General features: G+C 39.1%; 1 protein-coding gene and 1 long non-coding RNA gene across 3 annotated transcripts in view; one reads left to right on the forward strand and one right to left on the reverse strand.

The window, feature by feature from the left end:
* Nucleotides 1-1,160: 1,160 nt before the first annotated feature.
* Nucleotides 1,161-36,877, reverse strand: KIF5B (kinesin family member 5B). 2 transcript variants are annotated; one of them, XM_083825187.1, is made up of 26 exons: nucleotides 36,470-36,877; nucleotides 27,672-27,759; nucleotides 26,387-26,460; nucleotides 25,677-25,781; nucleotides 25,273-25,321; nucleotides 24,888-24,943; nucleotides 24,697-24,784; nucleotides 23,243-23,367; nucleotides 21,798-21,902; nucleotides 21,231-21,376; nucleotides 19,127-19,275; nucleotides 17,870-18,063; nucleotides 16,989-17,057; nucleotides 15,689-15,895; nucleotides 14,411-14,554; nucleotides 13,403-13,588; nucleotides 12,401-12,518; nucleotides 12,005-12,066; nucleotides 11,799-11,908; nucleotides 11,332-11,433; nucleotides 9,335-9,395; nucleotides 9,169-9,240; nucleotides 8,897-9,001; nucleotides 8,048-8,264; nucleotides 6,113-6,245; nucleotides 1,161-3,692 (listed from the first exon to the last, which is right to left on the reverse strand). In XM_083825187.1, exons 1-26 carry the CDS (start codon nucleotides 36,593-36,595, stop codon nucleotides 3,686-3,688), a joined length of 2,898 nt encoding a protein of 965 aa, XP_083681313.1. In that variant the 5' UTR covers nucleotides 36,596-36,877; the 3' UTR covers nucleotides 1,161-3,685. The 2 variants fall into 2 exon arrangements, with proteins under 2 accessions (XP_083681313.1, XP_083681312.1); XM_083825186.1 differs by having other exon boundaries at nucleotides 13,403-13,591; nucleotides 36,470-36,876.
* Nucleotides 36,878-62,294: 25,417 nt separating this feature from the next.
* Nucleotides 62,295-71,257, forward strand: part of LOC310895868 — a 10,727-nt gene continuing 1,764 nt past the window's right edge. The window contains exons 1-2 of the long non-coding RNA XR_014581011.1: nucleotides 62,295-65,262; nucleotides 65,917-71,257. The exon at nucleotides 65,917-71,257 is cut by the window's right edge and continues 1,764 nt beyond it. This is a non-coding gene — a long non-coding RNA (uncharacterized lncRNA). The remainder of the gene's footprint in view (nucleotides 65,263-65,916) is intronic.

Raw genomic sequence — 71,257 nt, forward strand, 5'->3', positions numbered from 1 at the left:
AACTAAATACAGCCTTATACAAGTCTCATCCACATGTATTACATTTTTCTTCAAATAATCCTTTCTCTCCCCATTACACTGCGTAGCCTAGTCAATTGATACCCTCTGCATTTTCAACTTTCAGAACAAAAGACTAAAAGCAGTTAAAGTTAAAACTGCACTCTTCCCAGTCCCACTTCACTTGCCCCTTCTCCCCCGGGAAGGATTGGTTGAAAAAGGGCTACAAAGATGGTGAAGGGCCTAGAGGGGAGGACCTGTGAGGAGCAGCTGAGGTCACTTGGCCTGTTCAGCCTGGAATAGAGGAGGCTGAGGGGAGACCTCATCGCGGCCTACAGCTTCCTCACGAGGGGGAGTGGAGGGGCAGGCGCCGATCTGTTCTCTTTAGTCACCAGTGACAGGACCCACGGGAACGGTGTCAAGCTGAGGCAGGGGAGGTTTAGGCTAGACATCAGGAAGAGGTTCTGCACTGAGGGGGTGGTCGCACACTGGAACAGGCTCCCCAGGGAAGCAGTCACTGCACCAAGCCTGTCGGAGTTTAAGAAGCATTTGACTTAGTCACATGGTCTGAATTTTTGGGTAGACCTGTGTGGTGCCAGGAGTTGGACTCATTGATCCTTAAGGGCCCCTTCCAACTCAAGATATTCTGTAATTCTAGAATAAAGTGATGAAGAGAGAGGAAAGAGAGGAAGCTCAAGAAGATGAATCAGCTCAGAACCACATAGGCAAAAATCCTGATAGATTCAGTCAGTCTTTAGTAGTAATTTTTCTGATGTGGTTGCTGTGTCCCTTGGCAGTGTGATGGACTTAAGTGATTCAAGAGAGTTTTATGTGTAGCATATCGTATATACAGTGATGCATTTTGACATTTACAAAAAAAACCCACAGTATTACAGCTTCTCAGTTCATCCAAAAGGGACACTATCCCAGGCCCCTGCTTATAACAAACTTGGACAGACTTCGGGCATGTCCCTGCCCCTCGCTCAGCTTAGGCTGGGTCAATGACTGCCTGAGCAGTTTGTAGCTTATCAGTGTAAGTAACTGCAGATTTACAATGATCACAGTTTAAGCAAAGATAACTGGTCAGGAAACAAGTAAAAAGAATAAATAAATAAATCAGGACAATTTGACACGCTGATGTCAAGACTGAATAAATGCACAAATTTCAAAGATTTTTCTTCTCTTTATTTAAACACAAATACATTTACAGCATGCAGGTAAGTTAAAACTATATGGCGTCTTCCCCAAACCAATTGTTTTAAATGCATCTTAAGTGTACTGAAGTTAATTCATATTCCACAGGTAGACTTGTCCTCTCATGTCAAATTTAGAATTACGCACAGTAGTGAGTCAGCATTTAAGTTATGTAAATAATTTAGTTGTTCACCAGAAATAAATATTATTTCACCAAGTTCCTATCCTAAACCATCTTTAAAAAAATATGATCTAGAGGAACATAAAAGTAAGAACCAAAGACTGCAAGTTGAAACAGCAGTGTTGAACATTCCCTGTATAGACTGAATATTAATTTACAAAAAACAGTAATTGTCCTGTCCAGCTGACCTACGACAGCCAAACCAGAAAACAAGAAGTATATATCTTATTTAACACTTTAAGAGGCAGTTCTTGGTAAACTTCATAAAATGTTTAAAATAAAAAAGTTTAAATATAAAAAGGTACACTGAGCTACAGGCTATCATTTCTTTATTTTAAACAGGAATTTTCAGCACCAAAACCCACGATAATTACCTACAGGAATGAAACCCCCATTCACAGGCATGAGAAAAAAATCCTGCTTCATCTGAATGCATTTTAAAGAAAGTGGGGTTTTGTTTTTGATTGTAAATTAACAAATCAAGGCCTGAAAACCTGCAGTTAAGGTTGAGGAAGATAACAGACAGTATTGTTTCCATTATGAGAAGTTTCAATTGAAATAGTTTTTGCTGTTCCTTTTCTTTCTGCAGAGTGCTGTCTTTAGACATGCTCTAAAACAACTGCAAGTTTGGAGTGTTTGGCAGCCTTAATAAACAGAACAGTCTTAAAAGCTGAAAACTCCCAAATAGTGAGATTTCTGACTGATACACTCAACCATTAAAAACATCGAACTATTAAAAATTCAGTCTACTGTAGATATAGAAAACAAGTGGTTCAAGGTCTAAAATCTGACTACGCTCCATCATGATATAAATACTTTTTCTATTTATATTATAAAAAGTTGAAAGTGATTTGCTGCCTGAACAGTTATAGAATCTCTACCGTTTCCAAAATAACTGATGAGTACCCATCAAAAAATTCAAACTAACACACAAAGTGGTATTAACAGGACCTGGAAAGCTATCTAAATTCTTTCAGCAACATTAAGTTCCTTCTTTCTCAAAGACCTGGAAACTAGTTTCTATCCAGAAGGAGGCTAAAAATTATAGTGGCTAAACCCTATAAATAAGTTAGGCAAATTATACTAGAAAAACCTAAACCCCAGATTCTGCTCAGTGGAAGTATTGGAGCTCAAAAACAAAAAAAACCATTTCATTAGCCACTTTAGAGGACTTTATTGCAAAGAGAAGAAAAATATTCAACAACTACTACTTTGGACATTTCATATACCTACTTACAAACGGATTACAAATACAGTTCGCTATAGTGCTTTATTTTTATTTTAAACACACCTCTGGGATTTCCAGATCCATAGTTTTAAAAAGCTGTATCCTTTATAAGGTGTATCTGAATTTGTTGCTGAAATTAATTTTAATTGAAAGTTAAAACTTTAGCTGAAAATTCCAGTACTGTGTATGCAGTGGAATATCAAATTAAATTTTAGATTGTGCTCATTTCACTATTTTACAACAGCGAAAGTGAACCACCACAGATGTAGACAAATGGATAAACAGGCTCATCAGAATGAAGCAGAATGTTTTCACTCTACCAGACTATACTGTGTGTAGAATCAGGAACAGGACAGATGAGATAATCCATTGCCAGAGTCTTTTGTAAACTTCAGTTTACTCTTATTACTGTACAATATTTAACTCTAAATAACCCGATAAACGGGCATTTAATCAGATAACAGTTACACAGCCTTGTTCATATTGAACTCTTTAGTTCTGTGGTGCAGCGCTCGCAGTGCCTTATGGCAGTTGTCGTAAGCACACTTCAGTATTCTTACACTGTACAAAGAAATTTAGTTCCAATGCTCTATGTAGCATTCCAAAAGAAAACCATAATGTAATGTAGAGTGCTGTTCTAATTCAGTGGGACATGTAGTGTTATGTGAAGTGATAAAAATGAATATACTTAAACACTGTTGCACATTCCCTAAGACAATAAAATGTACACAAATTAAGCTAGAAAAATTGAACTAAGATTTTCTTAATGTACATTCAGCTTGGCACAGTGCAGACTAAATTTAAGACATGAAAGACAAACCGTGTAATGAGCAGAGCTACACTTTAACTAACATGTCATTTTTCAAGACGCCAAAATTGCACTCTAGTTTGTTTTTTTGGGGGAATATGGGCAGGGGGTAGGAAATCAGTTAGCAGAATTTGTAGAAGGGGAAAAGAGCTGTACAGGCCAGGTATAATTTATACATTTTCAAAAAATAATCCTACAGTCCCCAAAGGGAGAGATTATTGTCATGGAATGACTCCCTCTATACGATATCCAAGCCTCCTTACGCTGCATTTACCGTTCAGCAACTGTAAATGACAAAATAAAGAAGTTAAGTGTTCGTACCTCATAAACCAAGAAAGCCAAGCTATTTATATTTACAGTAGATTACATTCATTATTTACATCGCTTTTAAGAGCTCAGTTCTCAAACCGCTTAGATAAATGCTAACACAACATCTGCTTTAGAATAAGACATTATGCAATGCTGGAAGCATTTAAGCAATGCTGGCTGTTACCAATACAAATTTACACCAAGATAAGCTGACTAATGCAATCAAGACCAGATACCCAAAGCAGTGAACATTATAATCAAGCCAATTACAACCCATCTCCATTTCTTACAACATTGCTACTTATCCAGGGAAGGGGGAGAACTGCCTGGGTACCACGTACCCACCTAACACCTGCTGCAAAGTTTTGCCTTGGCTCTTTTGGGAAGATGAGGTGGGAATGAAGAGATCATCTGGCATTAATTGCGCTAAAAATGTTTGATCTATGTGAGGAAGTAACAGCTGACTTTTTTTTTTTAAACACTTCCAGAATCATTAAGTTAAATGGTGGTCTCCAAATGTTAAACAGCACACCATGCTTCTACTGTACCAGAACTCCTACCCTAACCAGAAACTCCGATGCTTAGTATCTGTATTAATCCTCAGAAAAAAGATACAATAGACACTACTACAGAGAAAAATGCTACTGACTGGTTACCTAAGTATTCACAAACTCAGGAGATATTTATATTTAATAATAAAATGAAGTTCAAAGTTTTGTTCCCATACTTCCATAAAGGAGAGATTCTTCCAAAACCAAAACAAGACAGTTCGAATAAATGAAACTCATTGCTCTGCCTTTAAGTGCTAAACTCAGCTTGATTCTACAGCAACGAGTAATGTGCCAATGCCAGAAGTAGTAGGAAAGCTTTACAACTGCTTAAGGGATCCTGTACATATATTATGTAGTGGGGGTTTCTTTTATTGTTGTTTTGTTGTTTGTTTTAAAAAGGGACTTTAGCCAATACTTAGATATTTTTCACTCCCAGATGATTAATCTACAAATAGTCCAAAAGTCAAAGGGCTAAGTCTCCTATTTAAAATCCCAGTGGCCGACAGTGAAAGCTCCTTCTCCAAAGCAAGATACAAGCTCAAAATCGAGTAAGTTATCGCTGATTATATCGTATAAAGACGTATAAGACTAAATAGACTCTCTTGCTGGAGTTGTAGGCAACATTATTTTAGAATGAGTTTCCACACGCTTTAGGCATCTAAAAATATATCAAGTCAATCACACCTTCATATACCTATGCATTGGACAGTGGAGCTAGATTGATTTCATAGTTGAAGTAGCTGCAAGATTACATTCACCCTGTCAAAATATTAATCAAATGTGCATGAATTGCCAGCTCCTTGGTCATTCAAATTAAACCTTGTTCAAGGTTGAAGTACATAGCACTTCAACCTCTACTTTAAGAGAGGCTACTGAACAGAACCAGGTACCCTAACTAGTTCTACTGCCTGATTTTCTTCACTAAATTGGATGGAAAACTTTGAAAAGACATTCAGCTAATACAAATGAATGAAGACAAGATTAATAAGCTGCTCTAGTACACTTCAAAAAAAAGGCCCAGGATTTAAGCACCACACAATCGATTATTTTAGGATTATTTTCAAACTGAAGATGCAGATAACCTTAACTAAGGATTTCTAGAAGGCATTCATATTACAACACTCAAAAGTGAAGATGATGACAGAAGATGCAGTAAAGCATTACTCTTGGGTAACTAACAGACCAACTACAATGCAGACATTAATTAAAGACTTGATTCTGCAAGTAACTTACGTATATTAAGTACCTGACTCAGTGTAATGATTTATGAGATTAAAGAGATTATGAGACATATTTGAGAGATATTCCCCATTTTTAAAGTGCACATATTGATTCCAACTACCATAATTGTATTTTAATTAGACAGCAATTAAAGTTTACTGGATAAAGACAGGAATTTTCCCATTAAATGCTTCCAAATTACAGACACGTTAAACAGTGCACAAAGTTAGTAAGAACAACATAAGAACAGGGTCACTTTTTTTATTTCATTGCTGAATGCTTTTTGAAGGGAACCATTCAAAAAATACTAGCGAGACAAAATAATTTAAACTCTCCAAACTCTTCTCAAAAATTAGCTATTTGCTGTGGCTGATAACGATATCCAATCGACTGTTTTTACATTTTCTTCTACTTCATTGTAACTCAACAACTACCATTTTGCAATAAATGCCAGTTTTAGAACAAAAAAAACAGAATTAGTGAGGTACACTGTTCCTCTAGCTATAAATTCCTGAAATAAGTTAATTTGATTACTCAAGTGATTTTATACAACAGAATGGACTGTAATAATACTAACAAAGAGTGGTCACGCACTTAAAACAAATCCTACAAGCCAAACTTACACTTTGTCCTGCCGTCCTCCACCTCCACGCAGTGCAACTGGCTGGCTGTTTTGAGTGAATGCACCTCCCCCACGAATTGCACTTGGATGAGTTGGAGAAGCTGCTGGATGCTGGCCAGGACGGATAGGCTTAGCTGCACGAAACAAGACATGACTTACAGATATGTACACAGCAATTTCATCTTTCATTATTCAAATTTACTAATGCTTCATTTTACAGGGGCCTAAAAGTAATAATCAAAATTGAATGCACTTTGAATTAGAGGAAAACAAGTTTAGGAGATGGTATTCCAAGAACCTGTCAGATTAGTATCAAATATAATCAGCTCTGAAAAATAGACAAGGCTTTCCTTTTATTATCCCTACTAGTGTTAAAGCTAACAAAGTTTCTGAAAATGATTTTCCCCACATGCATTATCTACCCCACCTAATGGATTTCTTTGTAAGAGTCCTATTTCTTGTCAGTAAGAACTCAGACAATTCACCACTAGAAGTTGTGTTATGTTCCTATAAAGAACCATTATATCCTGCTGTTTCTCTCACACCTCCTCAATGATATGTCACTAGTTTATTTTGCTCTACAAGCTAGTTATTTTGCTCTATGAGCAGTTCTGCATACTGGTTACTCCACAAACAAACACCACTCCATCAAATACTTACCAGCATATATTATGTAATTTGCTATATTTTGGAATTCATGTAGTTTTGACATGAAATTCACAGGCTGCATATGCTTTCATAAATTGCTTTCAGTCAGTTTTGCGCTAGCTTTTAACAAGACATACACAACTGTATAACCGTAAGAGTTCTGCCACGTTAAACAGAAAATACATAAACAGATATTAAACTACAGGTAGCAACTACATCAGAGAAACACTTCTCAACTTCTGCCTTGCAGCAAACTAATCTCCTGGAACACGTGTTCAACCAGACACTTACGTACAGGAAGCTTTATACCTGCGGTAAACTCACTAGAGAATTGTTTGTTGTCTTAGAGATCACTTGACAGAAAGATAAAGCAGGAATGCATCAGTTTTTGAGCTGCCACTTGAGGGGACCAAAAAACCCATACCAAAACCCCTCCCAAAAAAACAAAAAACGTTTCAGTCTGGAACAGCTCTTTACAAACCTATGGAATACAAGCAAAATTCAACTCCAATGTTCATTTCAGCTGAATCAGAATTTAATGGAAGTATGTTGATTACTGAAGTCCTTGTACAGGTGGATCCCATAATTACTGGTACAACAAAAACATTGTAACAGGCACAGGTAAGTCCTTCACAGGTTCCACACCCTCCTGGTCCTCAGTACTTGACAGCATAATAGCAGGTGGAAAGGAGGACCAGGAGTATGACTGCATTCCACCACACAGTAAGAAACTCTACTAGCTATCATTTTTTTTGGCTAAGAAGGGCTACTGAATATTACATGTTTTGGAACAAAGAACCAAAAATACTAGGTTAAGGATTTTTGGATGTTAGTTGGGGGTTTCTGTCTGCCCCCTCCCAACCAAGATCTAAAGAAAGCAAGACAGTTTTTGTTGTTGTTCTTGAAGGCAATGACAATCTCTCACATTGCCTTGAACACCTACTTAGCCTTAGAAATTCTTATGAAATAATGTTACAGAGCTAAGACCCTGTATTCAGCATATTGTTTTGTTCTAGGAAACAACACATACAGGACAGAAACCTAGGTAAGACTTTCCCAGCTTGTAAAAAAGTCCAGCTATCAGAAGTTGGTCATAGAAGAGACCCATTTAATAAGAAGCACACAACAAAATGCATGCACAGTCTGACTAACCACAATATAACTCGTGGTTGAAAATACACCATGTTCACGCAAGTGAATACAACTATGGTTGAAAAATGCACACATAAGAAGATAAAAAAAATCAGGAGAGAGAGAAGTTTTAGGAGCCAAGGGGTTCTCTACTAACCAATTTGTGCAGAATGTCCTCGTCTGGCCATGTTTTTGGATCTTACAGCTTCCTTTATACGGTCTACTTCCTGCTGATACCGCTTGCGATCACGAGATGCATTCTCTTTGGCTTCCTTCAGTGCAGACTCCAAAGCTTTAACTCTTTCAGCCGTAGCCCTAAGTCGCTTCTCCAGTTTAGGAAGTTCACAGCGAAGATCTGCATTATCACGTACCAGCTACAAAAATTGAATCTATTATTTTTTTGGTGTCTCTCTCCATGGGGAGAACCAACCAAGAACCCCCACAGGCTACTGCATATATACTAATGTGATAAAGTTTCATTGTATATATATATTACAGCATCACATTAGTGTATCTGTATATTTATATATATGTATAAATATATATATAACTATATACTGTATAGTCGGGCTACTATACTATGCATACTTAAGCTTCTAGTAAGTCCAATAGCTCAGCACTACGATTATCATTTGAAAGCCCGTTACTGTGGAAGGGCACACTGTCCAACACAGGCACTTGAAGACTACATTCTTATTTAGTCAGAGGGAAACAGGCAGGCATCCCTCAAATTGGAACAGTAACTCTAAACGCTAACTTTTGATCTTCCTTGATTTTAATGCAACTATTTTGTTATATACCCCCATGCACTTAAAATGTCTATTAAATGAGTCTATAGGAAAACTTTAGTCTATTGTTTTATATCCAGAAATGCATTCGAGACATGAAAATATTTAATTATAGAACAGTTACTTTATGACCAATAGTTTTTCAGTCACTTCCATAATAATGAAGCTTAAGTAGCTTATCTGTTTTTAATTAAACTTGAAATTAAGCCTCATTGTACCTGCTTGTGAACCTTTGTAAGCTGTTCAAGATTATTCTCAAGGAAAGAAATCTTCTGTTTCTGTGCAGCACTGCCTCCTGTATCATCTGAGTCAATCTCGGCACTCTGCAGTAACAAAGGCAGAGGGAGGAAGAAAAGATGCTGAATACAAATCTGAACTTACATGTTAAGATCAAGCCAGAAAAAAAAAAGATCAATTCAAAGTTTAGTTTTAAACTGAAATTTACACAACAATCTCAGAGATACCAAATTTCCGTACAGTATCACTTTACCTTTTTCACTCTAGTGGCCAGATCTTGAACAAACAGCTTCCGAAGATTGTGGAGAGTCTGAAGTTCTTTAGCCTACAGTTAAGGAGGAGGGAAAAGACAAAAATTATTTCTGAAGGAAAAAAGTAAGTATTGACATTTACTTTGGAAAGTATTCTGACTAACTTACCACAGTCTCTTCCAAACCCTTTAAATCTTGCCTCGCTTGTTCCCGCCTGTCCTGCATAACCCTAAAAGAGAATATATTCAACCTGAAGCATCTGAGCAAAACTGGAAATGTTTTAGGAGACTAGAGAGTGGTAAACACTATATGGTATAAATAGAAAATGTCTGTCTTTCAGCTGAAGTCCTCAATTAAGGTTATCACCAATGGATGACAACACTCAAATGCACTTGAGGTGGGGGAGAAAGTTTCAGGAAGAAAAGAGGGAGTACTTTTAACACTGAAGGAATACAAACACGTACTTTCAGCTGCATAAATTATGAATTTCTAAAATGGTTAAAGAAAGATTTTCAGAATCGTGTTCAGGAATGTTTGGGAAAAATCTTATCCTGCAAAATGCTCTTAGCTTTGACCAACTGTGAAAGCGTTAATTAGTACCAAGGGATGGCCTTAGGATTTTTTTTTTTTTGTTCCACCACCTCATCCCCATTACATTTGCCAAAGTTTGCATCATAAGCAGTGGAATCTCAGTTTCCAGGAATATAACCTAATGACACTACTTTTCAGAGCTGCTGTCTTCCTATTTAATGGGAAAACACTGACTGCACCGCTAATGTTTTCTCAGAATTATATTGCAGTGCATGTCTTACTCTGACAGGACACAGGGAAGGGATTTGGACTTCTCTTTTTAGGAATCAAGGTCAGAAAAAGAAGGCCATGGACTGGATGAAAACAAGCCACTCCTATTAAGTGGCCAGAATATGAGCTTCTTTTCCTCTTGAAAATTCTCCTCATCCAGTTATGTTACCAGACCACAGTTAAATGATTAAACATCTGAGGCAATAAAACATTCTGAAGAATGTCATTATCCATTTTCCAGACCTCACTGGAAAAGTCCTTTGCCATGCACATTTATGATATAAAACGGAAAATAACTGGATTGAAGGGGGAGGACATTTTTAATGCTTCTTACGGGTCTTTGGAAGAGCAAAGTTTCTAACACAGCACATGCCTTTAGGGGATTAACGCTCTCTCTCTCTCTATACACACACACAAATATTTTAGCCTGCAAAATGAAATGAGAACCACAAGTGCATTTATCAAATCTTGTAAGACAAGAAAATCTATTGTAATTGACACTGAGTGGCATATGAGTAAATGAGAATAAGATGGATTCACAAGACCAAAGCACTATTAAAATTTAAGTCACTTAAACCAACGTTGTATTTCATAGTAAGGCTACTGAAAAGAATGTGTTATTGGTTACTCGTACAGACCAATCAAACCTGATTGTGTGAACTTTATGATTAGAAACCTGAAAGTTGCCAGGTGCTTCTTAAGAAAAACTATGTGCTTTTGAAAAAGTTAAGTATTCTTAACCTCTGTAAAGGTAAGTTTATATATGCCAGAAATGGGGTGCTACTGATAGTCTAGTAGAATTTAGATTATGGTGAAATTTCTTGAAGTTCATAAATGCTTTTCAGCTTGACCTGTGGAAACTTACCCACAACTGGAATTCAATTTTAAGTCTTGCATTAACATTTCAGTCTCTTTCAAGAAAATACATTATTTAGTTACTACATGAAATACACAGCTGTTGAATCTCAACAGGCCAGGTTGAACCACCTGACTAGTTAAATTGCATAGAACCACAAAGAATAACGAAAATGTTGTATAGTCAGGGTAAACCTCTTCCAGTCCTAGAGCATGCAAAACTTAGCTTTAAAAATGAAAAAGTTAATTGCTCCAGCTTGTAGCATATTAACACAGTGAGATTTGATTTGGCCTTTGTATATCTTTCATTATTTTAGTTCCAATTTTATATACTAAGGCAGTGAAAAGCAGTGAAAAATGTTTTTAAAACGTTGTTCAAGAAGGCGCTGGAGCCTCTCTTTAATAAGAATATCATATAGTGAAAGGGACTTCATCATCCTATCAGGTCACTTGTTTTAAAAATACAAATGTTCCCACACACATTTATTTTATGCTTGATTATCACTTACGTAAGCTCATGGAGTTTTCTACTTTTTTCCTGATCAGTTGCTTTCAACTTCTCATGCTCAACTCTAAGACGTTCTTGTTCAAGCATCATCTTCTGATTTTGGCTGAAGACAGAAGTAAGTGTTAGGTGTATTTTTAAAAGGACAGGGAAGAATAGGGAACAGAGCTGCACATCTTTGTGATATCTAATGAAATTAAAGCAGAAGAGACCTTTGCCTTCTCCCTGTCACCAGAAGCATCAAACAGAAGCCCATTAAGCTGCAATCCAAATCAAATTATCAACACTTAGTAACTAAGGCTTCTGATATGTTGTGATGGGTCAGTTGATTGAAACAAACCACATCCAGTAAAGCAACACTAATCAGATACTGCTGGAGAAAACCTTCGCCACTTCCTTCCCACCCTACCATGCCTCTGTACTTGCACAGTTCAGTCATTTGGCAGTACCAAAATGATGACAATTGCTTACTCTTGGAGTTCAGTGATAAGTTTCTCCTTTGCATCAACTTCATCTCTTAGGCTACTGATTTGTTTCTGATGTGTCTCACGATGGCTCTGAATCTGCTGTTCCACAGCTTGCTATTGTAAATAAAACAACCAAACAAACATGTATTATATGCTTTCAGAAGTTGTTATACTTCATTTTGTTTAAGAAAACCAATTAAGTTAACTTACCTTGACTTCATTTGCAGTTTGAACCTTATTTAAGTGCTCTTTCTCCATCTCATGGACTTTTTCTAGTAGGAACAGGGGAGAAACGACATTTCAGCCAAGTTATACGCAATTATAGGGAAGATGGAAGTAATTCCCTCAGCCCAACACTTTAAAGTTTGGAAAAAAAGTTATCTACCTGTCTCCACATGTACCAGCTGAATCAGCAGCATCTTGAATTTGATCATATCCTTAGCACTTCAAACAGCAAATATGCTTTTCTATTGACTAATTCTGTATGTTCAGTAGCAAAATGCTATCCTGGAGCTCTGCTCTTCAACCCAGACAGAGCAATTTCCTATTTATTATTACATATTTAAACTTGGATGGGGCATGGACAGACTAAAAAGCTATGCCTACCCTGTGCTCGAAGTTGAACTAGTTCTTCATTAAGGGAATCCACAGACTCTTCCAGCTGTCTCTTCTTCTGTTCCACATTCTGAAGATATTCAGTCAACGACTTGATCTTGGCTTCATGCTTGTAGAAAAGAAAGATTCATTTACTTCAGAACTAGGTACCATGGAATTACTTCTGCATAAACACTTCATACTTCTTTTTAAAGAAGTAACCTGATCTCAAAATAAAAATGGTGCCAACTAAACTTTCTAAGAAGAATATGACTACTTGAGTAGATCTGTAATGTGGCTTGTAAAACAACGTCTTAAATTCATGCCATTCAATGAAATGAAGTAAAATGAAATGAAGTAATTTTTTTGCTGGGAGAATAAATGCTTTTGAATGTTAAATACTATCAGAGGAAAGTGATTCACTGCATTTAGAAAACAGTACTGAAATACACATTTTCTGATATAAAAGATGACCATCTGTATGGTCAATATAGAGAAAATAATAATACCAAAATATAGAGAAATTAAGTTGTGTATGTAGGTCACAATTTTGATAATTGTCCGAGAAGATTAGCAATGTGACTTCAATCACAGTGAAACAGCTGATCAGGCATTAGAAGCAAGTTTCATCTGCTATGCAAACCTACTGTAATATCACTGTGCTAATGCTACCTCTCCCACTTTCAGCTTGCTGCATTACAGCAGAGCACAAGACAGTGCCTTCTGTAAGATTTGTATTTGTAAGGAATCCTGCGACAGAACATACACACACTAGTATTTAATATAATTGCTGCAAAAGCATTATCAGGCTGCAGACATATTGCAGAAATTCTGACATCCTGTCATACAGTTACTCAGAAGGACCCAAACTGAAAATTCAGGACACAGCCGAGTCCTGTGGCTGTTCAAACGCAACTTACTTTGTTAGGTGTAAAAAATGTTACTGCAACTTTCTCCCCTTACAGGTTAACGGGATTCAAAAGAACATTTAGGAAGAACTCAAGAAATATTTACCTGTGAAATACGGAGCTGACAGGCAGCTAACTCCTTTTCATTTTCTTCCATTTTCTTATTGCTTTCAGCTTGTGTGCCTTCTAACTGTTTGCATCGTTTTACCATTGTTTTTACTTCTGATTTCATTTTGCTAATGTACAGTCTCGCAACCGTGAATTCTTCATCTATCATGCCAGTTCCCTCAGGCTGCTGAAAATTGTAGAATCACATTTAGAAAGCTTAGATACAGAAACAGAATTAAAGATGAGGTGGAACAACTTAGTGCCTAGCATCCCTACACCCACCCCAGCTGGTAATCAGAGTACTTGGGCACCAAAACATAACTTCACATTACCTAACATTATTCACATCTGCTGGGGAACTTAAATGAATAGCCGATGAATAAGCTGGAAGTACAGCACACTTAAAAGATTACCTTCAATACCCCACTTCAACGCCCCTTACAAGCTTAACACTTACAGACCTGACTCAGCCATTTATAACTTTTATCTGCAGGTTATAATCAATAAGTAATGACTGGTATAATAAACTCTTGAAAATAACTACTAGCTGTTGTGTTGTTCCCCTCCCCCTGTCCAAATGCTTTTGATTGCACAAAGGTAGCGAGTTGCTTACGACACTGCTTATGTTCCTGTCCTACAGTCATTTTCTCGATTTATCTTTTATTTCAGTTCCATGTTCCATTTTTAAGGTAATTAACATCTTGATTGCCACTGCGAGTCCAAGATGATGCAGTTGAAACTGTCATGTGAAATGGCTCTAACAACAGTATGAATGAAAACACTACTTCAGAAATCATATCTGCTCTATCTTGTCTGTGCACAATCAATTTCTATTTGGGACTTAGTAAGCCACAGCAGAAGCAAGGAACGACCTTATGCCCAAATTACTAATGCGTATGAGGGTTACTATGGTAGTTACTTTTACTGTACTAAGAAAACTGACCCTACCCATCCGTAACGTATGTGTCTGTGTGTGGCATTAAAAGATTCATCAACTAAACCTTACCTTGACATCATTATTTCCTACTGCAATTCCTATTTCTGCAAGATCTTTTAGTAAGGAGGCCATCATCTCTGTTGCTCGTTTCTTCTGATGGTTAGTCATTTCTTTAAGTTTTTGAAGCTCTGCATCTATACTGGCTAAAGTGACCTACAGTAAAAGTAGTTGTATTTTAGTAAACAATACACATCTTTAAAACTAGTTTCATATTATTTAAAATAGCAATATATATTTGCTACATTATAACAACTATTGAAGTGTCACATTGTTTTCAAAGAACATGTTTCAAAAAAATTTAACCAAAGTAAATATTCCACATAGTAAATACATAGAAGTTCTACAATGACACTATTTCTGAAAGAAAAGTTGCAGACTGTGGACAGAGGCCTTCAGCTCACAAAATGTAATCTTAAAACTCAGCAACAAAATTTGTCAGCTTTGTTAAGCAGTATTCAGAGTTATATTGGGTTAAATATTGCAGAGGATTGCATTTATAGGAAAAAAGGTACATGGAGAACAAGTCCAACACTTTTTGCTACATTTGTAGAGTTCTTCACTCTCTCCTGCTTGGAAATTAAAATATGACACCTAATTCTGAGTGTCCATAAGCACTGCAGTTACTCTAAAGTAGACTTACAGTTGGTTTGAGCTGCTGTGGTTGCAGTGGCTGCAGCTAAAGCAGCTTGCACACTCAGAAGTTGGTGGCTCTTTGCTGATCAGTTTTAAAAAACACACCTGAAGTTCTACAGCAGGAGAGTTCCAGCTAGTGATACAAAAGGATAGTTCCTGCTTGGGTTAGCTGTGACAGACTGAGAACATTGAACTGTCTTTACTTTTATATCCATCTCTCAGTTCTGTCAGCTTGCATCAGCATCAAAACTGTGCAGTAATCTTGGAATGTTATTGAGAAGACTAGCACAGTTGCCATGGATAGTTTCACTAGACCTGTAAAGATTAGGTGGCATGAAATAAACTGTCAGAGCAAAGATGGAGAAGACAGAAACAGATTTTGACAGAGCAAGAAACCTTTCAGGCCACATCAGCCAGGAAAGAATTCTCAGAGGTTTATACAAGGGAAATGAAGGGGAAAAAGAAAGCCGTATAAAAATTTTATCAGTCACTTAAGTCATCAAATGAGTTTTCTGGTATGAAACAGGTTTTAGAATTAAACTCACTTTCCCTTGTGAAAACCTTTAAATGACTCCAAGCAAGAAATACAGCTTGGAGATACAAGGCAAGAATTTTTTATTGAAGACTCAGCAATTTCTTGACCCATTTTCTTACCGATTTTTGATTGAGTTCATCACTAAGCAGTTCATACTCCTTTGCCTTATCTTCTACTTCCTGAGATTTCTGATCATAATTGACAGCTAATTCTTCAAGGGCTTGTAGCACCTCTTTCACTTCCTCTTTAGAGGCATCATTTTCAGCCTGAAGGCGATTCAACTCTGCTTGCAGGTTGTCTTGGTCCCGTCTGGTTGATGCTAAAAGCTACAACATTGATAGAGATTTGTTTAAAACAAGTCATCACCATCAAGAACACTGCACGAACAAGTAAAATCTTAGTAATGCTTTCAACTACTGTAACTGCCTATATCTACATTTTTATGATGTCTAGCATAACAAAACAAGGACACCGAGGACAGAAAGCGAGGTACACTCATACAGAATTCCTCAGCTTCTGAAGTCTTTGCAAAATGGAAATGATTACGGACGAAGGCACTTAAGACCAGCAACTGGAAACGTGCATGGAAAACTGCGAAAAGGTCACCGAACACTACTGAAGTCTGAAATTGTCAGCAGGCTAGGGATTAAACTTTCAGCACTTTAACACTGTTAGCTGCTGAAGAATAGCTAGAACAAAACGAAGAGCTGATAAAGATGCAGGTTTATTTAAGTTTTATTTAAGTAAAGAGCAAATAACAGCTCCAACTTCCTGAGTCCTCAACCCATTTCCTTCTTGCCCTATACACCAAGATTTTTTTCATTGTATTTTTTAGACTTTGTAAACATAGAATTACTTGCTCTGATATCTTGGCTAAATGAAATTGCTAGGTATTTTCCCCTATAATTAAGTTATATCACTGACATCATGCACATACAAATGGTTCAAATATTCTAGAAAGTGCAGCCTGAAGTAGCACTGAGATACTTCTCTTTTTATTAGGTACAATTAAATTCCACACATATCCCCGCCCACCATCTGTCAGTACAGCAATATTGACAAGAGTAAACCATAAAACGTATTTCTTACGGTACACCAAGGTATACTTGGTTTTGACAAACTGCTAGCTTTTTATGAAGAACACAACAGCCAATGTCTTTGCTGTTAGATATAAAGATTTCAGTTCCTTCTGCCTTCGTGGATAATCAAGCCTTGAGTAAACTGACTCAAATGTAGCCAGAAGTACAGCATGATCAGGGAGAATGAATAAGCAGATCATTTCAAGTCTGATTTAAAAAAAGCTATTGTACAGAAACAATCAACCGTCTTATTCCTTAGTCATAAACTACAGCCCATTCAGAACATCTCCAAAAGAAAAGTCAATGAAAAGCAGTATAAAGACGCGAAAGCAAAACTCACCTCCTCCTGATCCAACATTTGTGTTTTTAGTTTTTCTACTAGCTGGCTCTGCTGATTAATTTCTTCATCCTGCAGTTGAATTAAGACTGTGTTCAATACATTGACAAATATCACTGAGAAAAAATAATCTAAGAGAAGGCAGCATCAGGCATCTAACCTTTCTATATTCTGAGACAATTAGACAACTCAAAGCAATAAACATAAGAAATCTTTCTGAATCACAGGCTGATCCATTTAGCACCTTAACTTGGCATATACGTATAAAACACTGTGCTTCAAGGACAAAATTCTTATGTCTGTGCTTTTGCAAGTCTTCTCCAAGTTGTTCCAGCTTCCAATAAATAAATCAGATATAAAAGGTTTTTTTCATATTTAGTACTACTGCTTTAGTTTTAAATTATGTTCAATGTATGCATATTTTATTTGAAAGTAAGAGTTTTTGCTTCCAAATACTTTTTTATTCTTTTTTTTTTAACCATTATTTTCCTCCTTTTGGTATACTGTTAATCCAAACTATCAGCTTGGAATGGCATACACCCAGAAAGCAGAAAAGCTATTCAAGATTCTCATGAGCTTTTCCTTCTTATTTTTTCTTTTTATCTTCCGCCCCCTCCATATGCACTCATATGCATTCAGTATGCTTTTTAGTACTTTCAGCAAAGTGGGGAAAGCATCTAAGAAAGGATGCTCACTTAGTACCAGATAAACCAGTTTTGATATCTCTTAATCAGAACTTCAGAAATAGAATAGGCACTCCTGGCAAATATTTAAACAAGCTGTGCTAACAAATGAAGACTGACAAATTAAGCATTACATAATGTAGCTCAAGATGTATTTCCAAGATGTCTTACATTAAATAAGAATGAATAAGAACGGCATACCTTGTCATCCAGTTGTTTGTATAGTTTGGCAATTTCCTCCTCACATTTTCTTCTCTCAGCATCAGTGAAATTGCCAGTTACTCCAATTGTGGTTGCTGGTTTATCATTAACAATAGTAATATCCTTGTCCACTGCAAAAGCTTCTAAGTTGGCCTTCTCCTTGTCAAACTGTTCATCAACAGGTACGGTCTCACCTTAAATAAAGGAATATAAAGTATTTTTACTTTGATAGGTAGCCATATTTACTGCTAAACTGATCTACTTCCTATTTAAGAGTATTTGTTCAGTTACACTTTTATCCCTTTATGTTCATTAACCCTTTTCTGATGAGAATACTTGACTAACTTCACATAAAAAAATGCCACACACTAGTTAAGGCACTTCTCTGGTAAACTAACTAAATTCCTTAGTGCCTTATCACAACACATTTTATGCAGTTCTTGGATGATATGGGCTCTTTCCAACATTCCAGTATCTTGTGTCAATATTCTTAAAGCATCATACTTAACTTCTCAGGTGTGGCCTCATAACATCTCTACACAAGACATGAAAAAAATCATAACCCACTCAAGTGAGACTTTTTTTTTTCAGATTTACTCTAAGATGTCGTGCAGGAGTTGTCTGCATGATTGCAGAGACAGATGTATTCTGGAGTTTGCAGCTTTAGAAGATATAAGTAGTTTCCATGTTTTTCTTTTCCTGAATTTATGGTTTCATAATTAACTTGCATTTCATTGAAGTGTCTGGCAAAAAAGAACTCAATCGTTCAGAGAGGATGGACACACATTATCTACTGTTAGCACTATTTTTCTTTTGCCTACAAAGGTGTTTGAGCTATAAACAAGGACAAAACCTTATGAGACTGATATGAATTAGAGAGACAGAAAACTTTCAGTTTCTGCAATTACAATTCTTATATATATATATATATATATATGTATGTATGTATTTGGGACATATGTATGAGGAATGATATGTATTTTTTAAATAGTTTACCTAGGTCCAGTTCTCCTAGTAAATCAAGTGTTGAAGAACCTAATACCAACCTACTTTCAGATATTTTTACCGGTATAAAAAAATATAAAAAAAAGCTGTTCCAGTGAAAAACAGAAAGCTCCAATGTCAACCTAACATCCTCAACCTAATATCCTAGCATTAATATTCTTATTTCTGTCTGGCATGGGGTTCTTCAGTACTTTTGGTATCCTGAAGACTGAGTATCAGCTTTTCTGAAGTTTGCATAAAGTTTCTTCTTACCATTCCGCCATCTGTTGAGTTCATTTTCTAGCCACTGTATGGTGTTACGTAGAGTCTTGTTTTTCTCTTTTTCTTTCTCATACTTTTTCTTCCATTGTTCTGCAGTGAGCTCAACATTGACACAAACTGTGTTCTTAATGGTCTTTGCTCTGCATAGGAAGACAGACTTCTGAAACTGTGTTTGTTTTTTATTTATTATTTAAGAAAAGAATGTAAGGTTTTTAAGCGAAACTTTCACATATTGCTGGTAAATGTGTAAACAACTTCTACCTCTTCCAAAAGGTTGTCTCTGCTCTGCGCCAACTCAATATTCTTTCAGTTGGATAGATACAACCATTAATGGACAGAGTAATACAATAAGCTTTGAGAAGACTGAAAAATCTCGAGCTTGTTGAATTAGAGAAGATTAAGCTGTATACTTTCACCAGAGTTGGGACAGTGCACATCTTTGAATGAAGGGCAGCATTTACCATATCTAAAAAACATTTCTCTAACATAACATAATACTTTTTTTAGGGTATAAATAATTTATCTTAAGGAACTGCTCATTTCAACTAAAAATCCAGTGACCAGATCTCCACTAACCAAAAGAGGCATATGAGTTATAAAGTTCAAATGCATTTAATTCAGGTGACACACGGTCAGGTAAATCTCATCCAAATGCATCAGCTCTGGAGATAAAACTACAAGCACTAATACAACTATATGAAGTTAACCTGTAGCTTGTACATCAGTGCTGTACCTTGCTTATCTCAGTAACTCTTACGTATAGCCTTCTACCACCAAATAGCCCCCTCCCCAAAGATGAAAACAGAAGAAAACTTAATGGTAGTTAGGAATGCGCCCCAGCATCCAGTATTATGACTCCTATAACCATCTTTTGCAAAGTCTCATTGGGACCAATTACTACCGAAAGGCATAGTTTCCTGCTAAGTTATGTAATATTTACTTAACCTTCAGTTACTACTCCTGAGGGTTTCACCATAAACTGAAGATCCCCAGAAGGCTGAGATAATATACCAGACTAATTATGGTGACTGATATAGAAATACACTCCTGCAGCTCCTCCAGAAGTCAAAAGCAAGGAACAGTGAATCTACAGAGCTACAGTTGAAAGACATTTCCTGATATCTCATGCTAGAAATACTATGAGGAAAGGACTTCCTGGATTCCAGGAGACCAAACAAGAATTCCACTCCTACAGAATACGGTCAATACTAAAACAGCTATTAAGTGCCTATATTCTGCCAGATTTTAAGGAGTTCTAAAGTCATCTAGTCTACTTTCCATTAGCAAAGCCTTCTCTGAAAAGCTGAAAACTATAGTGTTGAACTAAAATGAAAGAGGTAAGCTAACAAAAAAACAGATGAAGTAAATGAAATGTTGATAGCTTTTGTAATCTGCTCCAGTAAATTCAGTGATTAAATCTAGCATTCAGAAACTGGAATATTAAGGTGCAACGTTAATAGAAGTGTGGCAAAGACAACACGCCTAACCAAATATCAAATTTTGAATAGGTACTTAAAAATTCAGTTACAAATTACATAGGAATTTACAAGTATTAACTCAAATGTTACTAGAATGCTAAGACAGGAAACAGACTAGAAAATGTAATTCAGTACACTATCAAAGAAAGGGCAACAGACAACAGGCTCTCCCTTGTATCTTCCTGACTCCAAGACTATACGCTAAACTGCATTTTGAGCCAAACTATACATGGTTCTTCTTGAAATAGTGGCTTCAGGATCCTGTCCAGTTTAAAGATTTTTATATAGATCACAACACTTAGCCACGTGTGCACTGAAGAATTAAAGAAAGTAAACACTAATTAATTAGGTTTAGGAATCTTGACTGAGTAGCTTATTTCTCATTCTGCATTTATTTCTGAGTTTAGTAAGAACAAAATATTGAGCTACACTTACATGTGCAATCAATCAGCAGTTAAGATCTCAAACTACATGTTTTTTAAGAATGGACTTTGTTTATTTTTAGAGGTTTACTTTATCAGTTGTTGTTAGGCAGGATACACATACACAGTGCACACATAGCACTTAACTTTTCTTGTGAAATTCTGTTTCTTGCCCCTCTTAAGTCATTTACTCACCTTTGGCCAAAGAGAAGAGTAGATTTTGTTTCAGATTCATTGTATGAAGATGGAGAACAGCAAATAACAATAGTGGTTCTGCAATTACCCCCTAGTGAATCTTGAAGGATTCTAGTCATCTTGCTATCACGATATGGAACATAAGTCTACCAAGAAAACAGTTAAATGAGTCAGTTACAGTTTTTCAGACATGTTATTTAATTTGTTGAAGAGCTATGTTTTATCTAGGTGTATAGCCTCATTAGAAAGATTAAATTCTACTTTAATGCATAAAGCATGCAGTTTTATGAATTCACGAAGTTTGTACAGGACAACAAAATCTTTTTATGTTTGTTAACTTCTCGAGTACAAATAAATTTTTGGTGTGTTTAGGTCCCTTAAAGACAACTTTTTTATTCATCAGTGACAACACAGTACAAGAATAACATTTGTTTGCAATGTATCAGTGTAACTGGATTAGTTTAAGAGACTCCACACACATCACTGAGATCAGTGAAGAAATTCTTCATAGTATATTGTACAGACACAAGCCTTTAACCTTGAAGCATAAAAAAACAAAACACTTACACTGCTTTCAGCCAAAGCTGAGATGACATTTCCAAGAGCAGATAAAGACTTGTTGATGTTCTTAGCTTCATCCAACACAGCACCTTCTGCTCCAGTTTTACTAACCTATACAATATTTTAGTAAGTTACTAGATACGTCTGCAAGAAAATCTTCCACATTTAATACAAAACTTGAATAATTTCCTCACTTTTAAGTCAGTCTTCCTTATTTATGAGGCTTATGTATTCATAAGCCAGCTGCATTAGAATAAGCAAATTATTCCTCAAACCCCATCCCTGATTCACCCTTAGTCAGTGGTCAACCTTAAAAAAAAGAAATGCCCATGAAAAACACTACCACACAACCCACACTGAATATAGCAGGGAGTCTTATTAGCAAGAAAACCAAAACAAAACCTTATGAGAACACAGATTTTAAATGATGAATTTGACCTACAGGAAGGAATGCTCTAGGAACTTCTGTAGGCATCAGCAGAAATGTGGAAAAAAGTTATGTCCTGACAATTCTATTTAACTTAGCTCTTCTGCCTCACAGCCAAATTTGACTCATGGTTCTATAACCCTGCTTTTACTATTCTTCTCATCAAGCTGTGATCATGAACGCAAATAAACAATTCTATTTGCTTATGTTTAAGGTAACCCAAGACAAGGCGTGAAAAACTCATTTCTTTCAAGAGGACCTGCAAAATTGCAAAACAAAAATTTGTAACATACATTGAAAGGAACAAGGCTACAGAGAATGGAGATCTGCAGCCTGATCCTTTGAAGTTTGTTTTCACTTTAGTACTTCCAGTTTCATTCTTATTAAAAAAAACTAACACAGATGACCATGAGGAAACATTCAGAATAAACAAAGGATCAGAGATGACAATGTTATAGAACAACGTCAAAGGCAACACTAAGCAGGACAGACTGGAGACAAATAAGAATAATCCCAAAAGGAAAGAAGGAATAACATCAAGAGTTTAGTAAGAAGGGTAACAGTAATATAGAATAAGCAACATGGTACATGACATTTCCTTTCCTTCTTTAAACCACTAACACAGGAAAGCAATCTGTCATTTTAATGTTCATCAGAATTTCAAAATAAGGAACTTGGTACCACTACAAAAGAAAATGTAGATATCCCATATCCATAAATACCCTTTTGACTCCAGTACCTGTCTAGCCAACACACCTATACCATTCTTCTTGCTCTCAAATACCGAGATTGAGCTCTAGCCTACTTCATCCCCCGTTCCATATTTACAAGCCCTCACTCCAGAAATGCAAATATGCTTAGAGGTAGTATTTAACAGCCAGTAAAGACTAGGACCCCATTTCAAGATCAAAGTTAAAAAACAATTCACAGATGACAACTGAACAGTCAGTATTACATTACTGGAAAGTGTTCAATTGTGAAAAATAGATCATTCTTTAAAGCTGGAAAAGGAATGTAACGTTACCTTTTCACTACCTGCCAAATCCACAAGGTAAAGCTTTCCACTTAGCTTCTGTTCTGTTTGAGTATTCTCTTGTTTTACGTTAATAAGAAAAATACTATGACTTCGAGAGCTGTGTTCATTCATATCTATAATAAGAAATACATAAGTTGTCAAAAATACTTGTACAACCACTCTAACTTTGCTAAATAGTATCTTCCCAACAGAGAAGCAAGAAATTTAAAGCAAATGAAACTGTACGCAGTATTCTCCCTATGACAGTAGAGGCAGCAAGCAATGGTACCACCTAACTGAGTAACAAAGATCCAGTCTCCGTTGGGCTTCTATTAATACCACAAACATGTTGATAAGGTTGGCTAGCCTGTCAACTATGGATATCACACTTAGTATACTGTTTTAGAGCAGAAGGCACACATTCACTATGATACCACAGCACTTTGTTTGCAGTATATAGCATTTAATAGTTTCATGAAAATTTGAACTAGATGGCCAAGCTCTCTCACATCTCTTTCTGGTTTAAATACTTACTGCCCCCTTCTACTGTGAGGCATGCAGGGTAAAAACTGATATTGAACCTGAATTATTTTAAATCATTAACAAAATCTAAGCTGACTGCAATCTAAATGATGATGTTTGTCTACTTCTTCCTTTTAACCGTAAACCCTTCATAGGCTTAAAAGGACCAGCTAATTGATGCCACAGAAGCAGCTCAACATGAAAGAATACTCTTCTTTACAAATTTCTGCTATTTCTCTGTTACTTAGCCTGGTCCCCATTTCAGAAGCTGACCACCTAAGAGCAATAAAGCAAAGAGGAGAACTTTTGCATTATCAGATTTTTTTCAAATTCCTAATTCTTGACCAAAGAAATGGGAATATTTTTTTTTTACTGCATGTTCTTTCTTCTCCTAAATAAATGGGAAAAATACCTGACAAACCTCCGTCATTTTCTAATCCTGATTCTCATGGTGTTCCAAGACCTATGATGTGACTCCTTGCAACTCAGCTGCATGCCTCAGGCCAAAAAGCTTGGAACAATGGGATGCTGCTTAAATCTGCAGCATGTCTGAATATATGTTCTGATCAGCTCTTCTTAGAAGTTGCAACAAAATTGGCAAACTGTAGTTGAGCCACTGTGCCTTACTTGTAGATACATAGGCTAATTGTAACTCCACAAGCTGGATTCTGCACTATTCCTAAGGCAGAACTAAACTCTTCTTCCTCCAGTGATTCAGAGTTCTTCACTGATCACTTCATTTCTCTTTCCAATCCAAGCCTAAGTAATAGCATCTAACAAGAAACAAATTGAAAGACTTGTTTCTTAAAGACATGCCGAAACTGCTTGCATTAGACCTTTAAAACACCAGGATTTAGTTCACCATTTTAGTCTTTCCCACTTTTTGAGATATACCAGAACGCAAACAATAAAGCACTAAAGGAGATAAGGATAACACTTACTTGTAACTGCTACATGTCGGTTTGACTTTCCTTCATCTATAGTATCCATAACTTCTTCTGGACTACATACAAAACGCTCTGTGCAACCCTTTAAAAAACAGCAAAACAAAGGGTAAAGTACCAACAAGCCAGAAGTAAGAGGTGTACACTAGAAGAGTAAGAGACCAAAATGGTATCAGACTGACACTAACCTTTACATAGGGAACTCTATTTTTGTCTTCATGAACAGAAAGATTGGTCTTTGAAACTGGAAGAGAAAAAGTTCTAAAGCTAAGGCATTTATGATTTTTTTTTTTTGCAAAACAAATGAGACATTTATTACAAGTACAAGTCACAGATGTTATTTTTCATCAACACTTTTCAAAACCAAACATACATTAAACAACCATTACTTCAGCTTTAGTTGCATCATACAGATTAGCTGCATGCTTTCTCATTTTGATGTACCCCTAACATACAGGTTACTATTAGCACATCGCATATTTATCTTAGTATCACACTACAGTTTTTTTTTTTTTTTTTTTACATTTCTCTCCAGACAGATTTACTTGCTATGTTCAATAATAGAAGGCTTACCATCCAAAAGGTCCCTTATTTTATCCAAGTATATTTCAAAATATGACACCTAGAAGTGTGAAGGGAAATAAAGATATAGCATAAGAAAGCAAAAACACTTAGCTTTTCAACCACAGAGATCCAGTATGATTATTATGAACTAAAACGCACCTTTAGGAAGAAAATATTTTGATCAAAAGCTTCAAGCACTATCAGCGCTTCCACTGGTTATCAAGATAACTACCATCAACATTTAATGGAAATGAGATTGAAGTGTTAACGTAATTCTTTAAGAAGTGCCAGTTACTTCTGAAATAACATTTAGATTTTCCAAGTTACAGGCATTCAAAACAGATACAGAACATCCATTTAACCAGACTACTTCTAGTTATAAGAGATTAAATAATCAACACAGAAAAGTTTACCTTAATATGAAATTCAAGATTCTCATCCATAGAGTAAATATAATTAAAAATGTCTTGCACTATTCTTGGAATAATTCCCATTCCATCTGGGTCGTGAAGCTTCCCCTTATTAGAAAGGGAAACAACAAAACATTCATACTTAATCCAACAGCACCAAGTACTTGAAGGAGAAACAAAAAGTCAGACAAGCTAATTTTAAAATGCTGGCAAGTACAGTGTACTTATGTTATCTGCACAGGAAATGTTTGACTGCCCATTTAGGCCCAGCTTTTGCCAGGAGTGAAAAGATCAGCTTCAGAAGTCTCCCAAACAGCTAAAAGTGAGAAATCTACCATGAACAATATTCTTGTGCTTCTAAAGCCAGCTACTGAGGGCTGAATAAATACAATAATTGCCATTCCCAGTCCTGAAAACCATTTTGGGTATCAAAATGTTGCAATGGAAAGAAAAAGAAAAGGAAAGATCTGGATGCCCCATCTCTGCAAGTGTTCAAGGTTAGGTTGGACGGGGCTTTGGGCAACCTGATCTATTGGAAGATTTCCATGCCTGTGGCAGGGAGAACTGACACTAGATGGTCTTTAAAGGTTCCTTCCAACCCAAACCATTCTGATTCTGCAAGAACAAGCTGACATCTCTCTAGGAAAATAAGACTATTGTGGTGAAAATAGATGACAGTGATATTAAGATAAAATTATTTCAAGATTTCTTACTTCCATAGTGTGTGTCTTTCCAGATGACGTTTGCCCGTAAGCAAATATTGTACCATTGTATCCCTCAAGTACATCTAGAGGGAAAGAGTATTTTCATTAGGGTTAATTTCCTTTAGAAGAAGGAAAGTCAAATGAAATAGAAACAGAAGCAAACAGTTTCTAATACATTTATCAAGTTAAATCATTCCATGTTTGGGAACTCAGTGTGAGATGGGGACGATGTTCCCTCCCTACCCCTTTAAAAGTACAAAGCCACCACTAACTCCATTTTAGAAGTTTACTTTATTAGATTCCTTCAGCCATAAAAATCAAGATTTCAGAGTCAGGAACAAAAAGGAAATCAATACAACTGCTGGGTTGAACAGATTGTCTTTGACAATTCAGAGGAAGAAATCATACATGAGAACATTACAGCATTTGCTGCCTTCACAGTAAAGTTTAAGTGTCGGATCGTTAAGGCAATAGGCTACGCCCTAAGTTTCAAGCACCTTACTCTTCGGCCATAGGTTTGTATTTTAAATCATGAATGAACCAACCTGAAGTTTTAAAATTGAGGGGTAAGGCTGTTTTGTTTGTTTATTTAAAAGTCAGTTACTGTGGAATCACATCCAACAAGCAAACAAAGGGAAACAAAGATTAGATTTTTAGATGGGGGAAGAGGAGCAAATGGGCTGGGTACAATTCTTCATTAACTCCATTTTTTAAAGGAACAAACTTCTGATCTAATCCTGATTACTATTTAACTCACTGAAGAGTTAAATGCTTGCAGGAGCGTGGATTTTTAACAGCAATTCACTTTTCTGATGATTAATACGAGTTTGAAAAAGAATCACATCTAAAGTCTCCTTTAAACTGTGTATTAAATAAAAAAGCTAAGAAAAGATCAATAATCTACATATGGTTTCCTCAAGTTTCCTTTCATCTTATATTCCTCCAAACTAAAACAACTGTAGGATGTTTTCCAATATCAATAAATAAAAAAACCTACAAGTTATTTTCAAACAAAAGACAGACTTTTGTTTAAAATAACTGGTATGAAATTAATAATCTTTTGCAGAGATTTTAAAAAAATATAACAACAGGTAAATATTATCAAACATTGCAAACAACCGAAATGGCATTTTTTAGCACTGACATAACGGCTCAACTACAGGATGATTTTATACTGTTATGAACCGTGTTGGCTCTTATTAAATAATCCGAAGGTAAAAGGAAGCAAGAGAAGCATTAATTTTAAACATCAAAATCCACACAAATGTGACACTTACAGTTTGTTCCACCTTACCTTTGACAATCTTTTTAGCACAATCATTGTATACTTGTTCCTGTGATGTGTTTGACTGGAATACACGGTCAAATATATATGGCTTGGACTGTAGAAAAGAGAGACAGAAGAATTACTCATAAAAAATCCTGTAAGTACAACTGAAAGGTGTTTGTTCATGTAGTTCAGAAGTAGCCTATTCGGCCTCAGTCCAATCATGTTTTATTTTAAGCACTTCAAGGATGTAGTGAGGAAATCAGCTTATGTATGTGTATGTGTTGCCTAACTCTTCACAAGCTTGCCTACAAATAAGGCCTTGAATTAAATATATTTGTTTTCAAAGTGCAACCTAAAGAGTTCTCCAAAACTACCCTGCCACATGACCTCAACTTACTTGATTTACAATGTAAACCAATGCCTAGTCTGTACATGGGAGAACCCTTTATTGTCTTCTTTATTCTCTTCCACTCCTCTGGTAGTGTGTTTACTCTGGCAAACCCAAATTACCAAGAACAACTTACACCACATCACACAGAATAGCTGTCGTCAAAATACTTCTTAAAAACCTCAAACCAAAAGAAACACTGAGATCACCTACAGTCAGCACAAGAACTATTTCTCCATACACGATAACCCTACAATAAAGCTCCATAAACAGAAGGAAAAGGCCATTTTGGGGGAAGGCAACCTTTCACAGAAGACTCATTTCAGAAGACCCCAGAAGAGGAAGCTCTGACATAGCTTTCTGAAAGGAATTTTGGATTTTTTATAACAGTTATAACCAGCTGACAGACCATTAGGATATGAATTATTACGCTCATCTTAAGCTGAAATTTTCATAGCATTTTTGGACCTTGATTTAGCATCTCTGCAGCCAGCCAAGGTTTACACCGGTTCTAAATCAGCTCCTACTGCTAAGTTCACTGTAACTGTTAAGTGCTCCATTTTGCCTAAATTTAATTCACCAACATCCTTTCCCTCCCCCAAGGATACTCTGGAACTGCCTCCCTGGCAGCGAAACAAGTCTAGTTTCCATCTTTCGCCCACCCACCACATTCCCCAGCCTGACCTTCCATTTGCCTTTTAATAACATCTAGCAGAACACCAAACAAAGCTTGTTAGATCCAACGTGTATCCATCTGCTTAGAGGGCTTGAATTCAGATAGATGAACTCCCTCTTGGAAAAAAAGAAAATTACAGAGTTCATGGTGTAAGTATGCTTAAGAAACCACAAGACTCAGTAGGCAGAAACTATCCCTAAGGTGCTAAAGTCTGCCAGAACATTTCTTTCACAGGAGGGAAAACACAAGCCTTCCCAATTACTCATTTTAGCTTTAAACGCACCTCCAATTCTTATGTTCTAGAGGTAGAATAGATGCCACTATACACACCAGAAGACAAACAACTAACAAATCCAAGTAACCCTGAGGTAAGAAAATAAAGGCTGAGAACATGTTATGTAAAAAGGTTAAGTCACTGCAGAAAAGATAGCACTAGTTGTAAGTCTCTCTCATTAGCAGCTATAATTTCAGAAAGTCTTCAACTTCACTGCAAGTAACACCGCAAGTTACCCACATCACAAAACTTTTGGCAGATTTGTTTCACGCTCAGGTTCATCTGTGTGTTTCTATGCACAGAAGGAACACCCATTTTGGAGGAACATGTTTACTGTTACACAGTGGAAAAATCAAGTGGGGAAAGTGAGCGCCCGACACCAGTGGTGCAGCCGATAACTAGCAGGAAGGGATGCCACCCAGACAGACGCTGCCAGGCCATGTGAACCATGTTACATTCGACAAGGCCAAGCACCAGGTCCTGCACCTGGGTTGGGGCAATCACCAGTATCCATCTAGACTGAGGGATGAATAGGTCGGGAGCAGCCCTGCAGAAAAGGATTTGTTGCTACTGGAGGATGAAGAACTGGATATGAGCCAGCAATGCACACTTACAGCCCAGAAAGCCAACGGTACCTTAGCCTGTGTAAGAATTGTGTCCTGCAGCTCTGGAGCACGATTCTCCCCCTCTACTTTGCTCATTTGAGACCCCACCTGGAGCGCTGTGTTCAGCTCTAGGGTCCACAGAGCAACACTGACATGGGCCCGTTACCTGGAGCTGTTAGAGTAAGTCCAGAGGAGGCCACAAGGATGATCAGAGATCTGGAGCACCCCTCCTGTGAAGACAGGCTGAGGGAGCTGGGGCTGTTCAGCCTGGAGAAGACGAGGCTCCAGGGAGACCTGACAGCGGTCTTTCAATGTTAAGGGGGTTAATAGGAAAGAAGGGGAGAGACTCTTTACCGGGGTGTGTAGTGACAACACGTTTTTAAACTAAGAAAAAATCATAGATTTAGATTGGACAGAAGAAATCAATGAGGGTGGTGAGGCACTGGTACAGTTTGCTCAGAGAAGCTGTGGATGCCCCATCCCTGGAGGTGTTCAGGCAGGCTGGATGGGGCTTTGGGCAGCCTGGTCTGGTGGGAGGTGTCCCTGCCCACAGCAGAGAGCCTGGACTAGATGATCTGTAAAGGTCCCTCCCAACCTAAACCATCCTGTGATTCTGTGATCATTACAAATAATCTGTGCAACATAAAATTTAATTAGTTTAAATCGTTAAATTCTCCAAACTATTACTCTTGAAAATATTTAGATAATAATTCCAATTAAGTTGCATCTTCCTAAAACTTCCAAATATTTTAGAATAATCAGGGAACGTTCATGGACAGAATCTTCTGACAGTTTATGCAGCTACTATTAACAACACTATCTTCTCACAGATCCCAACACAACTTATCTTTGCTGTCCCCAACAGAGCATGACAGCTATGAGAACAGAAAAGTACATTGAAATGCAAACGTTATTTTCCATACTATAGGTATTTGAACGTACACACATTTTGTATTTCTATATTACTACAGAATATATACAATGCCAGACAGCAATTTTTAATTCCCTTCAAAGAAATCCAGCTAAAAATAACTAAATGAATGAAACCAGCCCACTTTCCACTACAGGAAGATGCCTTGTTTATAAAGTACTGTAGGCAAGAACTGAGCTGGCCTGTAACTATCCTGCAATCTACTGGTTCTGAAAAGCTTTGCTTCTCTAAGTTTTAAACACTGTTCAGAGGCAAGGTTCTCCCCACACACACACACTCTTCTGGCAAGCAAAGGTTGAATGAGTTACGCTCTTCTTTTTCATCTGTGTAAAAGGAAAATTGCGTTTACTAACTCAAGACTAATCCCTAGACACAGAATACTTTGAGACTAGTTACTCTCAAGTTACCATTCAGATGCCTTCACAAGAGAACAGAGCCAAATTAGAGTATCTCATAATTACTGTCTCTTTTGGTTTACAAAATGTTAATATAAAGAATAGCGCATACGATGAATGCCATAGATTAGTAAGATGAGGAAGCCAAGCTGCAAGGACTTCACGCAGGCAATAATGCCTTTAATTGGAATTTGTCATGTGCCTCGCAGCTTTCCCTGTATAAATAAAAGAGATCAATCTCCCTCAACAACCGCTACCAACTACAAAAATTAATTACAACCAAAAGAATCCTCAAAAACAGCCCTGTTCATACCCCATCCCTTGCGGGTGGTACGTGGTATATTTGTTTACATGCCCTCAGCATTACACTTTTCTAGGCGAAGCTCGAATACAACTTCAAAGCATTCAAAACCCCAATTACATACTTTCCTCCCCTCCCAGACTGCAGTACATTTCTTTATCACACCTATGACAAGCCCACATCAGAGGCATGTCCCTACTCCATCATTACTGAATCAATACCTCACCAAGTAGGTTTAACCAAGCAGGTTCCTGGATAATTATGTTTTAAGAATACAAGTTACTCCCACCTAGTGTGGTTTCACATCAATGACATCTGCATACCATGTCTTATCGCTGCTCTTACTGTCTACTTTCTGCTGTAAACAAAGCATGAATAGTATCACACAGATTACCCTGCCCTAGAAAGCCTGGTCATTACCTTTAAGGGATTAATCAGGACAGATTAAAGTGTCAGATATTTTTTTCTGTATCAGATGCCTTTTCTTCCCCAAGAAGTAAACAGTTGGATGATATGAAGGCAATGAAAACACAGGAGGCCCAAGCAGCATTACCACAAGGTATCCACAGCGGTGGTAGTAATATGTTGTCACTAGTGGGACATGATGCTGCTTTGACATACTCCAGAAATTTTCAGCAATCCTACAAAAAAAGTGTAAACATGTGCCCTATAAATGACACAAAGCAACAAGCAACCAAGCAGAGCCTCTGACTTCCTCTCTCCAGAGAGGGGATTTAACACTTACATTCACTCCTTGCCTGACGTTTGTTCTGCTATCAGCCACCAGACAGCTCTCGTAGCTCTTTGTACTAACGGAGGTTGTCCCACAGCAAGAACTTTGCGAGCACTCCACAGCCCTCAGAAAGTACATCTGCCAACATGACTGAAGCGGTAGCTGAACTGAACACAGGGTTTACATTCAAACAGAGAGTTTTGCAGTTAAAGACCAGTTGTTTTCCTCCACTTGCTAGAACAGGCTGCTGAAACACCATCATACCTGCCCTAACTTTGCCTTGGAGGGAGGCTGAAGCAAGAAGTAACGGGCCTACCTCTCCCCTTTACGTTTTGCAACTTTAATATTCTTCCCAGGAGCACAAAATACACGAAAAGAAAAGCCCCACGCTGCGTGATCTCTGGAAAGTATGATGTCAAATACCTGACTCAGTTCTTCCCATCGCTAAGCTAAGGTATTACTGCTCGAACACACCTACCAGTGCTTTCTTCTTGTCCTAGCTCTATGCTTAGGAAACTGCAGCTGATACAGAACAGTTAGTGAACCTCAGCTCTGCCTGCCCCATTTTTCTTATTTCTGTGCAAATATTGCAATTCAAGTATCAACATGAATACAGTTAATTTTTGTAGCAGTTATTTATTGAAGAAGGACTAAAACATGAGATTTTTTAAATAAAAAAGTGACTGGAAACTCAATTTCCAGCATGAAAACAGAAGTTTTGGAACAAGAGTTTCAGCAAAGCTTTGCTTTAGCATAATGTTTCTTCTAAAGAGAGAAGTCCATGCTGCTGGCATAAAAACAGTCATTGAATTTCAGAACGAAAGATAAAGATGAGACAAGTGAGGTGTTTTAAGCAAGTGGTACAGCAACCACTGAGCATCATCCTTTAAATATCACTGTAAGCTAAAGTATTTGCTTTCTGTTAAATTGAGACATTTTTCAGAGGATATCGGTGTAACAATTATGCACCATTTCATAGAAGGTAAAGTATTAAAAAACAACACTGAAAGAACACCATTGTTTCAGCTACATATAGTTATTTTCTATTTACGTTTGAAGTTCTACTGCAAGCACTAATTATTTTATTTGTGTTTCTAGTTAAGTGTGTGCTTTCTTTCACACTAGCAAAATAACACAAAGTTTTTTCAAGAACGTACTTTGCTTCTTGCATTGACGTGGTCCAGCACAGCCTTTCCTGCAGCAACACACATGAATTACATTTTCCTTTTGAATAATCTTGTGCCAAAAGCTCCAGTAATAACAAGTGATCTTCATTAATCTGATTCTAATGCAAGTTAAACCTAGCTTTGCTCTCATTTACTATCCAATATTAGTTTAAAAGGCAACAAAAGAGAAAGCTAAATGTCTCGGACTCTTCACAGGGGTTACAGCTCACCTCTAGAAAACAGTACTCTATACAAATATGAAAATACAGGCAGGTAAGTCAGATTTTCTTTCTTAAAAACCGTAGAAATAATTAATATACTATCATAATGACTTGAAACATCTGGAGGACAGAGGGATACCGCCTATTTGTGTGACTGCCCATAACACCTCACCGCTTCAGTCATTTGATAGTACTGTTCTCAGTTTAGGCGTCAGTCCGAAAAAGACCAAGTGTGACTGTATTCAGTGATTTATCTTTTGGACAGTTGTACGATAAGCAAGACTAGGTATAGAAATGTTTTTAAAATAGGTACAGATTTGCTATGCAGAACTACAAAGTTATCCAGTCTCAAGTAGTTTTACATTTAAAAAAAACAAAGGACAATCACACCTATTATAACTTTGCTGTTCCTCCTCGTTCCATCTTATTCAAAAGCCTGACACTCATGCGCAAATTCCTATCAACTGTAGCATAAAGGTAGATTTATGATGTTTAACATGAACATCACATACTCATAACAAGCCACCTCATTGTCCATTTTAACAGAAGCCTTTTATTTACTTAAAAAAAAAGAACCATTTAAAAATACTTTGTCATGTATTAAAATAGAAAAAACTCCTTTAAATTAATACTGTAAAAGCTCTTTACTGGCTTAAAAAAAAAAAGTTAACCTGTGGAGGGATAGCAGTTTGTTCCAAAGTCTGCTCTTCAGAACAGACCGACACCACACGTCCCCTCAAATTGCTGCTATGCACTAGCTACAATTAAAACAAGCATTTTATCTAACACAGATGAAAACAACTCACTTGTCCAGAAAGACAACCATGCCGTAATTACACAGGAGCTAGGAAAAGAAGGGGGAAGGGAGGACAGATAGTTCAGAGATGACAGGGGAGTCAAGGAGGGAGGAAGAAAAGGGTTTGGCTATAGTCACTGATCTGCTTCCCCACCCTCCTCCACAGAGGAGTCAAATCCGCAGTCTGCTACACGCTCTGCTTCCACTGCCTCCTGGCTTCCACCTCCTATCTGCCATTCCAGGCAACTCCCAAATATTATTAAAGAAGTCCTCCCTGTTTCAGCATAGACTTGAAAGGTGAAAGTCCTCTGCGCTGCTCAGTTCGAAGCAGCTAAGGAAAGCAGCTATAAAAGTGGCTCAGCTGCTGTTCAACAGGCAGCCAAAATCACTTGCATGAATAAATACGGAAATCAATCAGCTGATGGCAACCAAACATTCAGCCTGTGGAGGAATGTTTTTAGAAACTGTTTCATGAGAAGACCTGTTTCTGTTACCATCCTCTCTTTGGCAATTCCACAACACACAGGAGAGGTGGTTGACTACACTGTTAGGTTGGAAGGTCCAAGACTTTACAAGCTCTGTCAACTTCTTTTTTTAAAAAAAGTCCATGGGTTAAAGTAATTGCCTGAACAGTTTTAGATAATCTAGTTCCAACGTTGAGAACATCAATCTTGTCATATATCCACTATTATAAAAAAGTCAAAACCCACAAGACATCAACCCTATATGAAGATTTTCTGAAATAAAATTCAAATACTGTCACTGCTACCCAACCTAATAATTTTGTGTCTGACTTTGGAAAGATAACCACCCAATAAGTCCTGCATCTGGGACCACTGAAGGATTTTTTAGTTTTAACCAATGCAGAAACCACCAAAGGGAAGTTGTAACTCTAAACATTAATTCCCTGCCAAGTCCCAGCAGAGAGCCCCACATGATCCCTCTGGAGCACACCATCAGACTGTTCTACACAGATTTAGTGCTATCTCAGCCCAATTTACATTTTAGATATTTTTTAAAGTGTATTTAAAGAGCATGTAAGCAATGTAAGTTTTTCTTGGTCTCTCTAGCCCATGAACTACTTTAAGGAGATGTGGAAAAAATGTTTAAAAAAAAGTCTGAGAACATCAAGATTTCTAAAACTAATCTTGTATTTTAAGCAGAACATACATTGTCATAATGAATGGATACTCATTGATTGAAGTGAGATCACTTATTCTAATTAAGTTTTCCATTTTCCAGGCTTGGTTCCCTACTCTGAGGAGTTTACCTGTATAGCTTAAGTAAGAGATATACTCCAACACACTGACTTGCCAACTGAAATAAGTCTCAAATTACCTTATTTCATGAACTTGCTGCCCTTCTTGTAGCTCCAGACTCATGGAATTCCATATTTTATTGACAGTTTTGTTGAACTTTAACAGGCTAATATTTAGTAATTGATACTAAAAAGGAGTACATTACTAAATTGCCTCGCTTCGACTTCAGGTACAGTGAAAAAAAGGAAGCTATTGTTGGGAGTCTCAAGAAACAGTATCCCAAAGACTAAATTTAAGTCTGATTGTAACTTAAGTCTCCAAGTTACTTTCTGCAATGCAAAACCGACAATATCTCGTGAGAAAAAAGTATTTCTATGAAAACACAAGTTAAAAGTCTGCAAAAATAAACACTGTGAATAAAGCGCTTGCACAACCCTAACCAAACCAAGCAATGAACTCCCGTATTTTCAATTCTAGCTCCCCTCTGTAGCTAAATATGACACGCTGAACAAAAAGGAGAGGATTATCTTCTCCCCTGCAAGATTCTGATTGTTTTATAACAGGCCTCATACTTCACAAGGCAGCTTAATTAAAACGCATTTATAAGCGTGTAATAAGCCAAATGATCTCAGTTTATTCTGGCTTGAAAAAAAATAAAAACAACAACAAAAAGTTATCGGCCGATGAGTGATTTACAGACGAGGAGCCCCGACGAGCTGGAGACCGCATTGTTCCGCGTTTCTTCGCACAAAACCTCTCCTCAGGCGGCCGGCTCTGTGGCAGCAGCTCCGGTGCTTGCACTTTGAAGGCGTTCGGCGGCCAAACTCCCTGCGGCCGCCCAGGCCGGGCGCAGCAGCCTGGCCATGGGACACCCCGCAGGACACGGCGCCTCCCGGCCGCCCCGACGGCTCCAGCAGCGCCTCAGGGTGCGGGGCTGGAGCCTCCCCGGCCCGCTGCCCCCCGCCCGCCCCACAGCCACCTCATGGCCGCCTCCTCCTGCCCCCTAGCCCCTCCGTGCCCACCCCCGGCCCCCATCCCCAACCCCGCCCGACCCCCCCGTGCCGGGCTGCCCCTCACCGCGATGACGACGGTGTCCTCGCCCTGGAACTTGGCGATGTACTTGTCGCCGCGGGTCACCTCGGACTCGTTGAGGGGCCTGAAGCGGCACATCACTTTGATGTTACACTCCGCCGGGTCCGCCATCTTAGGGCGCCGCCGCCCGCGGGGCGCTCAGCTCGGCTCTGGCTCCGCTCCGCTCGGCCTCCGCCGCTGTCCCCACCCCTCACCGCCACCGCCCGGCTCCGGGCAGGGTCTCTCAAGACACCTCCGCCACCGGGAGGCCCGAGTCCGCCCGGGCAGAGGGGAACGGGGAACGGGGAACAGGGAAGGGCCCCGACCGGCCGCCGCCTCCCGCTCTCACTCCCGCCCCAATATGGCAGCCATGGCGGCGCCCGCTGCCGGCGAGGCCCGGCACCGCCCCCTCCCCGGGCAGAGCAGGGGGGTGACGTCACCCTCCGCAGAGCCCCGCCCCGCCGCCCTCCTTGGGGCGGGCTCGGGGTGACGCGGGAGCGCTAGGGCGCAGGCGCCAAGGCTGCTGTGAGGGAGGGGCGGGGCTTCGGTGAGGGGCTTGGCTCTGTGAGGGGCGGGGCTCCCTGAGGAGGGGGGAGCCGTGAGGTGCCTGGTGGCCGAGAGGGCGGCCCCACGCTGCCCCTGCCCTCATTCTGGGGGGAACTGGGTTTGGTCAGGGAATCGGAAGTGTGAGGTGAAGGCTTCAAGCAGGAGGTGGATGTTGAAACCCACATCCACATTTCGTGGGTCCTCACCTGTGTTTAAGTGTTACAACCGCCCTTTGGTGTTTTCCGTGGTGATCAAACCAGAAAGTCCTTCAGTGGAACCAGGTGCAGCACTTGCTGTGTCCGACTTTGGGAAAACAAGGCTGTAGAAACGCCTTTTCAGCCCAATTAAAACAAACAAACAAACAAAACAGTATTTTGTTTTGGTTGATTGGTTTATTCCAAGTTTTATTTAGTACTGATCACAGCTCTGATTCTAGTCAACAGAAACTTATGGACCGTGGGCTAAAATGTTGTCAGGTAAACCCCTGAGATCAGAGATCTTCAAGTTTCATGGGTTTGCCACCATACCTCTTACATCCCGGAATAATGTGAACGTTCAAATTGGGGCAAAGTACGAACTCGCAGCTCAGAGCAGGCTGCTTCCTGACAGAAATCATGAGGTATAATGGAAACTTCTCATATAGTCTTGAAATTAATAAAAAAGGGAGCTTTTTTCTTAAATTAGTCAATGTCCAGAATGACTGTACCAATGCCCCTCCCTTTAAGAACAGTAAAAGACTGAATTTTGAGAGAGACCATCTGAAATCAGCCTATATTTTCAGGGGCCTTTGCAGTTGAAGGATTTGAAGGGTGTATTTACATGTAGGTTAGGTACACAATGTGAACATTGCTTCCAAACTAATCCAAGGGACAGAAAAATTGCCTATTAATCTAGTTTCATCTACATTTTTTTACACTCTGATACAAAGAATATTTTTGTGTCTGGTTTGTTATGAGGTAAGAAATGTCTTCCAGATTGAGTTCATGTTGTAACAAGCTTATTTTTCGGCTGTAGTTAGTTCTGCAGGACTGTGCAGTCTTATTCAGGGCAGCAATAATTACACCTCCCAACCTATCAGTACATGTGGAAATAGTTGTCTGGTAAGGCCAGGGTGTTTACTTGGTCTTCAGAAGGTGCACTGCTGCTTCACAACACCTAGCTTGTGATATATGGACTTCTGTCTGCAGTGTTTATCTGTGTTTTCAATAAAATGTTTCGAACATAGTCATTGTTAGCCCTAAGATGTCGTAATGCCTATTTCTGTTGATTGCTGTTTTAGAAATTACGAATTTATATCAGTCAGTAAGACATATTAACATGTCTAATACAGTTATTTCTGGGATTATTCACAGGCTTATGGCGAGGAATGTTCTTATACAGCTGCTGGATTTGGATTGTCACAGATTTCCTATGATAGGAGGGTATTATTTCTATGAAGGGCATGTAACTTATTTATAACTTTTCCAATTCATTTGATTTCATTCATGAGAAAAAAATAAGTGCTGGCTGCAAAATCAACAGTTTTATGGTTACTGCTCCCAGAAGTGTTTCAGCTGCTGAGACATCCTTTACTCCAGCCTATTTAAGGAACTTCAAGTTCTCATTATCCATAACCAAAGGGGGTGTATCGTTAGCTACCTTTGCTGACTTGTAACACCCAATGTATGAACATCTCAGTAAGGAAGAAACCTCACAGTGACTTGATTTGCAAGAAAATAGATGTTTGGGCTCACTTACCTTTTAAATGTTTAAACAGCAAACTTCACAAAGAATAGAAACTCATGAATAGATGATTACTCATTTTAATTATGATGGAAACAAAAAATACCAGGAAGTGTCAACTATGGAGAAGAAACTGCCCACTTCTAGGCTGTTGGTTCTAGGGAAGCTCACTGGAGAACTGACTGATGGGCTTTCGTATACTGGCTGTGGGAGGCCTTCTTTTATGAGCTCTGTTGAACTAAACAAGCACGTTTTCATATCCGTTTCAGGTATTTTGGTTTGAAGTTTCTCTTCTGTGATCAGCTGTTCAAAATACTCAGCATCCATCATTTTACCAGACCTACTTTAAGTCTGACATGACGCAGCGTGCACAAATAGGGAAGGATGTGTCTCTGTTGGCTGTAACGTGTGACTCTTTTTTACAGATGTGGTGTCATTTTCTTGAAAACAGAGCAAAGACCAAATATCCTGGTAAATTTCTCATTTTGTCACAGTTACAAAAAGCTCCTCCTTTTCAATTGGAAATATATTTACTGTCTTCCATGTTGCTACGTAATGCTTTGTCTGTAGCATACATTTTTGGTAATTTACACTAAGAGACAATTTAAAAGTAATCTATTATAGTGAGAAAAAAATACGCATTGATTGTCACAAAAGCGAATGTTTCTGTTCAGTATTTAAACCTAGTGCAACCTTATAAATCAAATACATTTTCAAAAGAAACATTTTATCTGACAAGTAATTTAGTAAAGTTTCTCAGTAAAGACCAATGTATGTTTCTTCTCATTTATGACCTGGGCAATAAACCTCTGGATTCTTTAGTGATTTGCATTCCTTTAGATCTCTGGTCTATCCCAGCAATAAAAGCATGTTAAACAAAGAGAATTGGCAAACCTGAGCCTTACTGTGAAACTGTATCTGGATAATGATGTAATTAACCAAGAAAATCGTTTCAGTAGAGTAAAATGATTTGATTTGATCCTAAAAAAAAATACCTATTTGAATAAATCTTTAAACCAGGTGTTTTTGGAGAAGCAAATTAAAGCTGCTTCCTCATGCCTTTTTAAAGAATTAAATTCTGAAATTCATCAGTTGACAGTACTTGTTGACATTCAGTGTTCCTCATGCAAACTCAAGTGCTCTTCTCATTTTAATTTGCAGTGTGCTGGAAAAATACAGCACATGACTTTTGAGAACTTAAGGTGCTTTCCAGGTCACATTTATTCTGAATTTGCAAATCAATTTGTACAACAAAAGAGGGATTAATATGCCTGCAGGATATGCTGTACCTTGGACAAAATTTTTTGTTGCATGTAACACTCTATCTAAATAAAGTCTATTAAGATGATTTATGTACTCTGGAGACATTGTCTGACACTGGAAAAGCATAATTAAAACTAACATAAAAATATGGCTCAGACAGCTGATTCTGTGATTCTGTGATTTTACCAACAGACTGACTGGTCGATTCAGCTTTGGGAACTCAATATCTAAATAAATTACTGAGAGCAGCAGAAAATTGGCAGTTGAAGTTTAGTGTCCTGAGATACCATTGAAGTCAAACTAGATTATCTGAAGCTTTCATGCAGTTATGAAATTATAAAGCTTTTTTTTTTTTTTCATTCTAATAAACAGTATGATGTGGAACATATCTCCTGTACCAGGCAAGTTTAGACTTTCATGTGGACTAGAAGGATGAAACATGCTTTGAGGATGCATCTGCTGATACGTGAACAACTCCTTGTCCTAAATACCAGTAGTTCTGCAAAGCAGTTTTATTTTTAGTTTTTTTACTGGAGATACATCAAACTCAGAAAAAAAAAAAAAAAGAAAAAAAAAAAAGAACTTCTATCTTATTCCTAATCATCAAGATCATATTTGATTATTTCTAACAATGTTAGACTAATTAGAAGCAAAAGCAAGCTCTGGGAATAATGTCACATTTTAGATGTTTATTTCACCTTCTTTGTGCAAATTAACACAAATGTTTTGTAAGCTGGCTACCTAAAGCATCGACTCTGAATTTTCCTTGAAGAAGGAACCTACTTTTGGACTGTGTTTATATTTTAACCATTAAAAACATTTGGCATGTGTTGTCTAAAACATCCCATCATAAATCCCTATTCTCAGTTGCTTTACACTGTTTATAATCCTTACTAATCACCACTGGATTGTATCTTAGCTTGCTTATTCCTGCCTGAACCACTTTTTTTTATAGTCACGGCAAAAAAGGCTTGGCTGTTTCAAAGAGTGAGATTAGATGTGCATTGTTTGCTTAAAAAAAAAAAAAAAAAAAGCTCTGAAAATTATTTCACGTGGGAGTTATAGCAGATATAGCAGAGAATCTAAGGATCAGATTTTGTTAGGGAAATCCATGTCAGGGCTCTGCTTTTGATTATCTAAAGCCACTCAAGATTTGTTTACTTTTAAATGGCAAAAAATAAAAATAAAAATTAAGGGACACAAGTTACATGGTGAACTTTATCCAAAGATCATGCATCCTTTAAAGTGTCAGTCACAGCTCCGCATTGATATGACGTATAGGTCACCTTGCTTTAATATTCTAAGTGCTTTTCTGTGCCAAAAAGCATCACTCTAATATAATCCCAGTTAGGTCATAACTAATTTGTCTTACTTCTGACCCCAGACTCAGAGAAAGTAGAGAACGGAAAGTTGATTGAATGACAAGGAAACGCCAAGCTATGTATTATGATCGTGTATTTATATGATGCTATTTTCTATCAGAATACTTTGGTGTTATATGTCGTGTACTTCAAGGTATATATCGTGTGCTTCAAAGCAGTGTCATCAGTGGTTTCATATAGCTAGCTGTAAGGGTGTCAGAAATTGTATGCAGTGCCCCATCATTTTGAGAAAGAGAGAGAGAGCACTTCAGTCTTATTTTGTACAGGGCATTTAGCAAGATTTTATGTTCACTGATTAAAAAAACTTCTGATGGTCTTATGAAATCTTCTCTGACACTTTGCCGCCACTGGGATTAAGTGTGGTTCATCAGGCACTTGCAGAAAAATTCTGTATTCATGTGTTTTACTGAATTTTGATTTACAGATACCAAAGGAGTAAGCAGACTACTAATGTAGCTTTTCAAAAAACATCTTTTCATATGTTCCTTTAAAAAGATGACCACACACGGCTTTTTATTTAGCAAATAAGAAGTATGGTTGTATTTAAAACCATGCCTGAAATCTATTGGCAAAAATGTATGTTATTAATCTCTACTTCATAAGCTTTGCAGAAATAATGCTGGAGGAGAGGAATCCAAAGCTTTTTCTGGGTCTTTTATCAACAGAATTATCTCAGTTCTGACGTTTATCGTTGGTGACAGCACATGAGATAGACAGACCAGAACTGACTTTCAGTTGGAAGTTGCTAGGCTGAGAGCACTTCTTAAAGTTGTATGCAGAACAAATTTCTCTGGCGTTGGTAAACAAACCATTCGTGGGGGGTGAGAGGATGGGAGAGCTGTGCATCCAAATAAACCCTTTGTATTATCTTAATTTCCTGCTGACCTCAGACAGACTCACCATCCTGACTTCTCGTCTTCCCATAAATGGATGCGTGCCTTGCATGCAGAAAAGTGAGTCTTCGTTAGCTGGAGAGCTGCCCTAAGCAGAGGGAGTGGGGTGTGTGTGTGTGCATGCATGCACTTGTAGTTGTCATAGTGCAACCCGTACAGTCTTCTCCATTTCCTTCAAGTCATTTCTTCACCAAGCTCTTTTATCATGCTGTCCACAGGATACGGTAGAGAGGTTTCATCAGCTTTTCAAGTTTTTAGTAAAAGGTCTTCTTTTATAATCTGGATGCTTGCCAGATGTTACGGCATGGGGATACTATGTGGAAAAGCAGCAGTTCTTGGTGGTTATTCGGAAGCTTTGGTGCCAAAATGCTGACTTAGCACACTAAGGAGTGGCTGAGTTTAAAAAAAAAAAAAAAAAAAAGAAGGCAAGGAAGGGATGAGGCAGGTACTAATCACTTTCTGGCAACTTCTGAAGAGCTTTTGTCATCCTAAATAAAATCCCATCACATCCGTATTTCATTCATGTAGTCAGTCAGTCTCAGCTTTTTTATAGCCATACCCTGCCTATCCAGCCTTGTAATGGTTTTCCTTGGTATATTTTTTTGCTTTATCGATGTCTAGCAGACATCACAGGCAGTTCAAAAGAAGTATAGCTCTTAGTTTAATCTTTCTCACCCCTTGCTCTAACCACATTTAATTTTCTCTTCCTTAATTTGCTGTTCCTCTTCATGATCACTCCTTCTATCATGACGCCTACCAAAAATGGTGAATAACATGCACGAAGACAAAGGAGCAGTGAGAACAACTGATGAGAACCCTTTTATTTGTGATATGAAGAAGACATGGATTCATCCTCAAAGTGGACCGTGGTACTTCTAAGTTCTTCACCAGACATCAACAGCCTTTTTGTTTTCCTAGTCATCTGGAGAATGTTACAAAAGATTGCCAGAAATTAAAAGAAAAAGTGGACTAGTGGAACTGAAATTGCTTTTGTGATTCCCATGCCTCTTAAATTGTTGTATTCTGATCTGTCCGTATGAACCTCTTTCAGAAACAATAGTATCTTCACACCTGGCAAAGAATGCTTCCTTCCTCGGTTACAGCTGTGAAGACAGGGTTTGTACTTGCATGGAAAAATACGGAAATTATATCCTCAGCTGATGAAATCTTCATTTTTGGAATCCCTCAAAAGCATTGGACTTGCTGCCAACTAAAAGAGAAGGAAACAGAGATTTCAGTAACATTTATGTCTTTTAAAATGGGAAATAGAGCCCCTTGCAAGTAGCTGAGAGTTGCATTGCTTACCATGAGTAAAATTAGAATACTCTACATCTCCTTTATGCTGGCCATGCATTTAACAAGCAGCACACAAGGGTACTAATAATTTCTTCATTCCTCCAAACAGCATTTAGTGATGTGGGTTTAAGGGTTTACCTTGAAGAATATGTGAGTGTTGAGATAAGAAGAAGGAGTTGAGAGGGAGGAAGCTGAAGCACACGGTTCATTGGCCACTGCAGATTAGCAGGTCGGCCTGTAAAAGGTTATTTATTAAAGCCACTGTAAATATGAAGTCCTGTCTCTACCAAGGAGAGAGCTCAGCAGGTCTGCACGGACCTTACGCCATCATGTTGAGCTGTCCAAGTTGGCTGCTCTTCACATACTTGAGGTATGTATGTACATGTACATATGCTCAGAGTGTGCAGTGATGAGCACTGATTCTGAAGCCTGTTCAGAAATGGAATTCTTACAGTGACAATTTCATTTGCGTAAGGAGTATCATGTTTTTTTTTCCTTCCAGTACTGATATCTTGTATAGATATGAACTCCCAAGGGGATGAAGGCAAATTGGAAATTCTGGAAAAAAATCGAAAAGAAATTTTGAGGGAAAATATTTTCACTCATCATAATCAGTGAAATGATTGTAGAATAACATGTAAAATGTTTTTACAGATGCGCTTCAAAGTTCTTCAGAAGATTTTCCAAAGTAAAGAAGTATTAAAATTAATTGAGACTTCTAGTGTGAGACATCAACAGTTCTTGTATGCTGTAGGCCAAGTTTACATTTTTCTTAATGCTATTCAGAGTTAGCAGCATCATAAGTTTCTGTGTGGGTATCAGGGTCCCTTTTAAAGTGTTTTCTCTGGAATAGACCCTTCCTTCAATGTTACAAAATTTGTCTCTGTGTACCCGTTAATTCTGAGCCTCATCAACGTAATCTTCCCTTTTGCTTCTAAGTCAATAATATTGGTGCTTTTCATTTTCAACAGTTTTATTCCTCCTGTTTTCAAAGATATCATCACATGAACAAAATGCTAAAGTAATTTTAGCATGGAAAATTTCCACTTCTATTATTATGCACATTTGTCATTATTCAGAAGTAAATAATTCATGTGTATTTACTTTGTAAACTTATTACCAGTATTTCATGTGATAACCAAACCATGCATATTTTTCACTGCTAATAAAAGTAAGTCCAGATGTTCAAGTAACTAATGAAGATGTGATTCCCCAAGTTCATTTAAGCATGAGAGAAGAAAGAATACTTCTTTAATCCTTTCCCAATTTCTGGAAATCGTCCCTCTCTAACCATTGCTACTTATCAGTGTTTCAAGGTTCACAGTGGCGTAGGTGAGTTCCAGACCTACTAAGCTTCGAAAAATGTATGCATATATGTATTTTGCTTTTAATCTATGATTTGCAAGGTTAATTGTATCAATCTTTTACATGTGAATTGACTACCTGGAGCAACTGTCCTTTCTGAGTCGGGATGTATGCCGATTACAAGTGCACCGGTCCTACTTCCATTGCTGGAAGGCCTACAAGAAACAGCACTGGATGTTATTATTTTAGACTTGTGTAGTACTTAACGGAATAACGTAAGGGTTAACATTCAAGTTCATGTTGTCTTAATGTTTTTTAAAAATGAATTAGGTTCCTGTTGTATTCCCCACGGCTAGATTTCCCTGGGAAAAGACAGACAACAATGGTAATTGTTATAAAAAGTGTAAGTGTTTTAAGATGGAGGTTGATAAGTTTATGGACTGGGATCACAAAGCAAGATAAGAAGAACTCTGAAGTTGGAATTAAAACCTGAGATAATTGTTCTTTTGTGTCCAATTTGTTAGTAGGGCTAGCACCTAACTACCTGCAGCAGAGGAGATTTCTGTGCTCGTGTTTTAGCCTCACCTTACAGGACTCCTGTTGCTTAGCTCTGGGAGGCAGGTAAGGGTGGTGGGCTTGGGGCTTGGCAAGATGCACTGCTGCTGCTTCTGGAGTATCTTGGAATATCTTAGGAGCTTTTGGACAATTTACTTCTAATTCTTACTATCGTAAGGATGTTGGGAAATGATCACTCCTGCTTTCTTCTAACGGTCCATCAGAGGTACAGCTCTTGTCCTTTGTGTCTTCGTGTCTTGTTTCTTCATGTCTTAAGCCTGTACAGGCAGTCAGGAGCGGTGTGCACTCTGCGGTGTGGGACTGGTCACGGAGCAGTCGTGTGGCTCTCCTAAGACTAAGCATCCATTGCGGTGATTCTTGGACTGCCTGGGACATCATTCAGTGACCCAAGAAGTCTTTCTCAGTCCTTTGTTGCTATGTTCTAGACAGTGCTAAGATGTGAACCTAGAGAATGAGAAGCAGTGCTTGTAAGCTTGGAAGACTGTTTTTTAACTCTGAATGGCTTAGAGCTCGTCTTTCTTGGCCAAATAAAAGATTTCTTGAGAAGTCCCAGCTGAGGATTTTGTGGCTGTTGGAAGTGTACCAAGAACTTTTCTGCTCTGAGTACGAAGAATATTTTTGTTTTCTCTTATTTGCATGTAGACTGGGGAAGCATTTCCCTAGGAGGCAAGCATTCCCCTTCTTTCTGTACTTCGCAGCTCAACAGCATGACTTGGTCTTCAGAAAAATCAAGTACTAGCATGCTGGTTACATTGCTTTAGAATTAACTAAAAATTCCAGTGTGGTGTAAATCTTTATTAAGATCACTATATCACTGGACACCTTATAAGATATAGAAGATTTTACAGGAAACCCTTTCAGAAAAAGTAATTTGCATTAAGTATATCGGAGTGCTAACGCCAGTGTGTTCCGGTACATAAAAGGTTTTTTAAATTTAAATAACATTTCTGTTCTGAGAAAAAAAGATTACATGAAAATGGCAGATTTTTACTTTGCAAATCAATTTCTTCTCTTTTTATCTGTACACACAAGTGACAAAAATAATATTGCTTTGCTTTTATTCCTGTTAGACATGGTAATTACGTGGTGGTAGGTAACAAGTTGAATTTTATACCTACCTATATACATGGTCAACAGAATTTACTGTGTTGCTAACAGGTATATTTATATAACTTAATAAAGAAAAAGAAAGGGGGGGCAAGGTTTCTTTTGCTTCAGGGAGGCTTGCTATGAGATTACCTGTGTTTGTCACTTTGAGCTCTCCATCTCTCCTCAAGGTTCAACATTAAAGTCAAAATAAAAATAAACAATAAAATAAACAAAATAATTTAAATGAGACTTCAGAGTTGCTGTCAGGTGACTAATGGATTATTAATTTCTCCAGATTAGTTTGCTGCCACAGAGAAAAACACAAAAACCAGTCGAGCTAGGACTAAAGTCCATCTTTTATTTTCGGGAACACCGTTCTGCTCTGAGCAGATTTTTTTGTAGACATATCAAGAGAAAACAAATCGTCTAAGGAATCATCATATCCCACAGCATATAGGATTCTTGGTATTCATGTTTCGTAGTCCAGATGGTGTCGAGGACAATCTCTTCAGCATTTTGACTGGGGACAGGTGAAGTTCTGCCAGCTGGAGAGGTGTTGCATTCTTTATTTGACCTTGCCTGGGGCAGGATGCTTCTTAGAGTGTTAAATAAGGAGAATAGTTGAAACCTAGAACAGTTTTACCCAACCTATCATAAGCACCTACAGTTAAGTCCAGCACCTAGCCTAGTCATCCTGGTCTCCTCTTATAGTCTGTGAACAACTTTAAGTACCCCAGAGGGTGATTTATGTCACTGCCAGATAAATTGTCTGTTGTAGAGGCCATGTAGACTCAAGAGCCCAAGTACACTGCCCTAGCTTTGGACAGCCACATCCTGGATGCCTAAAGCTTATCTAGGATGGATGCTGAATTGCATCCTCCTTAAGCAGCAGGAGCTTTAGTCAGATACTTGAATTTACTCATGGAGCTCTTAATTGCAAATTAGAATCCACCTTATTGAGATTTCCATAAAAATGCCTATAGTAACAATGCATCAGTCTCAGAACATGCTTTTTAATTACATGATAATCTCATGTGTGCCACACATATTTCATATCCTTTTGGGGACAGTTTTCCAAAGCAGAATCTGTGTGTGGCACTCGTTTGAACCAAAGTATTCAAGTGACAGCGAACCAAATCAGTCATCTCTGTATTTTGCAAAGATCAAACAGAAGCCATTAACATGTTATAGATTCAAACTTTGTATTGAAGTACCCTCTGTAAAGAGCTCTGTCATGAGCCCTCTGAAAGGCCTTATTAGGCTCTGACACGAGCTATTAGCACACAGAAGATGCAGCCACCAAATGGCATTCATGTACAGGACGTTAGCCAGGGGCAGCACGGGACGATCCCCAGAGCTTGCTTCCAACCTCAACTATTCTGTGATTGTGTGATAACGGCATTGCTGGCACACGTGTACGTGCAGATCCTCCCCTCCTCCCTCTGTGCCAGGACTTTTCAATTGTTCCTGTCATCCCTAGTACTGCACTTTCTCTATTAACAAAACAAACAAACAAACAAAACCCACCACAAACTCTGAATTTGGCTTTGTAAATGTTTTAAATTAACATTTCGCTTCTATGTCAGAAAGACAGATGCCTGTGATATACTTGAAAGAAAAAATAATGAGCAAAATGTCTCTCTTTAGAGTCTCTCTTTAGAGACTGGCTAAACAGCCTGCCAATAATGGGCTGTTGTGCACCTTGCCCACCAGGTTCTGGAGAAATTATTGTCAACGACTGCAGGTTAAGCTGAATGATAGATAGAGTTAATTTAATGAAAACAAATCCTAAGCATAGAATTGCGTATTGAAATTATCTGCCCACACCATGTTAAAAATGATTTACTCTTGTAGTAAATATATTTAATGGACACTTTGCAAAGATCAAAATCCAACATTTCACTGACAGAGCACAGCATATGATTTTCCTTTTAATTTATAGATTTTACGTGGGTATCAGAGTAATCATCTTCTTTGGATGGAACAACAAAGGCAATTGTGTGAAAAATAAGCTACCATATGTTATTTCTGGGGACATTTTTGCTATTTTCTTTTTGTCCCTAAGTACACAATTCATTTTCATAAATTCCAGCTTATTAAAGGGCCCTTATTATCATTTAATGCATTTCAATAATTAAGAATCAAACCACAAAATTGTCCACATGTGCAATTAAAATTAAATTTAACTAGTAGAGCAATATCAATATTTTGCAATATTTCACTGTTGCAATTGAGTTATGAGTAAACATAAGGAAGTTCAAGATGTGGAATTTGAAGATAGGCAATGGTTTAGTATCCTATCTAATACCAGACTCCTACATCAGGTAATCACAGTCTGACTCATCTATATGCAATATTACTCATTCAAACAATATGTAGGCATTTTTGTCTAGCCTTAACCCTGGAGCGATGCTTATGATTTCCTAAAGAATTATTGAGGGGGCAGTGGCTGAGAAAAAGTTGATGAGTAAGACTATGGAAATTTTATTTGCGGAAATCAAAATATGGAATAATTACTTTGATTGAATGAATTTCCTTTTGATGATTTTCTGCTTTGCCATACCATGTTTCTAGGTGAGTCGAACTGATGACTGAAGGATAAGGACTTAACATTACCTGCATATGATGACACACTGCCAAAATTCAAGTTCTTTGACTGCCTTGTATTTTCAAATAATGTTAATGGAGCTTAAGTGCTGTCACTGAAATAATCAATTAGATGATGGATATTTGTCTTTTAACTGTGCAAAGGAATGCAATGGATAACTATCATAAATGTTTTGGTATTTCTGAGGTTGTCGTAGAAAAAATATCCTTTTCAACAGAACGCTTAATTATTTTGTTAGAGAAACATGTATCTTGTTGACAAAACTTGCAGCATTTGTCCCAACAAGCTGCATCGTTTTAAAATACAGACATTAGATCTGTACTACTGACTGTACTATATTATTTTCACAATATACTGTTTACCTGCTGTATGACAATCTACAATAAACAACTCCACATAAACTGGTGAGAGTCAGCGCAGAAATCTTTTTCATTCATTTTGCAAACTACTATTTTCTTTTCTTAAGGCATGTCCTTTGGCTTCTCATTGTGAAATTGTCATCGTCATCAAGATCTTGCAATTCAGGTTGGGAATGTAGCCAGGTAAACTTGCAGAAAGAATATGTAGGCTTTGCCAAACTCATAGTCATTCTGATCGCTCTGGGTCTACTGGAGTTTGTACCAAAAAAGTCCAAGTATTAGCTTTTTACAGCTAGTGGTTAGCTTGGGATTCATATAAAATAAATAAATAAAAACACTTTAAATATCAAAGAGGTTAATTAATAATAATCCTAGCTGCAGATCTTTTAGATCAGTTAGAGCTATTTTGCAGATACATTTTAATCTTACCTTGTATGTCTGTGTAAAGTTTGTAAAGAAATGTAGAGACTTTCAGTGTTGAGGCTGCTTCAGTATTCACTGAATTCTTGTTAAAAAAAAAAGAAAAAAAAGCCAACAACCCCACACTCCCAGTGCCCATGCAAAACAACTGCTATTTACATAAGCTTTAATGAACCTTTCCAGAACTTTTCTCCCTTGCATGCCATTTCTCTGCCTGGGTTACAAGCGCAAAGAAAAAGTCCCAAGAGCATGGTACAACTGACGAAGAACCAAATGCAGAGCCATACCTCTGATCTCTGTTTCAAGACACAGATCATCTTATTTTAATCCATTTATTGAAGTCTCATGCTTTTACAAATGAATTCTTTCTTCATTTTTCCATTTCTTTGTAATTTTCTGTTCAGCAAGGTAATATCCAAAGCTGTAAGATTTCAGGAACAGCTGCAAACAGTTCTGTTGTATTTGATCTGCAAATACAAACCATTAGGCATAGGGTTTGTTGCTTGCTTGTGGGGTTTTTCTTTGTTCAGTTTGTTGTTTTACATTTTGTTTTACCTCCTCTTTTCTACCTTTTCCTCTGAAGAGCAAAATATCTATGTTATCTAAACAAGCCATGAACTGAAGGAGAGAGATTACACACTGGCTGTATGTAGGTCAGCTGCATGTGAAATACAAGTGACAATTCTTTATTCTGATCTATTTGTTTTGATTTGCATTACTTCAAGTTTTTTCAAGAGGCGTTGAACAGGAATCAGCTCTTGTTAGAACAAAGATTAGGCTCTCCATTCAGTAATTGAAATGACAATAGCAGAGGTTTCAGCAATTTCCTCTCATACTCAAACACTATTAAAAAAAAAAAATAATCAAAATTTCTCAAATTCCCAGGTGCTTTGTAATGGGAAACATAATCTTGCACTTCTAACACTTCTGTTTGACTGTCCCACCAGTTATTTGCTTGGGGACACCAGTTATTTGCTTGCTGTTCTGCAGGAAACGTGAGGCCACTTCCCAGCACAGAGATATCTTCAGCACTCACGGTATGTTTTTTGTCGCGTGTAAGCGCTCTGTGCAGCAGCCAGCGATGAAGGAACAGAAGAGTGACAAAACTTTTGCATCCTACCAGAGGTCTTTCCAAGTTAGGATTGCGATTCTTTAGCAGTGGGAGAAAACTTGTGTTGCTGCTCCCTTCTGTCACACAATTGCAGCTGTAATTTCAACGAGCGCAAAAGGCCCACACAGAGTATTAATAAATTTCTCTTAGCTCTTCGTTTGGGCGCAGTGGGACTAAAAAGAATGTAACTTCACAATGTGCCTCAGAGCACGGCACGGCGCCCTTCTAAGGCAGAGTGCTTTTGCAATTGTCCTCTAAAAACAATGTTCTCCTTCAGATTAAAATCCGGGCTAAAATACTTTACCATCTTGGATGGGATTTTTCAGCTGAGAAGCAGAATGAAACACTAGAAATTCTCATTGTATTTCCCTTTCCCTGTCCTATCTTCATCCAAACTACACCCAGGGACTTCACTACCGTAGACAAAAGCAGCAGGGTTACTGTCCTGCTCTCTGAAGGGAGCACAGCATCGCTAGTCTGAACCTGACCAAATAACTCAGGGAAGTAGTCAAAGCTGGAGCTAATTTTTCATTGAAAGAAAAACAAACAAACAAACAAACAAAAAAATAGTTACTGCTTCCTTGGCGACAGGATTAATCCTCTACCATAATGCTGAAATGGATTTCAGGGAAAATGCGTGTAGTTAATTCATTGCAGGTAGAGTATGGAAGCCGTAAAGAGATCTGGTTTTGCTGACAGCAGAGACACAAGAAAAAAATAGAAGTAAAAATATCCTGAGCAGTGCGTGTGGTAATTATAAGCACACAAAATAAGCTTTCCGTCACTATCAGTCCTGCCCTTGCCAACCGACCCACCTAGGCACCGTGAAGGTCTCCTCATGTGATTTCTGTGTGGAGCGCGGCGGTGTTCTCGGACTGCTAAAAACGCCCTCCTTGTATGCTGAGCAGAGCAGGGCGCAGCCTCGGTCAGCTGATAGGGTTAACCAAGAGAAACCCTTTTACAGTTTCTTCTGGGTTGAAAGTTGGAGGAAAGGTTATTGTGAGATTTTATAAATCAATGTGTTTTTTTTTTTTTTCTGTTCAACGTGAAAAGGAAAATTGACTATAAAATCAGTAGGTGACATTTGAAGTGGATATATTCTAGCCCCTACAAAATTTCCTGTAGTAGGGATTAATTCATTAAAAGAAAGATAATTCTTCCAACTGTATCACATGCTTTTTCCCTTTACAGACACAGAAATTTCATGTGCTTTCTCCAGTGAACCCAACATAATGACATTTTTCTCTAGGAGTGCTCAGGGGCTATGAATTCACACGGCCCAGGTGGCTTCCCTCAGCCTTCGTGGGAGTGAAGACACGAGTGACAGCCAAATAGAACAGAGCCTAAGGACTGTCACTGACCTGTACAAGTGTCCTTTTTTAGAGGCCAAAGGACGTCTAGTACTGAAGGCTGGGTGCTACAATAACCCTACATCCCCCACTGCCAAGGAGAGAGAGCAGCCAGCCAGGTGAGGGTAAGGATACACGCCGAGCTCTCCCACTGGCCCCACACCTCTCCTAGGACTGCTTAGCAAACAGCCAAAGTTAGCCGGGGACAAATGCTTCTCTTGCCCACAGCGTGTCTCTCATCCCCACCCGCTGAAAGGAATCCTGCGCTTGGCACCAGCACGCCAGCAGCGCGGGATCGCTCCCCCTGCTCACCCTAAGCCCATCTCAGTGCCAGCCAGAGCAGAATTCATCCAGAAAAATTCAGATTTGGAAACTAAGCAGCAGTAAGTCAGTGTTTTGTCTCTACCCGCCAGCAAATAGTTTTGTTTTTTTTTTTTTCCTAAAACATGGGTGGTTTTATGTTGTTGCTGTTATTTTTTTTTTCCTTTTTGATTTTTGCCTCAGTGTCTGGTTAGCAGAAGATTTCATCTGTTGAGGATCTCAGGAACTCTGCTTGACCTCAATTAATGCTTTGGGGAACTAAGCTAATAAGAGTTTGAGACATTACTTTACCGTCACAGGAATATATATATTAGAAACATGTGCTTTGCTAAAATGGTCTTGGAACAATTTCTACATGCCTTTGTCCCCCCTTGGATCATTACTGCCATTCTTTCTGTGCTGGCATTCCAGAGCTGCTGATTCACAGACTACATCTGGTTCTGCACCGTTCTTGCCAACTCAAATCCTGATGCACTCCCTGGACACATCGCTTCTTGCAGTCATTCTCCCTCTATCACCGACTTGTTTGTTTCAACATCCTGTGTGTATTTATAAATACATTTCTGCAGGGCCTTTCCGCATTGTATTTGATTAGACTATTTCATTTATCAGAAACAAAGTATTTTCTTTCTTTCTTTATTTCTCTCTCTTTCTGTCTTTCTTCTCAGCTTTGCAACAGAGGCTAAGAGGACAGTTGCTGATGCACATAAGTAGGCCTGCTGACTTCAGAAAGGTATGGGGTACATGAAGAAATCTGCCTAGGAAGAGTCATCAGGGCCATGATCAGGATCCATTTTGATGCTGGTGATTTAAAAAACAGAGCTTTCCAGCTCTCTACTGTGGGCAGTCACTTGGGATTTTTGAAACCTAACATTAAAGTGTTTGTAGACTGACATATACCCCAACTGTCTGATGTTGAATTGTAGCTGTGGTAATTCATTTATAATTATCAATGAATTCGAATCTTTCTGTCATGTAGTACAACTCAGACATCAAGGACAACACGTGCAATCAGATAGCAGCCGAGGTTTCTGCCTAATTTACGGGTTATTAAGAGGCCGGGAACAATAGAGCAGTGACTACACCCCACTCTAAGCACGTTGGGAAGGATGCCTCTTGCTCTTCTTTAAATTCCTGTACTAAAACATATGTAAAGTTAAGTGATTTGCCATCCTATGGAGTTCATCTCTTCTCCATCAGAAGTGGTTAAGATTCCATCCTATTAAAATCAACGAAAATTTGCAAGTAGTTTCAGTGGATCTAGGATTACTTCCAATAAAAATATAACCCTTGCATTTAAACAATGCTGGTTTTTTCTCTCCAGCAAATTCCATGAGAGTTCCTCATTGGAAAAGCTGCTTAGGGCACGACTGACTTTTATAGAGAGGTTTCTCCACTGCAGTGTTTAATATGGGTAGCAGCTGTGCAGCCCTCTTCATCCATGGACCTCACAACTCTTCCAGCCTTGCCAAGGGATGGATGTGAATTTGGTCTCCATACCCCTTCAGTCTTTTTGTATTTCTGTTGAAACTTGGTTATATTGCCAAGGTGGTCACACATCTGGTGATAAAGGCACGGTGCACTGAGAACAGGATGGGCGACCTCCTGAGCCGTTTCATTAGGAAACTGCTCGTTTGTACAATGCTTTCAGTGGCTGGCAAGGTCTGAGTGCTGGCTGTTTTCCTAAAGCCAAAACCAGCAGTCTTTCAAGAGCCCCTTCTGTAAACTGACACAGAAACCCACCTTTACTGACTTATAACAGGAGTCATTTTATATTTTGAATGGATGGATATGGGCTAGACACTGGCTATAGTGGTCATTATCAGTAGCACAAATAAGCAACAAATCGAGGATCAAAAAGGTCCTGGGCTTCTTCAATATAAATGTTATCAGCTGCCCACAGTTTACAGCAAGCTTTGCAACACCAGTTGCTTTATTTATTTTTTCTTTTCTCCAAACTGCAATTCTTTTTTGACAGATATGTTAGAATTTTCACTTTTAGGATTTTTCACTTTCAGGAATTTTCTTGCTAGCAAGCATGTCTCAAGTCTTTGAAAAAATGCAGTACACTTTACTGTCTCAGGGCCAAAGGACACTGTCTGTGGTTGTTTTTTTTTTTAAATTTATTTTCAGCCTGTCACGGCTTTTTTCATTGCTTGAATTCACAATCTAAGAACCGAACTGATGGAAATAAATGGTAAGATCTGTTCTTCAAATGCAAGCTGTTTAATGCAAGTAAAATAAATTAACTAAAGCAAGAAGTGGATTTAAAGATCCCTGGTCCAGTGCCTATAAGCTTTACATCTGTATGGTGTCCTGCCTCCTTTCTTTGCTTTTCTCTCCCCTGAACGCCTGTCCTCAGAAGCTTGAAAGCACCAAAGCTGGATTTCTAGTGGGTCCTAGCCAGCTGGTCTGAAGTTATCTCGGAAATATGCACTGCACGGCAGGCAGGCCCTGCAGTGGCTGAGTTTCTCAAGAAGCCCTTCCTTATGTACAGGAGGGAGTAGGGGCTGAGCGCAGGCTTTCTTCTTCCTTCTAGACAGTGTCCCAGGTCAGGATGCTACAGGAAACAATATGATTTCCATTGCGGGCATCTCTTTGTGAAATTCATCCTGAATGTTTCCAATCTGAATTATTTAAAGCAATAGTGGCATTACAGCCAAAAATAATGTCTCTATCAGCAGATAGAGCTGAGCTGAGATCACAGAAATCCCATTTGTCATATCCTGAATAAAAGCCTTCATGCTGAAAACAAAAAATAGTACACGAGATACTTCTTCAGTGCTGAAAACAGCCTAGTTTAGTGCTGGCTATAACTGGCAAGACAGCTGTGCTTTCTGAACGAATACTGGGTTACAGAGTTCAGTGCAGCTACTCCATGCAGTAGCTTCTCTATTGGAAGTGTCATGAAATCCATGGTGTCTACACGGGGAAGGATAACTCATGAAGACCTGCCACACAGCCCTGTTGACCAATTCTTTTCTTTCTGTGGAGTAATCGCTACAACCAAACGATGGAGCTCTGTTGCCGACCAACATAAAGTCAATCTTCTGGCAGAAGGCCAGTTCCAATTCACGTCTGAGTTGTGTTCTGAATATTTTTTTCTCATAATCTTTGTGCTTTTCTGGATAGAATTCACTTTTCTGTACTCCCACTGAAGTCTTCTCAAGCCTGGGACGGGTCAAACAGCCATGCTTACAGTGAATTACTAGAAATTTGTACCAGGAAACGGAGCTGGTAGGACAAAGAACAGCAAAATGAACCCAAAATGCCTAGTGAAAAGAGGCATAAAAACCAAACTAAGTAAGAGAGAGAAGGCTTCTGGGTGCCAAACATGCCATCACTGGAAATCTTCTAATAGTTACGGTATTGGCATTTTGAAGATACTTGGGGAAAAAGTCAATAAATGGAGCTAGATACCAAGTCACTGTAAGAATATATAGTAAGAGCCATGTGAGAAAGGCCACTAAGTCCAGTGGCATGGATGTAATTCACTCCCAGGCACTGTGCCAAATCAAGGCCTAATCTCTGCCGAAGTATTTTTGGGCCTGGTCTCTGTGGTTGTTGATGAATCTGTCTTTTTCCATCTTACTGTAACAGGGTGCTTAGCCACAGCGGACACATGAAACTGAACAAGCAATTTATTTCAGGGAATGGGCTTAATGTTCCTGACAAGATGGAAAGTTACCAGCTGGGTTATCTTCTGCATCTAGTCCAAGTCAAATGTTTTTATGATAATGTCTATTAGACCGAGCACAACCGAAAGGTAGATTTTCCCAATATCCATAAAACTCTGTAGCAATTAAGAAAAAGGCCATATATTATGTCTTATATTGTAGTCTGTATCTAATAAGGCACAAAGCCTTGGCAGCTTTCTACACACTAGTGACTGCAATTTTAATGTTGTTTTCATAGCAATAATCTCATCCTTGAAGGCCATTTGTTCAGCTGGTCTGGCAGAGCTGGGTATGTTATAGGAAAGACAGATTATGGGATGTCTCCCTGAAGGGTTAAAAGTAGAAGTCTTGCTAGAAAAGGTAGGATGGGAAGACATTCAGCACCTCCAACCAAACTGCTCTTGCTGCTGAGGAATGACTCTGTGCACAACATTTTGAAACATCCATCCGATTTCTTGCAGAATGATCTACACTGGGATTATCGCTGGCAGCAGTGTAAGGTGCCCAAGTGTTAACAAGATTTCTTCTGCTCTCTTAACAAATTCAGAGCGAAGTGTCATATGCAAAGAGGGTCCTAGTCCTGGTTAGATTATTTTGTTTTCTGGAACTTCAATATCAGGTAGAGTTTTTGAGCATGTAATTTTTTGCTTGTGGCTTAGTCCTGTTGCATGCCTCTTTGTGTAGGTCTCTTCTGAGAACGTAACATCTTCTCTAGGGGAATTCCATAGAATAATGCCTTATCGCTCTGATTCACAGGGAGTGAAAAAAAGTATTACATCCCTGACAAATCATCTTTATCGACACTTGACTTACTCTGTAGGAAGCTTTTTTGATGTCATCAGCAAGGAGGTATTTACACAGCTGGATTCAGTCTATATGACCCATCTTTGTGGTGGCATTACTAATGTAAAACAATTTTTTCCTAGACCTGCTTGATGCAAAGGTGCAGGCTTCCTTTATTACCATTAAATGTGAGGTGGAAAACCAAAATGCAGATTCCCATTGAAAGGAAACTTTTACTACAGCAGAGCTGCGATGATACATCCTGTGTTAGTTCTGTTGAAAACCTAATCTTCAGTGCAGAGTTTGAAGAACATTTTTATTTTTTATTTTTTTTCAGGACTGAAATTGTATCACGTACCAAGCCATTTACCTCCTTCATGTGTCTGCTTACAAAGGTCTAAATTAATTGCAGTTGTGGTGATTGGTTTTGTGATAATGATGATCAATGTCAGGGCCTGGCTTGGGACCAGCTGTGCACTTTTGTGTTACCAAACAGCTAAAAGATGTCCTTTGTTAAGCTCTGGCCTGTGCTGGAAGCAGACAAATGACCTCAAGGCAAGTCTCTGTGCCCTATTGCAATGCATTTGTGCCTTCAGAAGTCTTTGGACCAGACACCTTAACTATACTAATTTTGTCTATGTCAAAAGAAACAGAAAGGTCAAGCAGAAGGGCAATAGGCAGCCTGGAACAATTGACAAAGCGAGAGGAGCAGCAGGGGAAAAAAAAATGTTGATGCTTGGTGAGAAGCATGGGATGGCAGCTCTATGAACCATGCACCAGGAGAGAAACAAAGACGAACAGTTTGATACACCAGATATAAAAACGCATGAAAGTGGGTTTGGCTGATGACAGCTGATTGCTGTCACCAGCCAGTCAGGCACTGCTCCAAAGCACGAAGCGCGGGCTGACAAAGCGCTTATCCCAGCTGCTTGCCAAGGCTGTGCTCCAGCAGGAAGAGCGTTGGCGCCAAGGAAGCTGCAACGGAGGCTGTTTATTTTCGTTTGCAAGGTTTGTTCAGTGTTTACCCACAGCCGTCTCCACATTCTGGGGCAATCTTCTCCTCCTAGCCTCTCCCCACAACCCAGGAACAGTGGCACAAGCCTTCTGCAGAAGGGACTCGGAATTATTTTGAGTTTGCCAGCCGTGCCCCTGAGGGGCAGTGGTTAATGCTAGTGCTTACCCACACAGACACGCAGAAGTGTGTGCTGGTGCAGTGGTTAGCACAGGCATTATGGCTATGGTAATGCTGACCCACACGAATATGCAGAGGTATTTGCTGGCATACTAGCCCCCGCCTGCTAACTCATACAAATCAGGAGGCTGGTTATGGAAATGAAGACTGGAATATATGGTTTCCTGATGGACACGCTTTAATGCCTTTCCTAAGCCTTAGCATATGCTTTATTTTTCAAGATATAAATTATACTGATTATCTCTAGAGCACAAGCAAAATATTAAATCAAAGAACACTTAGGAAGTTTTTCTTCTGAAATTTTTCATGTTAACCATATTGCCCAGAAAATAATAAAACGCTCTGCTGATTCCAGCTCCATGGCATCTCCTATGCTAAAGCAACAGCTATTCCTATAGTAAAGATCGAAAAGTTTTAAAGCTTTAAATCAGGCAATTTTTGAAGCTGAAACTTATGCCTGCTGTACTGATGCTATCAGCGTACCACAAGCTAAATACTCTAAAGAAGAAAATAAGCTTTGAACTCACAAGAGATGCCAAACTTCAGATTTACCGATGCCATATTATCTCTAGTCTGATTTTTATGTGGCTCTTTTACTTTAGTATACACATACTTTAAGAAATAGAATTATCACACAGAGACATGCAAATAAAAGAGAATGCAGACTTCCAAGCCTTATGAAATACGCATCTCTAAAACTAATATTACCCCTAAGATGATGCCATCTTTATGCTTAGAAAATATGACTAAACATGAAAGAGCATTTGTTTAGATGATTTGGTCACATTTTATCCATCACCTCAATTATATAAACAAAGATTAAAACAGTTGTTTCTTTTTCTTTTCTTTTTTTTTTTCAAATTAAATTCTTTGATGATAAAAACTGAGTTTATCCCAGAAACTTAATGCAATAGAAGACCAGTTTTGAAAACATGATTTCTAACACAGTCTCAAGAAGCTGGACCATAATACCTCATGTTCCAGTGCTTGGTAGTATGGTTGTTGGTGTCTGCAGAGAGCAGTAGCCTAGTGCAACAAGTTTCTCTACTGTCGATGTGGATGAAGGAAAGAAAGCCATGATCCTGGTCCATTTGCGTATGTGACATCAAAGCCATGATCCTGGTCCACTTGTGTACGTGACATCAAAGCCACGATCCCGGTCCATTTGTGTACGTGACATCATCTCAGTCATATGGAGAGGAAACATTTTCTTGGGCACCAAATTTTGGTCTGACCCATGGACCTTGTGCTCATGCCCTGCACGGTACTGATTTTATGTAAGAACAGTTGTTCTCTTCCACTGCATCAGTCAGGGGCAGACCGATAAGGTTTTAGATACTATATTCAGTGAAACTTGCCTTAAAATCTTACCAAAATTATTTACAGCCAGTGTTTTCAAATATAGGCGTCTCAGATAGATAGGAGCTAGCTCTCACGTACGAAGTTCCAGTAAAAACCACATTGCTGAAAGCAGTATGGGAAATAGTTTCAGTGCTAGTGACTGAAGTTGTTTTGATCCAGTAACGGAGAAATCCTCCTCTTTGACTCCAGGAAGCCTTTGATTTCTCTGCACCTGCTACAGCCTGAAACACCACCGTGGGTCCCTGCACTACCCTGAGCTGATCCTTCCCTTTCTGGTGGTACTACAGCTGTTCCTGTCTCAGCTAGGAGTTACCTCCTGAGGCTTCGTGAACGTATTATTTCCTAAGACAGTACATCTTGTAAGGACATGAAAGGAGAAAGAAGGGAAAATGAGTTTTTCAGTGCACTTTATGGTCATCCACTGAAGCGACCTACTCAGCTTGCCCTTAAATGAAAACGTCGTAAAGTCGGTATTTTTTGCATGTTTTACTCAGATGCTTGTCACAGAGATAGTCTTCATCCAAACAAAGCATATTTGTTGTTAGAATAGCTGAGAAATTTTATGATCATTAGGATTGCAAACTTAAAAGAAATATCTAAGCTTGTATGGAAACTTCTAGTTTTTGAGATGATTCAGTTTCACTGAATTAATTTGATCATTTTATAGAGTAAGTGCAATATCTGTCCCTCTAAGCTTAAAATACTAAATATTGGCTTCCTAATTTGACAATTAAAATATATTTTGTTTTCCAAAGGCTTTTTAACTTGCTTTTTACTTCTGCAATCATAGGAATGAGTTTTGGAAGTCATCTGTTCAAAGCTACAGGCTCAGCTGAATAAAAAGCTGAATTTATGCCCTATTCTTTAATGAACCTTCACATTAGCTACAAGGACATGAGCTTCTAGTCCACAATTTCATTAGCAGACTGTACCTGCTGTAATGGATGGACTAATTTGCTTTTCCTGATATTCTTTTTTTCGTGCTCGGTGCTGAGACCAATTATTCAGCTGTGATTCAAGCACAACACATCAAGAGACAAGGCCAAATTAAAAGCAGTGATGGAGCAACTTCAGGACTAAGAACATTTAGAATTACAGGGGACTAGAAGACTATGACAGCTAAATGTGTAAAGTAAGCTTAGGATTTTATTTATTTTATTTTTTTCAAAATAGGCAGCAAGTATTAGTACGAATTATAAGAAGATATAAATGTGCAAATAAAGGAACAAAGAATAGCCCAAATTTAAACATGTTTAAATTACTATTGTAATTTAATGTATTTTACAAGTCACATTCAGATGTTCCATGGTCCATGTTGAGAAACACTGGTTGGAGCAGTGTCTAACTTGAGATTTCAGATCACCTCTGGAGGAATCTGTCCTTCTCTACTGGCCATAGAGACTTCCTAGGTTCAAGTTAGCCTTTGAAATACTGACCTGTCAACACATCCAAACCATTTGTTTTAAATTACTTAAATCATAGCAAAAGGAAGAATGTGGCAAATGTGATGACAGAATCCAGTTCCCCAAAGTGGTATTTGATTGCCTTGGTAACAAAAACATCCCATCTCATCCCCTGGCTGCCTTGTTCACTGCACATCTTCCGTTTTTGGACACAAATAACTACAGCAGTTTCCTTTGCTTTTCAGGCTGGGACAAGGACCTCAGTAGCTGTTCTGGGTGCCCTGGCTGAAGTGAATGTGCTGAGCTGTAATAATGTGTTTAGAAACTGTGCTCCATGACAGATGGGGCCATGAGGAACATTACTCCAAATCACTGAAGTTGCAGGGAACCTAACAGAGATCACATATTTGGAAGCGTTGAGTAGGATTAAAATACAACAGGCTCATATCAAGCTGCAATAGCTCATATGCTACAACTGCCCTAGATGTGTTTAAATGACCAGGGTGAAATTTTCAACTGGGAATAATTCAGTCTCCCATTTATCATGAGAATGAGAAAAGAAATCCGTTTGAGACCATTAGTATTTACATATTTGATTGCACATGCAAATTAGATGCTTAGACATATAAAGAGCCTAATTTGCTTTGATAGATTACTGCATATTATTAACTGGATCTAGAATTTGAAAACCTGGCCCTAATTTGACATAATTGCTGAAATCTCATGCATACCAAATCTGATCAGGTACTCTTTGCATCTCTGTGGTGTTCCCTAAATCTCATAGACATGTTTTCTTCAGTAGATGTGGGAAGCTAATCCAAGGAAGAACTATTGACCAGAAGGGTTATAGAACTTCTAGTCCACTAGGTTCAGCCTAGGTCATGTAAATGTCTAAAGGGACTTGACGACGCTTCAGAAACTCATGCAGAGTGCACTGTGAATTCAGTAGAAGTCATGTAGCAACAGATACTGACGTTTTTTCTTTTTTTCTTTTTCTTGAAAGGCTTTTGCTAAATATGGATTAAAAGGTGAATTACGTCTGCTACATGTATCTGAAGATAATCCACAGGGTAATCCCTCATGGCATGCAAAGAAACGCACTAAACCCATAGGCAGAGAGTCCTAGGCACTGCTCTGTGGAACACTTCTCTGCTCCGTGCAGGAGCCTGTGGTACTGCCAGAGGGCTGAAAGCTTGCCTTGGCTCCCTTTCTTAAATCCTCACGTGGATGGTGGGTATCTACCAGGGAGGGAGGGAAGGAGTACGACATTAGGAGACTGGAAGCTAGCTATTACTGTAGATCCAAATGTGGTTTAAAAGATGAACACAGAAAAGTTTAAGAGTTGGAAATTGGTCATTTTTGCTAATCTCTTCATATTATTCTGCATATGTAAGCTATACTTCGTAGCAGCTTTGAGAGAAGAATGAAAATGACTCTTCAGAAAATGGTTGGAAATAAGACAGAAAATAATGGGAATCTGTGAAATGAGGCAGTGCAGGAGGGTAGCAGCGACAGGCACCTCTGAGGCTGAAAAAGTGGATCACAATGGAAACATCACTCTCTGTGTCATTCTGCCATTAGATGTACCAAAGAATTTTTGTTAAAGTCAGTGCTTGATATTCGTGTCTGGGAATCAATTTGACCTCAAGTTCTTTCTTTTTGTTGTTCTGCCAGTCGTTAAAAGTACACCTTGTGCTACCAGAACCGTGGTTACCCGTGGCACACTCCAGGCACTTTTCTCATTGGCCTGTCTTGCCTTGAATAGTGTGAATTAGCTTGTGGCCAGAGCTCTTATCCCATTAATTTGTGTCATTAGCCCCTTTGTTATACAGCTAGGAAAGCAAGGCAGGATAACCCAGGTATCACAATTAGCGTGAGTAAAACAAGGGAAGCTTTAAAAAAGGAATTCTGCACCACCAAAGTTGTGTCCCATAGGTTTTCCTGTGGCTAGTACTTGTGTTGTTGATAGGTAGAGGTACAATTCACGATTTCTAAAGGAGGAAATTAATACAAGCTGTACGTTGTTTGTCATCTGGCATTGCTGAAAACTTTACAGATGTAAAGATGTTGACCTGGAATGGTGACCAAACTCTGTGAAATGGGAGAGTAACAGTCCCAAAATAGATTTTACTTGAATGCTTATGTAGTTATCCAGACTTCTTCTTTTGTTTCCTATTTTGTGCTTCCTATTTTGTTAGAATTTTGACTCTTAAATCTTTCTTTCGGTTGCTATTTGTGTTCCTTTTATTTATGTGTTATGAGAAGTGATTTAATTTCCTGGAAGCAGCAGGCTTAGGTCTTTGAATGATGACTAAGCTAGCTGGGAGGTGAACGTAAACATTTCTATACCACTAACAGCTCCTGCTTCCAGGGCCATCACTAAACACTGGAATACCAAATTAGCAATTACAAACCTGCTAATCACGAAGGTGGCATTCACAAAGGCTTTCTTTAGCCCAGCCAAGTTAGTCTCCTTGTGCAGCCTCCACTGTCAGGAGGAAATTTCTATAATGCAATTCGGAGCAAAAACCTAAGATTTAAACCTAAGATGTAAGTGCTGATAATGACTCTGTAGAGTAAATTTGGCCATAGAGGGGTCTCAAGAGGCAGCTTCCCTAGGCTGCAGGTGTCCTTGTATTCTACCCCAGGATATATATTTTTTCCTATTTAAGAAAATGAATTCCACTAAATCAAAACAAATACCACTCATGAAAAGGACAAAATGAACAAAAGGAGAAAGCTGCTGATCTCATGCTTCCCTGCAGAGAAAATGAGGAAAGGGTGGAGAATCGCCTAGACACTTTCTGATTATCCTGTGAGATAGGATGGGAACAATGAGGTGGCTGGTGTGAGCCTGACCAGAGCACTTTCATTTTGGCACTTCAACAAATGCTGGCAGCATTTTCTTTTTTAATGTCAACATTATGTGCACAACTTCAAGGTAAGCCTTCCAAGTCACTCAAGTTAATTGATACATCAGAAATGCTGAACTGGAACACCATGTCCTGGATGATACTTAAAAATATTGCAAAAATATATGTTGCCTTGGAGGAAGGACTAGAAGAGTCCAAATGCATTACAAAAGTGTTGGCCAGAAATGGGTGGATTCACTGCAGCCATTTCCTTTAACGCGTGCCTCGGATTGACTGAAGAACTGCAAGATTATGTCCTCTGCTGTAGTTCTGGTGCATAAATGCTGTCTTTCCTCCCACGTTGGATCTACCTTCGTCTCATATGGAACTGTCCATTTGCTGACTGGATGTATATTTTTATACAGAAGAAGAGAGTGCTTTTTGCTCTGAACCTAGAGCCATCTATGCAATATAGCCTCAAGGTTTCAGAGCTGAGGGTTTTGATCTCGGTGTAGGAGGTTGTTAGTGCGGAGACAGGCTGTTCCGATCAGCTGGAGCAAAGAAATGTTACGCTGTCGCTCTTGGGATGTATCATCCATATGTGTACTCATGCTGCAGGTGAACATCCACCTGTGATGCAGATAGCAGAAACTCTCAGCTCACATCATCTTCCACCTTGTAGGTGTACTCAGCCCTTGCCCTTTTCACGGCCGTACGGGGTGGAGTGCTGCCTGAGTGATGCGCCCAGCTCTCAGCCAGCACCCGCAGGAGGCCCACCGAGGAGCAGAGGGTGGGTAGTGATTGTTCAGACACCACAGAATTTCAAGTGCATAAATAAAAAGCCAGGAGGAGTGTCTTAGGGGAGCCAGCCTGGCCTCCAGCTGCCACTCAGAACAGCCCAGTTCTGCTGCTGTGGTATCTGTCAGTCTGGTGGAGACTGTCCTGTTAGTCCCAGAGTGTGTCATGGGACAAAATGCCCTGGTCAGTCAACCAAATCAAGCAGCTCAAAGAAGGGCGACTACTAATAACTTTTGTTTGTTTCTTTTTGTTTGGTTGGTTTTGTTCTATAAGATATTGTCTGTCTAAACCATCTGGATTGCTGTGCTGTTTCCTCTCATCTCCGAGATTTCCAGGTCCTACAAGAGTCTACAGAGGCCCATCGAGCTCCCAAGACCCTGACTGTCCAGAAGTGGCACCTTCAAACCTTAAAATGGTCTGCTCTACATCTCTGTGGGGGCATTGCAGCAGTTTATCCAATCCAAAGCAGACAACGTGCACTGTTACAGGCAGGTAGGAAAGACTTGTAAGACCTGTCATAACTATTTTTATAGTCACTTCCCGTGCACAGTGGTGACTGGGTGTAACTGTAAATAAGGCTTGGTTTCATCTCGAGTTCAACGTGGCAAGGTTTCCCTGTTGCTTAGGCAGCGACTGGCCTTGCATAGCAGTGTGCTGAGACACAGAAGAATGACAGCTGCCAAGGGCAGCCGAGGGTTTTGTGTTCTCAGGAGGGTAGCTGCAGTTAAAGTGTTTTCCATCTCACTCCTGTGCTACTTTTACAGTGTAATTTCCTCTTGAAAATCAAAACTACTTCATTACAGTGTACCCATACATTCAAATCAATAAGATCTTAAGTTTAGTGCTTGAAACCTGGAGCACTTTCTATGCTTCAGCATTAGTTTCTAGGTTTAACATCAGTTAATTTTCTCATGTGAGCAATACCACTGCATTCATTTTACCCAAAATCTGGCAGAGGTAAGGAAATAATCCAGCACAATTAAGGGAACTCTTGGGATGCCTTCTGCTGATGCTCAGAAGACCCTGGCTCCCATTCATTTGCTTCATTCCAGGTTTTCATTTTATGCAGCTGTATGTTCTGCATGTATCAGTCACAAAATTAAGACATGGTGGAGCCATGGTGACAGTTACCTGTTTTGTTTTTAGACAACACAGCTAGATGTAGCAACCCCAGTGGATCTACAGGGAAGGGCACAGGCTGCAAGAGAGAAGCATTCAGCAGAACCCCTGGAAGCACTTCTTTGTGCACACCCTTCAGAGGGTAACTGTGCTGCCTTGAACTCTGCGAGCAGTGACATTCCAACGTGATGCTGTTTGATTTGATTTGATGTGATTTGAAGAGTAATCTTTTGGGGAAAACTTTTCCTGGTGGAACACCAAGTCCTGCTGGCAGAGGAGATGCTGCTCCTTGTGGAGGATGATCGTGTGGTCAGCTGATGGAGGACCAGCTCCTCTGCTGTAGGGGCCGTCCCTTCAGCAGGTTCTGTGTGGCCTCCCAGTTGGGTACGGGGCTGGAATCCCCTGCCACCCAGCAAACGGAGAGTGGCAGTGGCAGCTCCTGTTGAGCTTTGGACTTAGAGAACTGTAATCTAGCAAGGCCCGCTGCTCCTCAGAAGTTGTATCTTGTCTCCATGACCAACAGGAGCACCCAGGCCAAGGCCAGGGAATCTCCGGGCATTAAACAGGTAAGCTCTTGCTTCTGAAGGCTGTTCATGGTTTCAGTTCTTAGTGAAGTCAAACATAGAGAAATCCCTTCCCCAAACAGCGATGTGATTGTGTTCCTTTGACAAGTAGCTGCTCTTGCACAACTCTGTTCCTGCCGACCACGGACCAGGACCACCTTCCTCCCCCTGTGCTAATAGAAATGGCATTTTGAGCACAGGGAAACCCTTAAGCTGCAAAGAATTCTCTGAGATGGAGCTAAATTAGGAGTAATGATATCAGCAAATGTGTATTTGTATTCTGTGCTGGCCTCAAACCTTATTTAACTTTTAACCAGCTTCATTATAAGAGTGCTTGTATTCAAGATTAACCTCACAAACACAACAGGAACCCATCAAAAGGTCTTAAGAGCTCCAATTTCTGAGTAAATATGTGCTAAAGAAGCTGGTTTCAAGAGTGTTATTTTCAAAGTAATTAATTTTTAACCTTTACTCAACCTAAAAGATGGCTTATTTTTCAGAAGTTTATATTAGTTTTTAAAGACATGTAATATACGTGGCAAACTCTATCTATGATGTTAATGTAGGCAACACCCTGGTATAATTTCCTTTTATTTTTATGGTATAGCTTATGCACAATATTTATGTGACACAAGATAATGTCATACTATATTAGCTGTATAAGGAATGTTTGCAGAAAATGAAATCAATAGTTTTGATTGCTAGAGCTCGGCTCCAGGCTTACGTGAGTTAATTGTAATTAGAGAATACTAACTTGTCCATGAAGCGTCTTGGATTCCCCAGCCACTCCTGAGGATGTGTTCAGGCCTTAACTGATGTTAGCACACGACTGGAATAGTGCTTTTTGGAAGTAATCAGTGGCTGCACTAGAGCCCATTCAGAATGAAATCCTGTTCTGTTTTACGTCAGTATGCCGAGAAACAGTATTGCTGCTGATCTCACAAAAATAAGAATTTAAGGAAGCTCAGTAGGGAATGATGTTCTACCTCCAAATCCTGTCAGTAGATCCTAAGGCCGGGAGGGATCACAAAATCACAAGCAGTACAGGCTGGCAGGGACCTCTGGAGGCCTGACTCCCCCTGCTCAGGCAGGGCCACCCAGAGCAGGCTGCCCAGGACCACGTCCCGGTGGCTTTTGAGTATTTCCAGGGATGGAGACTGCAACCTCTCTGGGCAGCCTGTGCCAGGGCTAGGTCACCCTAATGCTGAAAAAGTATTTCTTGATCTTCAGACACACCTCCTGCAACGCCATCGCCTCCTGTCCTGTCACCGGGCACCATGTTCTGCCGCACTGCATGTGCCACTGGGCTGCCTTTCAACCTGCTTTAAGGTTTCCTTTTGAGGAACAGCCAGTCCTGATTTAAGCATTTCTAGGGATCACAGACCCCCAGGCTTCTGGTAATTCTAAGCATGAATGAGCATACCTGGTAAATTAATTACACAGGTGTCTGGTAGCTTGAGGGGCTTCCTCTTAACCCTGCTGCTAGTTCTTGTAGGCACTTGGAGATTGTGCTCAGGCCTGCACAGCACGTGGAGTGAAACAGGCTGAGCTCACAACTCCCTCAGACTTGTTTCTCTCTCGGATGTTCTCTGAACCCTTCGCAGTACAGCGCTACTCCGTGCGGACGGCAGCTGCAGGACGCCGGCAGCAGCCAAACCAGCGCTAGGCCCTGCTGCAGGGCCTTCACAGCCGCCTGTGAAAGAAACCCATTAAAGCTCCTACACACGTGAATAAACTCACAGGAAACAAGTGCAGGTCCTCATTGCAGCACATCTCCCATCCCTGCGGACGCAAGCCAGGCCATTTTGCAGTGTCAAACACCTCACACCCCCCGAGCACACCGCTGCTTCTGACACAGGAGCCTGCTGCTGGGGCTTGGCAGGAATCCCTGACGGTGTGCTGGGACTGTATGGGGTGAAATCCTTCTAAAAATTGGTTTGTGGTGGACTGTTTGCTCACAACTATCTTTCCTGACACCCACATATAGAAATGATTTTAGCTTTCCTGCTAGGTCTTCTGACTTTACTTGCCATGGGTTATTTCAGCTCTCCAAACTGGAGAACCTGTACACAAGCTTAGATTATGAACTAAACTGAAGACGAGAGCGTGGTCTCTTTTAGAAATAATCTGTATTCAACAAAAAAGCAATAGGCACGAGAGAAAACGCAAAGTTTCCCATTTTACTTGGTGATGCCTTAGCAGAAGGGCAGGGAGGTGAGACGGGAGAAGGCCTGATCCGGCCTTCGTGGCTGCTCTGAGGGACGCCAGCAGTCAGCTTACAATGGAGAGGCACGAGTTTAGGAACAAGTTTAGGAACATTTCGGGTCAAGTCTGTACTGGGGACAGCTTCTGTTGGGCTAATTCATGATTCCAACTTAGTTAAGATATGAGCAGCCGCAGAAAAGCTATACATAGACTTCTGATAACACATGCATCTTGCACTTATGCTAGATTATTTAGGACATGCTTTTAAAAAAAAATTATATATATATATTTATATAATCATTTTGCAGCAAGATTGGAGACTGCTTGTCTGTTGCCACAAGCAGGAATTCACAGGACCTGTTATCCATGCTTGGGATGGATGAATTCTGTATACAAACACTTGAACATGCTTACATTACAATCCAGAAAAGAATTATAAAACTAGTTCTAAGCCAGTGAAGTAGTGCTTTGATAGTTTAATCAAATTTTTATGATTTTTAGCTTCTTCCCAACTTGCCCATTGCTACCATTTCCTAAACAGCAGTTCCAGCCACTGCCTAGATTCAGGTAAACGCAGTTTATACGGTGGAATGGAAACTGCTCTCTTTGTGTCCCTGACCGTGGGACTTCCCCGACCAGCTCCAACATGAGAAGTCTCTCTCTCCCCTTGGAGAGCAGGTACTGACTTCTTTCAGCATATTCAGGGGGTGATTCTCCCAGGAGATGTGCTGAAGTGTGACGGGAGGCTATAAACGCTCTGACAGAATTTAGGATGTGGGTGGCGTTTCTGTTGCATAAGCAGATGATGACATGAGGACATGGAGCTCTTACCCCAAAACAAGGAAGAACAGTTAATGCTCAAATATATTACCTATTTTTTTTTTTTTGAAAAAATAGCCCCAGTTATACCCGAGAATTGCAGCTAAGTTTCTAGCGCTGCTCCAGAAATCTCAGCCAGGAGCTAGAATTTGGTTTTGCTGCTGCTGTTTTAGACTGCCACCTAACGGTGATGGCTAAGCTCACTGCTCAAGTTGCCCAGCTTCCTGCTCTGTCTCTGTGGCTGCTGCATAATGAGCACCTCAGCAGCCACGGAGTTCAAAATGCCAAGGACTAGCATCAGTATGCAGCTCTCTACAAGCAAACCTTCCTTTCTCAGTGATCCTTCTGAACAACTCTTGTTCCAGCTGCACCTCACCAACACACTAACTTGCTGAGCTGCTCCAGCTTTGTTTCCAGTGCACTTCCAACACACGGGCTATTTTTTAATTCATTTTTACAGAATTGGACTGCATGACCTGGATCAGTCCTAACAGGTCTAGCTCACTAATTGCTTGGGACACCTTTATCCTAGAGCGTTATTCTTGGAGCTTACTGAAGCTTACTCCTCACTTTAAAATAGCTGCTCACTTTGCTTTATGAACTGCTTTATGAACTGCTAATCTAAACAGAACAATCAACAGCGGGTTTGTTTCTGGTTCTTTCCTCCTTCTGAGACAGATCAGTACAGACTGTGCTCCTTCGCTCAGTCCTGGCCTTTTCCTGTTACTGGTAGGGAAATAACTTCTCATAAATTACTTACCTAACAGATTGTAATTCTCTCTTTCTTCCCCAGTGGATTTTTTATTTACATCTTGGGAACCTTTGGAATAAAATCAGTGCTTTGACTCCCTTCTCTAATAAAAAATAATAAAAGCAAACAAAAAAGAACCACCACCAACAACAAAAAAGCCAATAGATTTGTTTGTCCTATTCCTTGCACACTGACTTCCCAAGACACACACGTGGAAAACAAAAATAAACTTCTGACTATCCCCTAGCTGTTATATGCAAATAAATCGAAAATTTTAGTAAGAAATACTGAGTGAAAATGCAACCAGCAATATTGCAAAGTACAGTTTTAATCTGCACTGTTTTAATCAGTTTGTATAGGACTCAAGTCATTTCTTAATCAGAGGACAAGTTTGAAACATGCCATTAACCTTTGATGGCTACGCTTTTATCCCCTGCATATAAAGCATATGTGAAGTTTTAGCTATTTGAGAGTTTACACAGCTTGCTTCTATCATTACTTCTCTGAAGCACCAGGCAATTATTCAGAGTCTGCAGGTAACGGCTTGTGTTTGTCTGTACGGACTAATCCATCAGCATTAATACAAACTGTATTTTTGGAATTCACTTCTCCAGCTGTTCATTCTGCCGTTTGTTCACCTGTATCTGGCAGTAGCTCATAGCAAGACTTCAGAAAAACGCTCCCGAAATTTAGGGCAGTCCATTTAGCCATTTCAATGACAATTCCAAATGATCAATTAGCTCATTTTCATGATAAAGAACTTTTGCTTCTAGCACAAAACTATGCAGCAATCCATTCTTCCCATGCTTGGAAATCTAACATGCACTTTTGTGTTTTCTTCTCAGCAATGCACTTAAGAAACAGTTGGCGGCCAACTCCTTAACCTTAATTTCCAAAGACAACAGCAATTCATCTCTGGATGTTGGTGAAACTGACTGCTTCAGCGGCATGGCCAGATAAGGACAGCAACCACTCCTTCTGCTTCCAAGGGAGGAGAAAAGGGAAAGATGCACCCCATTTTCCAGTGCAA

Source organism: Anser anser (genome assembly GCF_964211835.1).
Source record: "Anser anser genome assembly, chromosome: 2".
Lineage (NCBI taxonomy): Eukaryota > Metazoa > Chordata > Aves > Anseriformes > Anatidae > Anser > Anser anser.

Coding starts and splice junctions, on each gene's coding strand:
- KIF5B (XM_083825186.1), bottom strand. CDS start 36,595: ATGGCGGACCCGGCGGAGTGTAACATCAAAGTGATGTGCCGCTTCAGG. Junction 25,782..26,386: donor GAAAGACACACACTATGGAA/GTAAGAAATCTT, acceptor CTTTCTAATAAG/GGGAAGCTTCACGACCCAGA. Junction 13,592..14,410: donor TAGGAAATAATGATGTCAAG/GTAAGGTTTAGT, acceptor TACAATTTTCAG/CAGCCTGAGGGAACTGGCAT.